General features: G+C 48.9%; 2 protein-coding genes and 1 long non-coding RNA gene across 9 annotated transcripts in view; 1 reads left to right on the top strand and 2 right to left on the bottom strand.

The window, feature by feature from the left end:
* Positions 1-469: 469 nt before the first annotated feature.
* DYNC2I1 (dynein 2 intermediate chain 1) lies at positions 470-37,975 on the bottom strand. The gene is made up of 26 exons (XM_033863575.2): positions 37,820-37,975; positions 36,963-37,183; positions 35,219-35,272; positions 34,013-34,418; positions 30,700-30,791; positions 28,289-28,579; positions 27,984-28,039; positions 26,622-26,676; positions 23,997-24,062; positions 21,338-21,415; positions 20,562-20,781; positions 19,304-19,406; positions 18,016-18,145; positions 16,305-16,416; positions 15,508-15,599; positions 14,118-14,247; positions 12,327-12,499; positions 11,428-11,590; positions 8,685-8,798; positions 8,526-8,587; positions 8,097-8,148; positions 6,987-7,047; positions 4,210-4,309; positions 3,938-4,069; positions 2,887-3,110; positions 470-1,149 (listed from the first exon to the last, which is right to left on the bottom strand). Exons 2-26 carry the CDS (start codon positions 37,023-37,025, stop codon positions 975-977), a joined length of 3,204 nt encoding a protein of 1,067 aa, XP_033719466.1. The 5' UTR covers positions 37,026-37,183; positions 37,820-37,975; the 3' UTR covers positions 470-974.
* A 15,082-nt stretch (positions 37,976-53,057) lies between these two features.
* On the bottom strand, positions 53,058-55,447 carry LOC109549167 (uncharacterized). Its single transcript, XR_002175374.3, has 2 exons — positions 55,341-55,447; positions 53,058-53,966 (listed from the first exon to the last, which is right to left on the bottom strand). It is a non-coding gene; the product is annotated as an uncharacterized lncRNA (long non-coding RNA).
* The window catches only part of ESYT2 (extended synaptotagmin 2), a 77,305-nt gene continuing 70,875 nt past the window's right edge, over positions 54,519-60,948 (top strand). For 2 of the 7 annotated variants that reach the window (XM_019930233.3, XM_073810147.1), the window contains exon 1: positions 54,521-55,130. In XM_019930233.3, coding sequence (XP_019785792.1) covers positions 54,819-55,130 — 312 coding nt within the window. In that variant the 5' untranslated portion in view covers positions 54,521-54,818. Of the gene's footprint in view, positions 55,131-55,598; positions 55,733-60,948 lie in introns of those variants that run through there. The other 5 variants (XM_033863574.2, XM_019930235.3, XM_019930236.3 and 2 more) reach the window with 5 other exon arrangements.

Genomic DNA, 60,948 nt, shown 5'->3' with positions numbered 1-60,948 from the left:
GGCGCAGGAGGCGAGCGCAGGGGGCCCGCATGGACCCCACGGTGGGCCGTGAAGGCCCGACGCCTCCGTGCCCGCAGGTCGCGTCGCCCGGGTCCCGGTCCTTGGCGGGATCTGGGCAGCGCCGCAGTTCTGAGGTGTAGGCAGGGCGCAGCAGCCTAAGAGGACGATGGGAAGTTTAGGGATTCATGAGAAAGTCGGTGAACAGCGCTGGGTGCTGGCCTGCTGAGGGTGCCCCAGGCCCTAGCAGCCTGACTGTTCTCTGCCTGGTCCCAGTTCTGGGGTGAAACCGTCCCATCGCTGGCAAAGCAGCAGCCACATGTGGCCCAGAGAGAACAAACCTGCCCCCGGCACTGAATGCTCACCTGTCACTGTGTCAGTGACACTGGGTGTAGGCAAAGGCCGTCACCCCAGAATTCTCCTGCCCTTAAATCCCTATAACTGTACAATTAAGAGAATTTATATATTTGCATCATCTTTAGACAAAACTGATTTTTAATAATAAAGCATAGTACAAATGTATCTGAACAGACATCCCAACATTACCAGCAGAAGTCCAACAAAGTATTAAAGAAACACAGGTGGGAGGTCATTTCAGCAGAGTCAGTCCTTTAATTTAAACCTGTGAATATGTCATTTTACGTATGACTAAGAAAACTGTTCATTAAATACATTTTTATTTGGATTGTTTAAAAATCTAGTAATAAATGTTACAATATTTTAAAGCTGCTCTGAAAATCAGTAGAAATATTCTTGGAAAAGAGCATCCTACCTGGCTCTCTGTTGCCTTTGAAGTTCAGTATACACTAAAATGTCTGGTGTTTCCATTCAAAAGTAGTAATTTATTTATGGCATATTGAAGTGACATTCTTGAAAAATGAACTCTGGACAGACACATGCCTTCTATCTACACGAATGTACACCCATCAGCTGTAACATCGGGGTCACCACACGGCTTCCTCGCGGCGTCCCACGACCTACAGGGCTTCCCGCAGCAGCAGCCGCAGCCTCTGCAGCTCGTCGCCCAGCGGGGCCACCCACTCCCGCCGCAAGTACTGGACGTCCACGTCGCCTGAGGCTCTGGCCAGCACCAGGGCCAGGAAGCCACTGCGGGTCTTCTCTGCTTCACCCACGACAGTCATGGCCACCAGCCTGAAATCGAGAAGCACACGCCGCGTGATCCCGAGTCTCCGGATTACCCACCTTCCCAGGGGGGAGCAGGAAGAGGAGAAACGCTGGAAACACAGGGGGGAGGAGCTCCTTGGCATCAGCCTGGGGATGACTTTGGATCTGGCTCCAAAAGCAAAGGCAACAGAAGCAAACAGGTGGGACTACGAAGCAGCTTCTGCACAGCAAAAGAAACCAGAAACAAAATGAAAGGGCAACCCACAGAATGGAAGAAAGTATTTGCCAATCATACATCTGTTAGGGGGTTAATAACCAAAACATAAAGATCTCATACAACTCAATAGCCAAAAAACCAAGCAATCCAATTACAAAATGGGCAGAAGATCTAAATAGAAATTTTTCCAAAGAAGACACACAGATGGCCAACAGACGAGTGAAAAGATGCTCAACATCATTAATCACCAGGGAAATGCAAATCAAAACCACAATGAGCTATCACCTCACACCTGTCAGAATGGTCATCATCAAAAAGATAAGAAATAACAAATGCTGGAGAGGGTGTGGAGAAAAGGGAGCCCTCCTGCACTGCTGGTGGGAATGTAAATTGGTGCAGACACAGTGGAGAACAGTGTGGAGGTCTCTCAAGAATTAAAAATAGAGCCAACATACAATCCAGCAATTCCACTCCTGGGTATTTATCCAAAGAAAATGAAGCCACTATCTCGAAGAGATATCTGCACTCCCATGTCCAGTGCAGCATTATTCACAAAAGCCAAGACAATCCAGCAATTCCACTCCTGGGTATTTATCCAAAGAAAATGAAGCCACTATCTCAAAGAGATATCTGCACTCCCATGTCCAGTGCAGCATTATTCAGAAGAGCCAAGACATAGAAACAACCTAAGTGTCCATCAAGGGATGAATGGATAAAGAATATGTTTTGTGTATATATATAAATATATATGTGTGTGTGTATGTGTATATATATATATATATATATATATATCTCCATATACATGTGGAATATTTTTCAGCCATAAAAAAGGAAATCCATTTGTGACAACATGGATGGACCTTGAGGGCATTATGCTAAGTGAAATAAGTTAGACAGAGAAGGACAAACACCATGTGATCTCACTTCTGTGTGAAACCCCACCTCCACCCTGCACACATACACACACAAAACAGGCTCACGGAGAACAGCCTGGTGGTTGCCAAAGGAAGGGGGTGGGGCATGGCCCAAACGGGCAAAGGGGTACAAGCTTCCAGTTACAAAATGAACAAGCCATGGGACGCAGTGTACACATGGCAACTATGGTTAATAACACTGTATTGCATATTTGAAAGTTGATGAGAGTAAATATTAAAAGTTCTCATCACAAGATAAAACTTCTGGAACTATGTAAGGTGACAGACGTATCATAAGACAATATATACAAACTTCACATCATTATGTTCTGCGCCTGAAACCAATATGTTTTACATCAATTATACCTCAATATAAATAAATAAACGATAGATAATATAATTCTTTGATCCTTAAGACTATTTTGGACTAAATATGAAACAAACACACTTTAAAGTGGTTTTTTAAGATCTTACTCAAATATATAAATATAAAACTAATATTTAAATTTAAATATAAATAACCATACTTTAAAGTGTGGTGGCCTTATACATAAATCAAGTAAGAAAGACCATCAGTGATGCTTCTGCAAAAAAACACCTAGGAGGGCTCATCCTGAGTTTCATCAGACTTACCTGTCTGGATAGACGGGCTGTTTGGCGACAGGACCCAAATCGCTCTCTAGGAGGTCCCAAATATACACACAAGATGTGTCGTCCTGGACCAGGAACACAGCCGGTCTCGTCGAGGACCACTGCAGGCCAATGACGGCGCGGCCGTGGGTGCTCTCGTCCCACTGCAGGAGCGCGTGCTCGGCCGTCAGCTGGTGCAGCCTGATGCTCCCGTCAGAACAGCCGGCCTGGGGGAGGCGGGGAAACCTTATCACAGTTCTTTTCTCTTTTTTACTCAAGCTCAGTAGCCAAGGAAAATTTTCAGGACATCAGCTTTTTTTGTTGTACAGCAAAAATATTTGGTTTATATTTTGTTTTCCAAACATAAAATCGTAACATTAAATCTTGTCCTCACAAATCACGAAGGTGAGCGTTTGGAGATTCTGATACACTTTGTACCCCCTGCCCCTCCCCAAAAGGGCTAATAATCGGCGAGTTCAGTGAACATACAAATAGGTGTTTATTTTTATCAAAGCTGAATATTGCTGATTGAAGCATAGGACATTAAGATTGGCAAGACGGACATCTTTTTTCAAAAAATCACGTACGTTTGCACATATAATATGGCTTTACATTCCTTTTGGATTGAAATTTCCATAAAACAAAACTCAGCTGGCCTAGTTAAAGACTAAATTTTTAGCCTAGGAAAAGGAAACAATTCCTTTTTACTCAATATATTTAATTCTTCACATATTTAATCTTTCAAAAAAAGCAGAGGCAAGATACAGCAATCACGAAAGCTCCTAAAGTAAATGAACCGATTTATGCATAACAAGGCCAGGTGCCCACTGCCGGGAGGGTGGAGGGGACCCTGGGCCAGCCGGGGACTAGGGTGTGCGTGCGACGCCGGGTGGGTGGTGAGTAGATGGAGACCAGAGGAGATCTCGATGTCGTGTCCTGTACACAAGCACTTCTGACTGCCCAGGTCTTGGGACTTCAGGGGACCAGACCCGAGCGCTGTGGATCCCAGCAGACGCTGCGAAAGAATCGGTGCTTAAAAAACAGGCGTTCTTACCAGGAATATCGGTTCTCCAAACGGTGAAAAGTCAATCACGTTCACCTTCACTGGCCTCATGCCCTGCTGCTGGGGCCTGAACAACCTGGGAGACACTCTCATGTCTTGTCTGGTGCCATGGCTGATGAGGCCCTGAAGGGAGAGTAAGGGGGGAACCAGGCGGGGTAAAGCTCGTATTCTTGAAACAATTTAATCAACATTCTGATTAAAGCAAACAGTAAGTTTATTTCCAACAAAAATACTTAGGGAATGAAATCTAGACCGTTACTCACCGTGTCTGTGCCAACAACAAAGCGATTAGAGTCTGAAGGCAGAAATTTAACGCTCAGTGTCTGCGTGGAGCCCCAAAACTCATGACCTTTATGGGAAAGGCTGGAAAACAGCAAAGAGGAACAGAGGGGCAGTCTTGAAACTGTCAGTGCCATCTGCCACTGGACGCGCTTCTAGTTCCTTTTCCCTTCGGTTACCGTATGCTCTGCACAGTTCCTTCAGCCCGTCCTCTTGCTCTTTCTTCTACTGTCTAAGCCACTCTTTCATTCGCAGACTTAAATTTCAGAGACACCAGTTCCATTTCTAGAAATGTCTTTCTGATCGCACAATGAGAGACATACCCTGGTGGGTGTCCCTCACATGGCAGCGTCGTGACCCTCCCCATGAGCCTGGCCATGGACATGCCCCCCACAGGCAGCTGTCCCAGTGCTGACAGCCCCCAGGCACTAGTCTGCCCCACGCTCGCTCCTCAGCTGCGGACCCCTGACCGCACCCCGACTCGGCTTCTGGGATTCTCCCGCTGGAGAGGCAGTGCGTCCCAGGGTCCCAGGCAGCGGTCAGCTGCAGCTCGCTGCCCAGCAGGCCTGACACATCCCTGGTCCCCACGGGAGCCAGCTCCCAGCCCCACCACCGCCCAAAAGCCTGCAGGCTGACTTGAAGCTCCACCCTTATTCTGGCACTTTCTCCCTTTTTTAAAAGACTGTATTTAGTGTGCTGTTGGCTTTCTACCTTGCACAGTGTTTGTACTGTAACAACCAGGGCCCAGGGCTGCTCCTGCCACGCTGCCCCAGTCCCGGGTCGGGGATCTGGCCCCTCAGTCTCTCCCCTCTCTTCTTACCTCCAGCCGAGACCCCCGCCTCGGGGCCCGCTGCCCTGGTCACCTCCACGCTGGGCCGACCAGGTCCCGCCCGTCCCGCCCTTCCCACCCCCAGGCCCCCTCCTCCCCCCTGGTCCTCAGCTGCACGGTGCCCCTCAGCTGAGCTGGACACCTGGGCGAGAGGCAAGCTCTCCCCGGTTCCTGGAGCCAGCCGGCCACCAGGTGTGCTCAATCCCACCCTTGACTGAGCCCAGCCCTCCGTCCCCACGAGTGCCGCCTGGTTCAGGCTCTCATCTCGGATCTCCAACCACCCCCACAGCAGCTCCTGAAGCTCTCCCCGAGTCCCCTCCTCTGTTCCAAGCTTACACTGCTGCCAAGTTCATGGTTCTAAACTGCAAACAAGACACACCCCTCCTTATGTAGAGTTCCGAGAAGAGTCCCCGTCACCCTCGAGAGAACTGTCTGAACCCTCGGCGCAGCGGACCCTCCTGAGGGTCAGGCCACCGACTCTACCCTTCTCCAGACAGCAAACCTACTGGCAGGTCTGAAACCGTCGGCGTCTTCATGCCTCTGGGCTCCCTCTGCCCGGGGCAGGCTCCCTGACTCTCATCTCAGCCCCCGTCCCATGGCCGTCCCTCCTCCGAGCCCCCACTCAGCATGGCTCCCCCCAGCACCTCACGCGTGTGCTGAGCCACGGGGATGAGGAGACGTGCCACCAGGCCACTCTCAGGGGAGGCCTTGCTGCCCCAGGGGCCAGGGGCACTTCACCCAAGGTCCCCCTCCTCCCCGGAATGCCCGTGTTCGGGGCCGAGGGAGGGAGGCTCAGGCCTGGCAGGGGGGCTCTGGAGAGCAGCTCCTGCTGAGCCCCCGGGCCAGGCAGCTGCCGGGGGGCCTGCCTCTCAGCCCAGCCCCCTCGCCGCCACCCCTGCCGGACACCGACCCCAAGGCTGCAGTGGCTACTGGACACTTGTCGGCACTTAAGGGCCCTCCCTGAGGGAAGAGGCACCACGAGGCGGCCGGTAGAACACACGCCACTCGGCAAGTGTGCGGACACGGTCTGGACAGATGTTTGTTACACCCGGACCTGGGGGGGCAGTGCCACACGTTTAGCGGGGAAGACCCAACATCAGCGACAGGTGACACTTTCCTTTAAAGAGCGCATGGTTACGCACAGGAGAAACTTATAGTTAAAAGATGAATGCAATGCATGGTATGAAGTGATGCGGCCATAATGGAGATGAGGATGGTCTCACAGAAATTCAGTGGGCCGTCGGGGGCCACCCGTGGTGGGGTCTGCAGTGTGCTAGATGGGTTTTTTCAGGTAACTCACTCCTTGTCGTAATTACACTGAAATCAACGGCAGGTGATTTACAATCATGAAGCATGTATGAATTCACTGATACAACCCAGAGGTGTTCTGTCTGATGAGGAAAAGTCAGGCTAATATCAAAGCGTTTTCCAGGGTAAATCACAGGCTGATAGCTAGGCCCTGACTGCGGTGAAAAGATGAGAAAAGACATCTTCGGGAAATAAATTAACATGAAATATATAAATACCACAGACAATATTCATACATCTAAGATTTTTACATCATATTAAGTTATTTGAGTAAAAACAGAAACCGAATTTCTGAATAAAACTTTCATACCAATGCTTCCAGTTCCTGAAACTTGTCTATTTAACTTCAGGGTTGTATTAAAACTGGATGAAAAAGAGTCAAATCGTACCAATTCATAAGATAGAAAATATTTTAATCAAAGAAAAATGTTAGCTCTATACCTGGCAATTGCATTTATTACTTTGATTCATTAATAATAAACTAAGTAGCAAATAAACTATTTAGCAAAAATACAGTGGGGGAAGTTAGGGTTCTTCAGTGCCAGCCTGGCCATGCCTTACCACCTAACACTATTTCCCCCTGTGGGAAACGGCTTTGTGAGCAGGGATGCGGCACAGACCTACCTGTCGCTCAGCTGGATCGCGGCACTGTGCACCAACTTTATCCTCCCTCCAGGTAGTAAACCTACAAACAGAGAAACCAGAAATAAATGCACCTCGTAAGACAAGTTAACCAAAATCCAATTACATTTGCCTGGGATTATTTTTCATTGCTTAAATATCTGTGTTAGGAAATAATATAAAAATGCAGATTGATGAAGAGTGTTCTGTCCCTCACGCAGGGGAGGTTCCTGCAATTGCCTTAGGATATGAATTAAGAATTTGCATTTCAGGGCCTTAGGGGAAGAGCGTTGGTGGAATCAATACCAAAAAGCCTTTACATTTTTAGATTTGATTTAAAAAGGGAAGTACACTTAAGCAAGAAAAGAAAAAAAATCAATATTTAACAAACTGCCAATTCCCCACAGAAACGCTCTTCCCGCGCTGCTTTCAGCTCGCCATGCAGGTGGGGAGGCCCCCTCCGGCCCCCCTAGCCCCGTCCGCCCCGCCCGGTGTCCCACACCCACGGCAGCCCCTGCTCACAGGGAGCAGAGCGGATGCTGCACGAAGACGAGGCTGAGAAGAGAGGCCCCTCAGGACGGTTTCCACCGCATCCTTTCTCCAGGAGAGGGGGGTCCACAGCACCGGCCCCTCCTCATTTCAAGAAGTCAGAGTGACTCTGCTCCTATTTTCTGGCTGGCTCCACGGGGGTGCCCCCGGCCCAAACAAGGTGAAGGGGCCGGTCATTAAATAAGCGGCTGGAGCTGCTGAGGAAGTGCAGGCGGGCGGCCCCTCGGTGCCCCAGCCCAGGGCATCGGGACAGCAAACTGCCGGCCGCAGAGCCCCCCCACCCCCGGTGGCTCCAGTCTCAGAGGTCTTGGGGGTCACACACACCCAGGCCTTAGACACCGAGTCTCGGGGACGCCCTCAGGGAGCACAGAGCAGATGACACACACGGGCCTCCCGTGACAAGGGCATCAGGGGCCTGGTCAACAGCCGACAGGTTATAAAATACACAACTTAATCTTCATTTTCCATGCAGCTAATCACTGATTCTTCAAAGCGGTTATCGGTATCTTTAATCTTTATTGATTTTAGCAACCGTTGATTAAACTGTTTTTATTTAATAGTTACCTAAGTCACTTACTGCACCTGCAGTATCTGCTTTTGCTAATTCAACCACCACCTGAAATAGAACACTGAAGATGAGTATCAGCACGTGTAATAATCGTGAAACAGTCTAAGCAAAGCGAGCTCTGATTAAGGCACTAAAAATTTAATTGCTCCAGAAAAAAGACTAGCGTTTAAAAGTTATAAATTCCCTTCTTCGACCTGTTCCTCTACACTCTGTGACCGGTCAATGCCCTGTGCATCCTCCGGCCCTGACACTGCTCCCCTTTCACTCCCACAGGCATTCCCAGCAAGCCCGTCTCGTCCTGGTTTCCCTGCCGTAGCTGACTGCATGGTCGCCCCTGCTCCGCACACATCTCCCCCTGCCACCCCGACCACAGAGCACCGACCACCACGCAAACCCTGGAGTGAGCGCTCGCACGTCCGACTCACCCACACGTTGAGAACCCCACTCTCGTCCAAGGAAGCGACGTGGAAGGACAGGCCTGCTGGCTCTAGTGAAGACAGAACCGGGGAAGGACCGGCTCATAACCAGGAAACCACATCTCACAACTTGAGCTCAGGATTTTATGGAAGTGAAGGGTCACATACCTTCTTGAGTAGAAAACGGTGAAAGCACACAGCTCTGTCTTTTGCAGACAGACCCTGCGATGGGTTCTATTGCCTGGAGGGGACTGCGGTGGTTTACAGACGTCAGGACACCATCTGGGGATGAAAAGCACAGGCACCACATGCACGTAGTGAGTCGTGGAATACAGTTAACATTGTGCAGGGACAGGCACATCTTCCCAAAGCACAAGGCCACGCGGACCACAGTGAAAGGACACGTGCCATGGCTCTCAGCATCACCGAGGAGCAGAGGCCGCAGACCTCGTCACACTGTGAGAGGCGGGCCCTGTGTCTGCACGACGGCAGGTACAAGGATGGACAGAGCGGGTTGGGGGCTCTCCACGGCAAGAGGGAGTCGCAGAGACAGAGCAGAAGCTGGGGCCTCCCCGGCTGCGGGGGAACGGGGGTCTCACAGCCAGAGCAGCACAGGGAACGGGGAGTAGGGAGACTCGGGAGCTGCAGGCTCACCACCCCCACCAAGAGCAGCACCTTTAAAGAAACGACACCTCACGGTCCAATGGAACAGAGCTCCTCTGACCTGGCATATCCACCTACAAAATGTCCAGGAGTAGAAAAGAACAGACAAACTCCACACAAAGCTACCGAAGGAACTCGAGAGAAAATGCAAATGAAAGCATTTCAACCCAAGAAAATTCCCCCTCCAAAAAACAAGCATGAAACAGAAGACCAGAATCCAACACTCCAAACTACATCACACCTCTTCAAAAATACATTTGGAAATGTATTTACAGCACGTAAACAAACAAAAACACCTGGAATCAGAAACCCAGAACAAAAATGGATTAAAAAACATCAAGAAAGAAAATGAGAGTTGGGGCTGAACTCAGGAAAGAAACTGAAGAAAAAGACAAAACGGTCTCAGGAATGAAGAATAAGTGACAGGGTTTCAGATTCAATGAACTTGAGGGAGGCCAGCTGAGGAAGGGGTGTCCTCTGGACCTGAGGTTACTGAAACTTCGCAGGTTTTAATGACAATGTTTAGATGGCAAAAGAAAACGAAGGCAGCATGTTAATGGAGTAATTAGGTTTAAAAACTTAAGAGTTTTAGTGTTTTGAACACGGTGGTGAATTCAAAGTTTAATTAGTAATATCAGCAGCAGTTAGAAAACACACATTCTTAAAAGATATCTTTTCTAACAGCATCAAACCCATAAGGTACCTATAAACTCATACATTCTCAATAGTGGCAATTTCACCCCCAAAGCGGCAAAAATTGGTTGTTGGGAGACAAAAGAAACCTTGCCCTTCTATGTATAAAACACAGATGTACTCAGAGAACGTATAGAGATACGCAGTATATGTGTGGCGCTCCAGGCAGGGGCGATCAGGCTCCTTGGCGAAGAGGAGGCACACCCAACACGCCTGACACAGGACTGCGTCCAGAGCATACAAGGCCTCGGAACAACGCAACAGTAAGAAGCAACAAATCAATTAATGCGTGAAAGACCTAAACACACCCCACTGAAGACAGACGGCAAATAAGCACCTGGAGACGCTCCGCATCCCACGTCCTCAGGGAAACACAAAACAAAACCTCGAGACACACTCGCACCCACCAGAAGGGCAGGAAGTCTGCCGGCCCCACGGGTGAGGACGTTCAGCCCGTGGCGCCTGGGGTGCAGGCTCCAGTCCTGACCGCCAGCCACGGGAATTAACCAGGAGCCCGCCCACCAGCCGGCGCAAAAACCCACGTGGTGCCCAGCAGAGGACCCTGCCCAGAGAAGGAGGGGTGACGTTCTGAGCCCCGCACAGCCGTGACTGCAGGCACATCTCCCGAAGGGACGGAGGCCAGGCTTGAAGGTCTGGGCGCTGCAGGGTCCCATCATTTGCCTTCTGAGAAGGTAAAACTACAGAGAAAAAGCTGAGCCTGGGAACCATGAAGACGGGGAGACGCAGAGCCAGCTGTGTGTTGGGCGGGGGGGTGGGGGTGTCCCTGGGCAGGAACAGGGAGAAGGACGCTGAGAGACGGTCAGGTCTGAGTGCAGGCCCTGCCCCGAGGTCACTGTGCTCGTGGACGAGCCTCCCACCCCTGAGCACTGGCAGGTGGGCAGAGACGGGTGCTGAACAGGTCACGTCCACAAAGCACTGAGAGAAAACCCCGGAACACAAGTGCCTACGCAGGGGCGGGCAGGGTGGGGTGGTGGTCGTGCTTGTCCTTGCTTGTGGTTGTGGTTGTGGTTGTGATTGGCTGTGGCTGGAATTGTAATTGTGGTTGTGGTTGTGGTTGTGGTTGTGATTGGCTGTGGCTGGAATTGTAATTGTGGTTGTGGTTGTGGTTGTGGTTGTGATTGGCTGTGGCAGCAGCCGCATTGGCATGAAGTATTCACAGGAGTCTGACTAGGGGTCCTGGCAGCTCCAGTGGTTCTGGTTCCTTTTGACTCCTGAGAGGCCACTACTTCTCTCCTTCAGCCTCCAGTGGGGCTGTCTGAGCCACAGGAGCGCACACACCAACGCACTTCAGACTGATTTAAAACCGGGCGTCATCTCACTGAGGACCTGAAGTCCCCAGAGCTAACAGGACAGAGCGCTCCCATCACCACTGCCGCTGCCCGAGTAGCTGCCGGAAGGAGGCTGTTTCTCCTGTTTATCACAGGTCTCTTTTGCTCTTAGGTCAGAGCCGTCCTCTGGATGACCTGCATGAACGATGCAAAGGGATCTCACGGCTGCTCCGGAAGACCCTGGGCTGGCGGGCAGTGTCACTGACCGGTGGAAAAGGTTGCGGTCCTGAACGTCCAGAAGCACCCGCTCAGCTTCACGTAACGATGGATCCTGGCATCTTCCCTCAGATCCCACACGACCACTGAGCCGTGCACGGTCCCAGCAAACAGCAAGAAGGCTTTAAAGGGGCTAAAGCAGCAGCACGTGACCTAGAAGGATGCACAGAAAGCCGGAGCTGACACGTGGAGGCACCGGTGCCCGTGGACCTTCCACCTGGAAGCCGAGCGCGTCTGCCTGTCGTCTCCCCGGGTGACGGGAGGGATGGCGGCTGCGGGGCGTGGCCACGGTGCCTCCATCCAGCCCCATCAGGTGGCCCAGAAGGGCTGATCCCTCTTCTGCCATTTCATTTTCATCCTGCATCACAGTAAGTTGTTGTTTTCAAGCCCCCAAAACTGATACCCATAAAGGTTATCCTTCTCCACAGCTCTGGAGGAAATCGACGACTCTGAGGTCAAGGACCACATGACTAGAAACACACGCGTAAAAGGGCAACTCTTCCACTGTACCCGCGTGGTCGTCACACCACAGCCCCACTAACCAGGGGCAGGAAACACACGAGGCCAAGGACCTGGAAAACCTCAGGCACATTAAGAAAGCTCTACGAGATCCGGACCAACTGGAGCAAGCCGGGAAGCACACTTCTGGGATCCCAGCGGCGCCAGAGCCCATGTGTCCATTAAGTCACAGGCACGACAGTGCTGAACGCCAGGGACTGAGAGGCTGCGGTAACCTGGCCCCTCCGTCCAGCTGGTCCTGCCAACTAGGAGTTTCTGCACCTCGTCACCCTGCACACAGCTGGGGCGGCAGGGACAGAAAGCAGTGGCCTTGGAAGCCCTCCTGGTGCCTGCCCTCTGCTAGTAACACCACGGCTCTCCCGGGCTGTACCTTCGACTCGCATATCAGGACCTTCTGGGGCCCCGACGGCTGCCAGATGTCCCACACGCAGAGCACGTATCTGCCATCCAGCAGGGGCGTGAAGGCTTTCCCAGGTCGCCCGTGCACGGACACCACCATCTGCCTCTGAACCTGAGAGGCATGCAGGTAGGATACTCTCCGGTCTGAGGATAAGACAAGAAAAACGTTTCTGCATTTAGTGATCTGCCAGAATCCACGTTAAACTAACACACCTCAGATTATTCAGATACATTTCAGCTTAATGAAGAAATAAACATGGTCTTTCAAAGATGCCCGCACCTGAAATCGGGGTTTTTACAAATGGCCAAGCTCGACTTGAAAACGTCCAAGTTGGCCTCGTTTGCTAGAAGCCACCCTCCTCCACACCCGGCACAAAGCGGCCTGGGACTCCGCTGTCCATCAGCTACTCCCACGGGCCCGCAGGAGCACAGGTGACCTGGGTGGGGCGTCACAGCTGCCCCAACAGTGCCTTCTCCCCCAGCAACGGGACCCTGCCTGACACCCATCTTCCTCCTGATATCTGTCCCTCAGACACACTGTCTGTTCCCCTTGTTCGGTCCACTTACAGAGGCAGGATTTCTGTCTGTCTGTCCACTGTGGCCTGGGACACTGCAGACACTCTTGAGTATCTGTGGCACCCAGAGAAGAATGAGGGGGCCACCAGCGCCGCGCGTTTCCTGGCGATGGTGGCATCGAGCGGACTCTGTGAGGGTCCCGGGTCACTCCCTCGGAGCTCAGCTCCAGGTAACGTGAACCAGGCCCAGGTCAAGGACACCTGCCGTCCCAACCTCCTCTCCCGTTACCTCAAAACTCACTTTACTAAAACAAAACACAAGAAAAACCTCCACTCTGCCCACACTCGGAACTAAGGGGCAAGTTCCGGACAACACCCGTGCATCCTCTGTCTCTAACTAAGGGCTCTGGAACAAGCACACCCGGCCCCCAGCCCCGGATCTGTGAAGCTGCCATCGCTCATCAGCTCCTGGAGGAAAGGACTGCTTTAATTCCTGTTTCTTGGGCTGCAGGGGGAGGTGGTGGTGTGGACAGCTGTATTTTGAATGCTATAGATGCAATGATTTATTGTTTTTCTAATAGGATAACTCTTACCTTTTAAAAACAAAAATACCCTCAAACAACATGAGTTTTTTAAATTAACAATGCCATTTGTGTTAATCGTCAGTGCAGAGGCAGGGATACGAATCTAGATCTCTACAGCAGGCAGGATAGAGGAACTTCTAGAACAAGCGGCACCAATGCACCGGGTCACGCAGGCCCAGAAGCACCCGGCACAGCTGACTGTGGGGCCCCTGCACTCCTTGCCCTTCTCCACGCAGACCAGGACCATGGTTGCCACCCAAGCCCTCACCAGACACTTGTTTTAAAAGCAAGGAGGCGACCCACTTAAGCAATTTACACTTGGTCACGCACACGCAGTTTGTTTCGTTTATGACCACATGCGGTTACACTCCATGTGTGACGACACGGGCTTCACTTTGGTGGATTTTATGCTCTGTAACCATGGATCAACTTAAATCTAAGTCAACGCTGGGCTAAGTTAACCACACGACTCCCACCTGGACGCTCCCTCATGCCGCTCCCACCGTTCCTCTACCCGTGAGTGCCCGTCATTCCTGTAACACACGCGCTCGAGTCTGCAGAAGCTGGACCTCCGCTCCCTGTTCAATAATCCCCCTGCTAACACAGGGTGTAACAGTAAGGGTCACTGCCTCAACGTCAATGTTGACTTTGAGGACCGCTTACTTTGAAGGAACGGCAAGCTGGTATTCAGCTGCGCGGAGCTATCGCTGAAGCGCAGGAGGCAGTCCTGCGCCCGGGGTGTCCAGGTCGGCTCCGACGCCACCCGGTCCTCTTCAAGCAGAACCGCAATCACCTTCCAAAGACACATGAGCAGTCCTTCTTCAACACTCTCAAATGGACTCATCTTACAAGATAAAACAAAGCACTACCTAATCTTACCTGTTTCTTAAAATAACTGCCTAAGTCCAAGATATCGTATAAACGGACAGAATGAAATTATTTTGTCCTTTCCACACAATAATAGAAACTACCAGGTAAAGTTCCATTAACATAAACTCCAGAGCCATTATTTAACATTGGATGTTATTTTTCATAGTAAACCTTTTGCTAAAATAACGGGAGTGGGGAAAGGGACCCTCCAGCTTTTCTAGAAGAAATAGGGGCATGGAAATGCCACCTACAGCACCACATCCTGCTCACCGGGCTGCGGTAAGGACCCAGTGTGACAGCAAATCGCCGTCACTGCCCTCATGGGTCGTGGGTCACGCTCAGGACGACGATGGGGAAGAAAAAGGTGAGGTGGACTCGGGAGAGGTGCCCACTGAGAACAGACGGGACAGGGCGGGAGGCCCAGCAGCGAGACCAAGGTCTCCGACCCCGGCCGCCCCTGCTTCCTGCTCCAGCCCACCTTTCCTCCACGTCACCGGCACCCGAGCGTGTGAACTCTCACTGAGAGCAGCTGACGTCACGTGCAAGCGTGTGAAAGCACGGTCGTATCTCGTAAAGCACAGACGCTCCGCAACGCAGCTCGGAGACCAGCCCCAGGCGTCCAGCACAGGGCTAAGGACAGGCTCATTCTGAATCTACATGTCAGGTTCATGTGTATTATACTTATCGGTGCTTTACACTTGAATTCTGAGCTGATGTGGAAACAATACGAGACAACTGAAGAAACGCAAACGCCGACCTTGCACTTGATGTACTGAGAAACATTACGGACCCTGATCCTCTTCCTCCAGGGGCTCAAACAGAAACACCCACGCAGGACCAGGATGGTGACCGTGGTTTGCTTTGACATAATTGAGGGGTGGGTGGCGGGGCTCAAGAGGTGAAGGGCTGCAAGCTGGGACCTCTGAAGCACGCAGCGGCCACCTGCCGCCCCTCGACCTTTGTATGGACTTTGAAGATTTCCATAACCAGTTTTTAAAGTCATGAGTTTACTAGTTGCAAATACCCTAGATGTGTGCTCACCTTGCTGACTTTGTATGTCTGTTTTTTAGCCTATATTCATTTTAAAATGCAAGCAACCAACGTTACAGTACAGAATCCAAACATACAGACAGTGCCTGCAGCCACAGAAGCTGCTGGGGTCCCTGCCCAGGGCACAGCGCACCTGGCAAGCGGCCCGGAGGAAGCTGCACAGGCGGGGCGTGTTGACCTTCGGGACGACGGCGGCGGCATCAGGGGGGCCGCTCCGCTCACTCCCTGAAAAAACAGCGCACATGAAACCAGCCAGCGCGACTCTCACAGTCACGGTCGCACATGTCAAAGGGCGTACGAGCGAACCAGGAGCCCTGGAGGGGAAGCCAGGGGGTTCCAGCTCATCCTCTAGATCGCCTCCTGATTTCTCAGAAGTCTGCAAACAGAATCCTACCCAAAGCACCAGTTTATCACGGATGTGTTACGTTTAGGTGTGTTATTTTCTTAGGGTGAGGCTTCCCTGAGGAAAGGGAGTAACAGAGGTAATTCCTCAGAAGGAACAATCCACCACCAGTAAAGCAATATTTAGCACGTAAATAACCGAGGAGAGCCCAAGGTGAGCAGAACTCTGCATATTCCAGGGGCTTCCATCTGTCTTGATATGACATACCTGGAAAATGTACTTAAAGATGAAACTTCTCTGAGAATGAGAACAGACTACCCCAAATTAAGAGCAGAGAGTGTTCTAGAAGCCCATCTGCAAAGTGCTGGTTTGGCGCGTGGGCTCTTTCCTTTCCGTTTAGGAACAAGTGTTGTGAACCCTGATCAGGGCCCAGCCCAGGCCTCCAGCTCCGCGCAGGTGCTAAGGGTGGTGTCTGGAAGAGCTCTGGTGTTTCCACAGCCACGTGGTGATAGCCACACTCGAGACGGAGGAAAGAACAAGAAAGGGAGTGAACACAACTCCCAGGGTCGAGAGCAGAGGTTGGTTACCCCCAGACACGGCCGCGCCTTCCCCTGGGTGCTGGGTCCACACTTCCTGAGTCTCAACTTCTTCAGTCTGGACATTCCTGTCCACGTTATCTTCGTTATACTGAACGTAGGCCTGAAAAACAAAGCTGGGCTGAATTAGCCTTGGCTCTCAACCTCAGAGCCATTTCTCATTGCTGAAAACAACTAACAATTTTTAAGTTAATGACGACAGTCTTCTAGTCTATCAAAAGTAAGCATATGGCATGAATAACAATCATGCAAAGACTGGTTGTGTCTTAAACATTTGATAAATAGGGGCCTAAATTTCAAAAGCGTTTTCAAAAAGTCACAACAAACAATTCAGCTCTGGCTTGAAAAGATGATGACCTAGTCCACCAACACCCTATTCTCTTAGAACACAGCAGCTTTGCAAAAGCAGACACAAATTTATTTATTTCAAAAATGTACATGCTTCAGCAAAGACAGTTTTGATACTAATAGCTTTAAGATGAGGAAAACAAGCAAAAGAAGTTAGAGAGTCTGCTCAAGGTCAGAGTGAGTCAGCTGCAAAGCCAGGGTTAATCAGTCAGCTTCTTAAATTTCCTCCTGTGATCTTCTCCCCAGTGAAAGATTACTGACTGATATATCCAAGAGCATGTTGATAGGTGCACTGTGGGGACAGAAGAAAAATGTCCCAGGAGATCCCTGACTCCAAGACTTCACCACCTTGGGAGGTGGACTGTCACACAGTCAACAACTGGAAGTACTACAGGGAAAGACAGGGCTGTGTGGGTCGTACTGTAGCAACCCTGGAGCCAGAGGACACAGCATAAGTCATCGGGAAGGGGTCACCTAGTTACCTAGAGGGCAGGACAAGGACAGAGAGCAACAGGCAGGTAGATGGCAGGAGAGGCTGCGTGGCCTAAGCCAGGTGATGGAGAAAAACAGGTAGATGACAAAGGGACCTGGCAAGAAGGATCCACAGGCAGGTGACGGGGGGCCTGGGAAGGTAAGGGGGATCCACAGGCAGGTGACAGGGAGCCTGGGAAGGTAAGGGGGATCCACAGGCAGGTGATGGGGAGCCTGGGAAGGTAAGGGGGATCCACAGGCAGGTGACGGGGGGCCTGGGAAGGTAAGGGGGATCCACAGGCAGGTGACGGAGGGCCTGGGAAGGTAAGGGGGATCCACAGGCAGGTGACGGGGGGCCTGGGAAGGTAAGGGGGATCCACAGGCAGGTGACGGGGGGCCTGGGAAGGTAAGGGGGATCCACAGGCAGGTGACGGGGGGCCTGGCACAGGAAGACCTTGAGAGGAGGGTGAGGAGAATGGACCAGGCAGGAGGGATACTGAGGTGAGCCCAGTGTCTTGGGATTTGGGAGGCACTCGGTCGCTGATCTTGGAGTCCCTACATGCAGGAACATACGTGCAGGCCTCGGAGGCAGTGCAGGACGCTACAGCCCCACAGGAACCCAAGCAAGTGATCCGAGGTGACTTCCCAGTGACCTTCAGTAACCCCCCTACTTGGGGCTGTCCTCAGGGCTTGGGAGCGATCCACATCCGTGCCCAGGAGCCTCCAGGGCGCCGAGCACGCTGGCACAACCTCCAGGTGACGAGCGCATGACGTCTGCGTCCCTCACAACCACTCCCAGGTCTAACGTCCGGAACAGGACACAGCGCCACACAAACTCCTGCCACGCACTGTACTCGCGCTTGGTAGCTAACCTTGTACTCACCTGCTTGGTGTTTCTTTTCCCGAAGTTTCTGATGTACATGTCGTACTCGTTCACCGGTGGGAGGTCCAGGAGGGAGAAGGTGAAGGAGAAGTCCAGGTCGATAAGCCGGAGCAGCTTTGTGCTGCGTGTCCTGGAAACGAGATGACGTGACAACCACGTGCAGAGGGAAGAATGGGCCGGGGGAGGGAGCCTCAGGAGGAGCTGGCGGCTCTGGCCAAGGGGCTCGTGAAGGTCTGTCTGGTGGGAGCCTGAGATACTGACAGTCACTAAGGTGGGAACTCACGCGTGTACAGCGAGGCCCCGGGGCTGAGACCCCCGCCTGTGCCATCGGCGCCCTCAGGCCCCCATCCCACCTGCCCGCCACCCACCCCGCTCTGAGGGACTGAGCCCTGGCCACTCCCGAGGGACGCGTCCAGCCAGGCGAGCCCCTGTCCACCCTCACCCCCGCCTTCATCTGATAAGACACTGGAAGAGCCGTGCTGCTGCAGAGGTTGGCGGCCGTGAGACCTGGGGGCGGGAGAGCCCGCTCCGCCACTGTGTCTCCCTGGCCGATCCCACTCTCTCTAAACCTATTGCATCCATCCCAGATCTGGGTGGACGCTTACATCTGCTCCCAGACTGTACTGGGTTTAGTACAGCGGACCACAGGCTGAGATTCTGTTCTCCACTTTCATGAATCTAGGAATTCTGCAAATTTCTGAGTTCACAGTCGTGTGACTCTGACGCCTGGCGGCCCTGGCTGTTCAAAGCTCACATCCACCTCCACCAGAGGCTAACCCGGGGCCTGCGCTTCATCGTCTACACAACTGGCCTGCGGCACCCACGGAGGACATCAACACAGGAGGCACAGCGCCCGGGCCAGCGTGGGGCTCTTCACCCACGAGTCCCCAGCTTCCTCACGCGAGAAACAGAGCGCTGGCCCTGAGTGACGCCAACCACAGGGCAGGAGGGGGCAGCACCACAGGCGCAGGCTGGGCCAGGCCGACTCTCTGCTCGGGGTTCCGGCCACCAGCCTCGCAGGCCCCTGACTGTGACGCTGCCGCAGCCGTGACGTGGGGGCTCCCAGGGCCCCCCGGAACTAACACCAATGCTAGGGCCGAGCTTGTCTACAGTACTGCACACCCGCACCAGGACACAACATCTGGACACAGGGAAACGGAGCACAAATGAAATCACGTGCCTGAACGCCAGCAGTGAAAACAAAACAAGAGCTAATTTTTAAGGGTACGTTGAAGAAAAGTGTATTAAAACTCCCTAATTCCTTCTGCAAAGTTCCCAACACACCTACTTTTGCTTAAGGGCCTGAGTCCGACTCTTCTGGCGGCGTGAGGCTGTCGCAAAGTCCAGGAAAATCCCACAAGCAGGGGTTTCGGAGGGGGAAACGTCTGCAGCTGCACACACACAAAAAGCGTTTTCGTGACACTGAAACATTTCTTCAAGCAAAAGAAATCAAGAGTAAACCAGCCAGAAGCATGCAAACCAATTACGTTCAGTAAGGTCTTTACACATAACTAGTGTTAAACATCTTCTACGAGCATTTAAGAACCACTCCAGCTACCGTCATCTACAACTTGCAGCAACAAAGCAAAACTTCCTACGCATGTGCCAATCACACTACGTTTAGAACTATTTAAGAATACACATACAAGGCAGTCCTCCACTCCCGCCCCACTCTCCCCCTCCCCCTCCCCAAGTGTGTCCTCTGGTAAGGGAGCTGAGACGTGAACGCACAAAACCACTGAAGAACAGAGACAGATGCAGCTTAATGCTGCATCAGCCACTCACTGTGGCAGAGAGAAAACAGGCAGACGCGGGCAGGGGTTCGTCAGGTCACAGGGTGCGGAGGTCGTTGGCCTGGTGGCCCACCATCAACTGCTGAAAGCTCCCGCCAGGACGGACAGGTCGGGCCCTCGCCCTCCCACGCACACAGCCCCCTCTGCCTCTACCCTCCAAGGACGTCTACGCTCCCCGTGCAGACCGACCCCGTCTGCCTACACATTTACTCCAGGTGTATCGCACTCTGTCTTCTCACTCCTCTTGGATACGTGTTTGAACTCCTGCAAAGAGCGTGCCCTCCCCTGCCGTCTCACAGCTTGATCAGACCGGCCAGGCACAGCCGGATCCGAGCCAGGGCACCGGCCTGGAGGCCGCGAGCAGGTTGCTGACGGAGCGCCTCCTGTTTCTCATCCCTCAGAACACCTGGCACTCAGGACCGTCAGGAGCGTTCATGAAAAGAACTCTCCTACCCTTACAAGTAGCCCTATCATACCCAGATGTCAAGAACTTCTGAGCGAAATACATTTCCAATCTCCTAAAGAAAATCTCCGGGCGAGGGCAGCTCCCTGGGGAACAGACCCTGTGCCGCCACGCTGCCCCTCTGACACGCCCGGGCCTCCAGAAAAACAGCAGCCTGTGCAGCTGACGGACGACACAGCGCAGGGAAGGAGCAGGGCTGCGCCCAGGCCCCCCGCGCTGAGCACCTGCCGGGCGCCGTCACGGGGGCGGAAGGGCTGGGAGCGACACGGGACCAGCATGCACTCACGTACCCGGCCCCGGCACCCTGCCACGCTCCGTCCGGCCTTGCTTCTCAAACAGCTTCGAGGACAGCTCGCCGACCCGTTCATTTTCTGCATGGATGGCTTTCTGAATTTCCTGTATCTCCCTCCTTCTGGCCAGAGGAAGCTCTTCCGCTGTCTCTTCTGATTCAGGCTCATGTGCAACATCGTCATCGTCCCCGTCACAGACCTCAAAGTCATCCTCGTAGCCCTGCAAACGTAGCAGACACGCACACAGGACAAAACGCACAGCTTACAGCCTGAAACAGACGTGGTCCTCAGTGTGGCTCAGGGCGACTTCTACAGCTCACAGATTTCCACATCATTGCATCACAAATCTGTATGAACTGCTGCGTTTGTTTTTCTGCATCTGTATAAACTCTACAGAACCACGTACACTGAGAGCTCTGAATGAACAATAACGTGCAAACGCCTTTGTGCTGAGAATGGGAGTGTATGTGCATGTAAACGTGTGCTACATGTATACTCCATGTAGACGTACACATATATATGCATACACACGTGCACATACACGTACACATTTGATTGCAGTGCACCAACAATAGCTTAAATAGAAAAACCACTTAATTACATCATATTGGTCAGCAATGGTAGACATATAGCAAACTTTTTATAGGTGCCAGACCTAAATCAAACAGCTAAGGAGTATTGAGAGCAACAGAAAGAAAAAAAAAAAAAACTATTAAGTTACTGATTTTAGAACAAATTATCTTTAAGCTGAGAAAATTTAAAATTTTTATACCTACTTCAAAATCATCTTCAAAACTGGCTGCATATTCATCAGCTCCAGCATTTTCTAAGCCAATGTCTTCCTTTTCAATTTCCTAGAGGTAGAAATCAAACATATAATTAAAATATTCAATCATAAGTTGACTCTTGCAAATCGGTTGGGAAAATACATGTTTTCTCAGATTCACTTGATGTTGCTAATTTTAAAATTCAAATATCTATAAAATGAACATAACCTAATTACAACTCTTAAAGAAATACCCTAACTTATAAGTACAGCCAGAAAGAGAAAACAGTGAACAATCATATTCTTTTTGGGGAACCTCTATAATTCTGGTGGCTAAAGAAAAAAGGTGTGGTACTTCCCTGGTGGCGCAGTGGTTAAGAATCCGCCTGCCAGTGCAAGGGACGCGGGTTCGAACCCTGGTCTGGGAAGACCCCACATGCCGTGGAGCGACTAAGCCCACGCGCCACAGCTACTGAGCCTGTGCTCTAGAGCCCGTGGGCCACAACTACTGAAGCCCGTGTGCCACAACTACTGCAGCCCGTGCACCTAGAGCCCGTGCTCCACAAAAAGAGAAGCCACCGCAATGAGAAGCCCACACACCACAACGAAGAGTAGCCTCCGCTCGCCACAACTAGAGAAAGCCCACGCGCAGCAACGAAGACACAACGCAGCCAAAAAAAAAACAATGGAACAAAATTTTAAAAAACAAAGAAGAGAGAAGGTATTATACAAATAACCCACAGACTGGCATTCAGCACTGCCTTCCCCACTGTGCCTCTCACCCATGATCACAGCCCAGCATCTGCAGGTAAGAACAGACACACTGACACATGTGCTCAAGCACACGCCAGCCAGGCCCCGCGTGGCCACCACAGCTCCAGTGACCGGGACCAGCCCACAGCCCTGCCCCACGAGCAGGCACATGGGCTGCTCTGCCCCTGGCCCGGCCATCACTGGCCACCGCCAGCCTCCATTTCTCCCCTGAAGTCTGAGTAAGTCCTGCAGTGGACGTGTGCTCAGTCGTGCTCTGCAGGTTTGGGGAGCTGCACATGTCACCCTCAGGCCGACCCGGTCTGGGTCTGAGGGATGAGGAAGAGGGTGCTGGGAAGATGGAGCAGAAGGACGTTCCAGGTCTCCAGGGCAGGAGGTGGCAGAAACGAAATACAGGTTCAGGCAACTCACACTTTCCCCCAAGGCTGTTCCTTCTCTTGTCCACCTCCGCTCCCCCTCACCCGATTTACTGGTGACATGGTACCTCCACCGCGCACAAGCCTACACACCAGGAGCCCGGCGGGACCCCGCTCTCCCCGCCCACCGGCCGGCCCTCCGCCCCAACCCTGCCACCCCCCAGCCTAGCCCCTACCGTCCCTGCCGTGTCCCCTCTCGTGCCCTCGGAGTTCAGAGACAACCTTCTGAGCAGGAAATCTGATCACACCACAGCTGCTTCATACCCACACAGCTCCCCAGCACCCGTGGTGGACGCCCCAAGCACCACAAATTCAATCACCGAAGGGGCTTCCGTCTCCATCCTGGAGGAAGAAACAAAACATTCCTGGCGCCTGCAGGCAGGACAGACGTGGGGAGGTGAGACCCACCCGCAGGCCTGCTGCAGAGGTGGGCACTGCTGATCTGCCCAGGGGCAAGGAGACGACTCGCAGGCTTTCGGGTTTCACACAGGATAGATGTTGGGGATGGAGGGCAGAGGGTGAGCCTGCGGAGTGTGGACCGTCCAGGAGGGGCCGACAAGCTTGGAGCTCAGGAAGGGGGCGGGAAGGGCTTCATCTTCTCTCCAGAACCTAGTGCCCTGCTGTGTGGTGACCAATGCCAGGAAGTCAGTGATCGGAGCCACAGAGAAGCCAGCTGAGCCTCAAAGTGGACATTCGGTTCTGAGCCCGGGGATAAGGACGTGCCCCGCAGGCCCAGAGGACCAAAAAGCTGCCCCACGAGCAGGTGCTTTGAGCACATCGTCATACAAAGTCACCGTACGTTATGGTGCGTGACATGCCACGTGTACGGTACCAATAAACAGGACCCTGCTGATTGAGAAGAGAAACTAAGACAAACGTCATGCAGGAGTTTTAAGCAAAACTCACAGCATCGCTAGCTCGCTGCGTGCCGACAACGCATCACTCGGCAAGCACCCAGGGCCTCACGGTGCCCAGGGCGCCCGTCAGGGGCAGACAGGAGGACGGTGCCAAGGAAGTGTTCCTCCACCTCCCACGGGGGCCCCAAGCACACAGCCTTCTGCTTCACTCCCCAGGTCTGGAGAGAGTGCCTTGGCGTCACCAATGGCCTCTTACAGGAGGAGGGCCGTTTCCTTTGCCTCTGCTTTGGCTTTTGTTTTTGAAAATTATCTGCTACGTGGAATATGTCTCACTGACGATGGCCAGAACTGTCTCTGTGATGCCTCTGTTCAGTTTCTTCCATTCTCCCCAGACCTGCTTTCAACGCAGAGCAACAACGAGAAGGCTGAGGACGCATCCAGCCCACGCTCCTCAGGAAGCCGCACACCCGAGGGCAGCGCGGGGCAAGCACGCACCTCCCCCTCCGTCCTAACGTCCTGCTGCCTAAAAGGAGGAGGGTCTCACCCCCAGGAAACACACCGCGAGAGCCGGGACACGAGTGACAGCGTGCGCTGGGACAGAAGCAGAGACACGTCCTCTCCTTACCAAGGCCTCTTCACTCCCTTGCCTCCAGGCCAGCTTCCACGCCGAGGGGCCCTCTTCGCGGCCATGCTGGGGGACACAGCACAGCTGGTCAGCGCGGAGGGACAGAGGGAGGGTCCCAGGGCAGCCACAGGGCCCACCCCCCCTCTCATGGGGACGCAGGTCCTGGCTCAGAGGGGCACTGGTGGTGCGACTTCACACAGGAACTCAGCCTCTCTGGGCCTTGGTTTTCTCTTCCAAGAAATGGGGAGAACTGTGAACCTTCTTCCTTGTGCCAGTGAGGCGGCAGGTAAAACGGGAGAAGCTGGCCATCCTGCTGTGGTCACTGGCCCCAGGAAGGCACAGCTCTCAGATGTCACTGCTCAAAACCATTTGGTGCAAAAGAGTGGGGAGTGCACAGCGTATCACCATGAAGAAAACGAGCAGTTTTCCACGTGTCCATAAAATTATTCTGGCATATTGTGGGCTCTCCACAAACGCTGAAGCGTGTTGATGCTATGAAATATACGACCCAATCACAAGCCAGAACGAGCTGCCAAACATCTTCAAAATCACCGCCGGGCTCCCTCAGGGGAAAGAATGTAAAATGTCTCATTCATAATTCTTTATATCGGTTACATGTTGAAAGGATAGTATTTCAGAAATGTTGGATTATATATGTTATTCAAATTAATTTTATGTTTCTTTTTTAAGGTGCCTACCAAAAATTTAAGATTACAAACGTGGCTCACATTGTAAGTCTAGTGAACAACGCTAACACTCACCAAAAACATCGGGAGACAGAAGGAAAACATTAAAAGCTATGTATTTTCATCCAATAATTCCAGTTCAAGAAATTTAGGGCTTCCCTGGTGGCACAGTGGTTAAGAATCCGCCTGCCAATGCAGGGGACAAGGGTTCGAGCCCTGGTCCGGGAAGATCCCACATGCTGCGGAGCAGCTAAGCCCGTGTGCCACAACTACTGAGCCTGTTCTCTAAAGCCCGTGAGCCACAACTACTGAGCCCATGTACCACAACTACCGAAGCCTGCGGGCCTAGAGCCCGTGCTCCACAACAAGAGAAGCCACCGCAATGAGAAGCCTGCGCACCGCAACAAAGAGTAGCCCCTGCTCGCCACAGCTAGAGAAAGCCCACGTGCAGCAACGAAGACCCAATGCAGCCAAAAATAAGTAATAAAATAAAATAAATAAAAGCCCTTCTCTAAAAAGCAAAAAAAAAAGAAAGAAAGAAAGAAAGAAATTTACCCTCGAAAAGTAGGAGGGAGATCTGTATCATCAGAACTGGAGGGGTTTCCACAACAAATTAGGAAAAACAGTATATGCTGCATGGGGTGTATGTGTATATAAAACAAAAAAAGGCATTCAAATCCCCCAAATATATATATCAAAATAGGACTGTGAAAGATAATATAGAAAAAAAGATTATGTGGGAAGAATTATTTGTAAGGCTAACTTTTTTTTCTAAGGTGTGGCTACAGCTAGACAGTAAGGAATCCAACCACTGCCCCAAACTGAGTGAATAAAACATCCTCACATCAAACAATACATGCCGCATGACCTGGTTTATGAAAGATTACTGTGCTTTTGTGTATGTACATGGAATAAAGGTCTGTAAAGACATGGCACGAGATACTAAGGACAGGTATCTCACAGGCCAGGGTTTCAGACAACTATCAGAGAGAGAAAACGATTATTCTTCACAGGTAACAGAAGCCAAAATCTGCTTGCCGCATTATCTATAAGAAGACAAAAACCGAGGAAGCGGTTTGATAATAATTTTAACACCACAGTATACAATTCTAGAGATACCAAAGAATCATTATGAAGACTCTTCTGATGATAATTATGAAAATGGTATACAAGATGGAGACTGGGAGTTGTGGTGTCCTGAGTGACACCGTATCACCGACACGTGCTTCTTGAGTATACACACACGCGCACACAAACACGTGCTCGCACACCTAGTCCAGAACATGAAACAACTACATAAGGAGCAGGGCCATGAGGGTGTCAGTGATAATAACAAATGTTTGACAGAATTCGCCAGTGAGGTCATCTGAGCCTGGGTCGCTTTGTGGAGAGATTTCCTATACTAACACAATTTTGTTACTAACCACAGATCTACTCAGACTTTCTGTTTCTTCTTGAGGCAATTTCACCAATTTATATCTTCCAGGAATTTCCCTTTCATCTAAATTGTCTAATCTGTTAGCATGAAATGCTGTCATTCTATTAGTGAAAGTGGGGGCTAAAGTCTCAATCACTGTTGAATTTTCTATTTCTCCCTTTAATTGGGTCAGTTTTTACTTCTCGTATTTTGTGTCTCTTTTGTGAGGTGCATGTTCATTTATAAATGTCACATTTTCCTGCAAGCTAATTATTTTATTACTACCATACGTTCCTCCACCTCTAGTCCAGCCACTCAAGCTCTGTTACAGCTGCTGTTTGATGGTTTACCTTGTCCATCTTTTTACTTTTAATCCATTTGAGTCTTTTAATCTAAAATGTATCTCTTATGTGCCTCCTGGAATAGCCAATCAAATAAGCCATCCGCAAACAAGGCCCGCCTCAGGGTCTGAGTCGCAGGACCACGCCCACTGCATAACAGAATCAGTGTGAAGTGTCTTACCTTCCTTCTGGAGTCTTTATCTTTCCCATTATTCCTCTCTAAATTCTCTGCATGCCTAGGAAGCAAATATGATCAAAATCAAAATTAATTTTAAACAAAGACTTGAAAATTAAAACATTGACATCCCAGTGAAGGCTCAGCAATTGATATGATTAAGAATGGCAGTAGTTTGGCATATTGCAAAGCACGCTATGTTAGAACTATGAATACTAAAGCCTTTTTTAAACTATTTTTACTATTTCAGCAGTAGTACAAGATAGGAAATATCTTCAGAAGAGAGAGAAGAAACTGTTTTAACAAACTTGTGTTTGTGTATGACTCTATATCCTTATAGGAGTTCTAGAATATTCCTGTAATTTTATTAGAGAATCTCCCAAATGTTATTTTGTGTTTAATATAATATTTGTATTTCCAAAAGAAAGATTTACCTTGAAATATGTTCTATTCTTTAATCATATTTTATATGTTTACCTGGGACCTAAAATAAAGGCTTTCAAAATTGCAAGTTGATTTTCAATTTTTGGAACTTACATTCATACCAATTCAATATAGCATATGTTTAAAAACGTACAGAACCAAGCAAAAGCTTCACTGTGCATTCCAGCAGATCTGCAATATAAAATCCAGGAATCTGCACCCCCAGGTTTAAGTACTAACTTTGTTCAAACTTGTAAGAATTTGGGCAAGGCATTTAACCTGAGTCTTCCTAATCTGCGAAAAAGAATTACCAAATATAGTTGTCACAAAGAACAAATTATAACGCAGAGCTCATATACAAAATGAGGGTTTACACACAAACTCTAATCTGTAATCTTCATGAACTGCACAAAATAGGTATCATCCAAGCTTCACCAGAAAAGATGAGGCTCCAAAGGGCCACCCAACATCCCAGGGAAGATGCAGATGTGCAGCGGCCTGGCCAATGCCCTGGCCTTTGTCTGCCTTGCAAACACTGGGCAGCGGTGGTCTGCGGGCGTGTCTGCGCTTAGTGTTTAGGGGAGGTGAACCACAGGCCGGTAAAAGGTGCCCAACAGCCCACCTGCAGACGCTCTCCCCTCGCAAAGCAGAGACTCCCAAGCGAATCGGTCCCCCACGTGAGGGTGGACAGTCTAATGCTGCATGAGCAAGTATGTAAAAGGCAGAACAGGACTAATGATTCATTGATACAACAAGCTTCCAAGCTCCACGAGTACACCAAAAATACAATTTAGAGGGCTTGCATTGAGAGTAAATGAGGTGCATCTATAATTTATTCTCACTTACTGGCCCTAATCAGGCCCAACAAGAAAAATTCATTTTGAAGCATTGTGTGAGAACTGTGTTGTAAACAGAATAAACAACCAAAGGACGAATATTCCTTACTCGCTTCCAGTCCCATCTCTCTTCGAACTTGCACCTCGATTTCTGCATTCACCATTCTATCAAAAAAAATTCCATAACCATTAATTAGTATATCATAATGAATTAACCATAATTAGTGAGCTCTGTAAAAGAAGTCATGAGCTCAAAATTTAACAACAGCATCGATGTTACAGGCATCTCTTAAAATAACGGTTTTTACAACCTCTCTTTAGTAAATAAGGGGCTTGACATAAGGGAGATGAATAAGGTACACCAAAAGGGGATGCGCCTTTCTCTGAGGGGGCTGACGCGTCAGGAAATGGTACCTCGGCCTCCCTCCTCCTGTGCTCCTTCTTGCCCACGCTGCTTCGGCGCTTCTCCTCGTCCACATGGAAGCCTTCTTTATGGCGTTTTTCTTTATGCCTTTCTTCCCCTTCCTTGTCAGAGAATGAATTGCTTTTTTCTTTTGAATACTTCTCTCTTTTCTCCCTTGTGCTGCTTTTTTCTCGATGTTTCTTTTCTCTGTCTGGCTCTTTCTGCTTCCTGTGTCGTCTTTCACCTTCTTCCTTATAAAGCCAATACTTGAGAGGATTGTCTTTGCTGTCACCGTACTGCAACTTTGGACGTGACATTGAAAAACACATGAGCGTATAAAACAGACGCCTGCTGTCTCATATACACATTACAGCAAACACAGGGGAAGACACAGAGCTCCCCTGGCTCTCACTCCCCTGTCCTGCCGCGGGCACCTTCCCATACTCACCTGGCGATGGGAAAGGAAACCGCGCAGACACCTCCCCCCCCCGACACACACACACACACACACACACACACACACACACACACACACACACACACACACACACACACACGACAACAGACAGCGCAGCCAGCAGCCTCACCCTAAGGAGGAGCATCGTCCCAATTCCTCTGCATGGCGGACACCCTTCCCTTCCTGCCGCCCTCTCCTCGACTCCCCCGCGTCCTGAGCGCTACCAACACGCAAGGCCCTCCTGAGAGAGCCATGTGACTTGTCTGGAAGGACATCCGCTCTCGTGGGCGCACCCTGCGCCTCTCTTCATGGCACACAGCTCACATGTCTGCCCCCACCCGCAGGGAGATGGTTCAGCCATCCCTGCATCCCCCAAGCCTCCAGGGATGTCCAGGGACCACGGGTGCCGAGGCCACAAGGCAGCGATCTGCGAGCTTACACAGTGGGTCATGAGCGCCCGGTTCGGGGAGCATCACCACCATGTCTCAGCAGGACCCAAACTGAACCGTCCTTCTCCGTTCACTCAGGGCCTCCTCCGCCTCTGTTCCCCGTGGTTCCATCCCCTCCAGCCCCCACCCGCTCTGCTCATGGCCACCAGGATAACCTTCCCAAAGAGAAACATGGAGAAGCTCCTCAGGTGTGAAGTTAGATTCCTGCACACCCATCACAGACTGAATTCGAAGGGAATTAAAGATTTACCGTTAAAAAATTATGAGGACCCAGAACAAAACACAGGCAACTCCTTACATGACACCAGCGTGGGGAAGAGGGCTCTCCAAGCATCACAACAACAACAGAAATAAGGAAAGACAGACCTGACTACTTCATAACTTTAAACTTACTTATAAAAATAACGATTGCACAGTAGAACAAACAGAACACTGACATATGTAACTAGCAGAGAGTTCATCTTTAAAGTACTCTTAAAGTTAACAATACACCCCACTAGACAAGTATGCAGACATACACAGGTAGTAACTAATAATAGGACAATAAACCCTTTTATAAAATGCCCTTTGGGGACTTCCCTGGTGGTCCAGTGGATAAGACTCTGTGCTCCCACTGCAGGGGGCCCAGGTTCGATCCCTGGTCGGGGAAATAGATCTCACATGCATGCCGCAACTAAGAGTTACATGCCACAACTAAGGAGCCAGCGAGCCACAGCTAAGGAGCCTACCTGCCGCAACTAAGACCCGGCACAACCAAATAAATAAATAAAAATAAGTATTTTTTAAAAATACCCTCTGCTTCTGAACCAAATTAGCAAATGTTAAAAATTATGATAATGCCCAGTTGCTGCTTAGGACATGGGGAATCACACTCTGATGTATGAACAATTACAGTCTAATGTAAAACAAATGGGGTAACACTTACTTTGATCTAGCAAGTTCACTTCCAGAAATTAATCATAAGGAAATAATTATGAATAAATGCAAAAAGTTTACACCATGGATGTCTTTACCAAAGACATTTAGAAGCAACGTAAGTATCCAAAAAAAAGCAGATGTGTCCAGAAAACATCATTGAATACTGTATTATGCAGGTATTAAAATACTATAGACAGATATGACAGCTTAGAAAAGATGCTCGAAATGTATCAAAACAGTTATAAAACAGTAAAAATCCAACTTAAGAAAATAAAGTTTCTATGTACATATGCAAACACATGCACTTCTATGAACATATGTACATAAACCTACAGGGCACATAGCTAAACATTATCAGTAATTATCTCTGTTTTTTATTTTTTCTCTTATTATTATTTGCATTTTGTAAATTTTCCAAGATAACCAAGGTTTACTCTTGGAATTGGAGAAACACACTTGCCTGTGAGAACTTAGTGCCTGAGAACTGTCTTAGGTCTTAGATTCCGTTTTACAGTATTTTCCAGAAGCCCTCTAAGGCCTGTGCCTGAGCGCCCTGAGCTTTGCAGCTGGAGCCCCCCTCAGGCCTCGCCCTGCGTACCTTTCTTTCTCGGTATCTTCTTTCTCTCTCCTCATCTCCTCTCTCAGAGTCTTCATCTCTCCGTTCCCCCTCTGCAATTCTTGCTTTACTTACTACAAAAATAAAACGGACTTTTAACATTCTCAAACTTTAGCACAGCAAAAATATCTTCTAACATCCTGCTGCAGTCTTTACTGTAGATATCACACAGTAACACATATGAAAACATATTCTTTAATTAAAACACATTCTCCAATCTCAAGAATGGAAAGTTCTAGAATCTAAACTTAAAATGGAATAAAGAAGAAGGAAACCTGGAAAGCATGTCAGAGGAACGCCTGGGAACCCGAGAGGAGCCCCGGCCCAAACACAGGCCTTTGGGGCTCCTGCCCTGGACTGAGATGCTCAGGGAAGCAAAGTCCAGTCCGGCTGGGCAGACTGCTTCATTCATCTGCAGGGAAAAGGCGGCTTCGGATGACTGGGGGATTGCCCCCCGCCCCGGGTCTCCCACAGCCCTGCTGCCTGGGGTACATGGATGCAGGAGGCCCTGTGATGCAGGTGGGTGCACCCACCCCACCCCATGATCTCTCCCTGCCATGGGGGAGCCCAATAGAGCCACCTCAGTCACTGGTGACGCCTGCAGCCCCGTTCAATAGTGAAAAACTAGACTTTCATTTTTGAATTTGCACCAAGTTATTAGGCTTAAAACTAAAAGAATCCACATTTTTAAAGGTGAGGACAAAATTCAACATACAGAGATCATCAAAACAAAGTTCATTCACTCCAGAAGTATTCACCAGGGGCTTCCCTGGTGGCGCAGTGGTTAAGAATATGCCTGCCAATGCAGGGGACACGGGTTCAAGCCCCGGTCCAGGAAGATTCCATATGCCGCGGAGCACCTAAGCCCGTGTGCCACAACTACTGAGCCTGCGCTCTAGAGCCTGCGAGCCACAATTACTGAGCCCAAGTGCCACAACTACTGAAGCCCGCACACCTAGAGCCCGTGCTCTGCAACAAGAGAAGCCACCGCAATGAGAAGCCCACGCACCGCAACGAAGAGTAGCCCCCGCTTGACGCAACTAAAGAAAGCCTGCGCGCAGCAACGAAGACCCAGTGCAGCCATAAGTAAATACATAAATTTATAAAAAAAACAAAAAAACAAAAGTATTCACCAAACCTGACCACTTTCTAGGAGCCTGGGGTACACAAGATCAAAACAACCGGTGGGGGTCTCCTGGGGGGACACAGGAGTGAAGGGCTGGCTTCCGAGAGACGGGAGAGAAAGAGCGGGGGGTCAGGATGATCGTCAGGATTTCTGACCTAAGGAAGGAAGGGAGGGCCCCGGGGATCCAGGGGAGACACAGAGGAGACGAGGGAAGAGGCACGAAAACAACCAGGGCAGGAGGGAGGACCGTCAGTCGTGCAATGAGTCTCTCCAGAGCAGCCCACTCAACACTGCACTGAAAATCCAGATCAGGCAGCAGACCAAAGGACTGATCTGAAACCAAAACAGACTGTATTACTAAAAAGTACCGGGCTTCCCTGGGGGCACAATGGTTAGGAGTCCACCTGCCAGTGCAGGGGACACAGGTTCCAGCCCTGGTCCAGGAAGATCCCACATGCCGTGGAGCAACTAAGCCTGCGTGCCACAACTACTGAGCCTATACTCTAGAGCCCGTGCGCCACAACTACCGAGCCCACGTGCCACAGCTACTGAAGCCCGCACGCCTAGAGCCCACAAGCCACAACTACTGAGCCCACGTGCCACAGCTACTGAGCCCGCGTGCCACAACTACTGAGCCCACGAGCCACAACTACTGAGCCCGCGCGCCACAGCTACTGAGCCCGCGTGCCACAGCTACTGAAGCCTGCACACCTAGAGCCTGCGTGCCACAACTACTGAGCCCACGAGCCACAGCTACTGAGCCCGCGCGCCACAGCTACTGAGCCCGCGTGCCTAGAGCCCACGAGCCACTACTGAGTCCATGTGCCACAACTACTGAGTCTGTGTGCCACAACTATTGAAGCCCACGTGCCACAACTACTGAAGCCCACGTGCCTAGAGCCCGTGCTCCGCAACAAGGGAAGCCACTACAATGAGAAGCCCATGCAGAGGAACAAAGAGTAGCCACCGCTCGCCGCAACTAGAGAAAGCCTGTGCACAGCAACGAAGACCCAACACAGCCATAACTAAATAAATAAATAAATTTATTTTAAAAATAAAAAATTTAATTAAATTTAAAAATACCAAGAACATCAAAATAATAATCCTAAAGAGAGGCAATGGATAGTCAGGTAGTCAGTGTTAAACTTAATTAGAGATAACCCTCTTAACCCCAAGCTCTGCCCCAGCATTCGGCCTGGCAGAGATGCACACTCGGGTCCTCGGGGCCTGAGCCCCTGCACAGGAGGGACACACTCCAACAGGGGCCACAAACCGAGGTCCTAGTCCCATCGTGTTCACAGCCTGAGGATTCTAAGAGTCACCACATGCTCTTCTCATATGTTCCTTTTTTGTTTATGTTGGCTAGTTTGAATTTTTTTATAGGAAGCAGACACTATTTGCATAATAAAAAATAATGAAGATACTTATTTCCATTTTGGGGAGGAAAAAGTTATGTACCTCTACCTTAGAATGCCTAGGAATTTGGACAAATAATATTTAAATACGGCTTAAAGCTGACACTTTTGAGGAATTCTTTTTTATCAAAGAGCATTATTTTTGTTTATTTACAACGTGGATTACGATCTATTGAGGTAATAAACCTAAAATATATTTCAATGGCAAAACTCCAGCAAATCATGAGAAAACTGTTACTCCTTTTGTTCACTGAAATGAGTTTTAAAAAAACCCGAAAGAAAGCTTCCCTGGTGGCGCTGTGGTTGAGAGTCTGCCTGCCAATGCAGGGGACACGGGTTCGAGCCCTGGTCTGGGAGGATCCCACATGCCACGGAGCGACTAGGCCCGTGAGCCACAACTACTGAGCCTGTGCGTCTGGAGCCTGTGCTCCACAACAAGAGAGGCCAACATAGTGAGGCCCGCGCACTGCGATGAAGAGTGGCCCCCGCTTGCCACAACTAGAGAAAGCCCTCACACAGAAACGAAGACCCAACACAGCAAAAAAAAAATAATTAATTAATTAATTAATTAACTCCTACCCCCAACATCTTCTAAAAAAAAAAAAACCCGAAAGAAAAGAGTGCAAAGAGCACACGCGAGCACCACCGGGGCCTCCCACTTCACAGTCAAAGCCGAGACCTTCATAAAAACCAGGAGAGAAAACAAGCGGGGAGGGGCCACCTCCAAGGAGGAAAGTGCCCCCGAGTCACAGACCTGCCCGCCTGTGCTCGGGCCTGTCTCGGTCCCTGTCGCGGTCGCGGTCGCCGCCCAGCCGGCTGCGGTGCGCGGCCACCTGCCGCAGCTCCGCCGGCCGCGCCCGGCCCCTCTTGCGCTCCTTCGCTCGGCCGTGGGGCTTCTCCGCGTCCCGCTCCTGGTGCTTCTCCTGTGGCCGGCCCCTGTCCTTCCTGCTGTCCCGCGGCTTGTCCCTGTCCCTGTCCCCGCGCGGGCGCCCCCCGGCAGCCTGGCCGTCCCTCTCGGCCGCGCTCTCTCTGTACTCGGCGTCACGGTCTGCGGCGCTGGGTCTGCGCTCTTTGCGGTCCGCCCGGTCCGCCTCTGACTCCCTCCGCGGCTTCCTGGCTCTGGGCCTCGTCTCTTCCGTGGGACTGGCTGATCGAGCGGCCTGCGCGAGAGAAGGACAACGGGGCTCTGAACCCAGGCTCATACTCACTGAAGGGCCCTAAGAAGCGCTGGCGTCAACTGCTCCCCATCCCGGCACGACGGGCCGGGACGCAGACTCTGGAACCCGCAGAAGCGGGCTCAGCTTGGCAGCCCGTGCTTGGCGAGGCGCCCACTTACAGGGACGTCCCCGTGTGCTGGCAGATCAAACCTAAAGCGCTACGTGAGTCAGAAAGAAAAGAAAGGGGCGCTGAGGCTGTGCGGGAAAGTCTCCAGGACACTATCCGCCGGGGGCCCCTCTCAAGGAACAAGGACCCTTGTCGGAAACTCTCAGGAGGTCTTTTGTTTGGCCATGCTGCGCAGCATGCGGGATCTTAGTTCCATGACCAGGATCGAACCCGAGCCCCCCGCACTGGAAGCATGGAGTCTGAAACACTGACGGACCACCGGGGAAGCCCCCTCTCAGGAGGTCTTGATCGCAACCCCTCAGCCCCGCACACACATGCACACAGACCACACACGCGCACACGCACTCACACACTCACAAGGCCCGAGCTCTGAACGCTGACAGGAACCCGACTGGTGGAATGCTGGGCCGAACTGGGACGGAAAACCCGATCCAAGAGGGTTCCAGAGCAATTAACCACATGGCTTTATCTCTGAGTCAAACCACCTCTGAAATGAGCCACATGGAAGCAAAGTTGTGCAGAGCTGAGAACCCGGTAACACTGTGCAAGATTACCATCCAGGGTCCAAACAGACCCCAACTCAAGTCTGTTTTCCCAAATCTTTAAAATGTATTACCCAAAGGTGTTTTCTGAGCTCATCTTCTTTCCAAGTATCATCTTTGGTTCTTCTCTAAAAAGAAAAGTATAGAGTTAGAATTTTTAAAGTTTAAAATATCTAATTTTTTATGCTCCAGTGAGCTGATTTTTCATCAGACCATTTTAGTCAATGGCAATCCTCGGTATGCCAGAAATTACTGTCTATCTACAAGAATAAAAGGCAATACGAACACCGATTTTTTAAAATTACCCACAAATGATCACAGGCTACTTCATATTCATGCTGCTCCGAGGCTCGGGCCCACCACAGGCACCCAGCCCCACCTCCCCTCAGCGGACTCAGGGCGGACTCCTCGGTGGGATCTGTGCCGGGCAGGTGCCTCTTCGGGTGCTAAGAGCACACAAGCCCACAACCAGGGGCTCCAGCCACGTGCACGGGGTGATAAGTAACAAAAGCCACCAAGGATGTTTCCCCATAGAGAACAAGGTAAATCTACCCTGTCTACCTCATTTCCCTTTGAGACACTCTGCCTTATACAGGGCGATTTGGTGTGTTTAAAATTTAAAGCAAATGGAGTACAAGTGAAAATGAAAACATATTCACGGATCAGCCACCAAAAATTTTCCTGTTGATGTGAAAATGAGGGAAGCAGAAAAAAATTCACAACAGCTCATAAACACTCTAAGGAGAAATAAATAAAAAGCAACCAGGCCAAGAATCTACCAAAGCACAACCAGAAAGTACATCGTGCCCTGCTGTCACTGGAACACGTATTCTTTTCTGATAAATCGGTCGATTTAGCAAAAGGGGTCCACGGTAAGACATGGTGAAGATGGTCAGCGGCAGTTAGCATAGCTATAACTATATATAACTATATATATAGTTCAGCAACTTTAAAATGTTTTCTCTCTCAAGTTAACGGCTCTTTAGAGAGGTTTAATACTTGACCTTTTCCAAACAAATGGGCCAAACCCGACGGAGAGCATATGCGCTGCTTGTGGAGCGGGTAGCCTCTGTGACGAGTGTGTGGGAAACGGGCTCTTAACGGCTGTGATTGCATTACTGAGGCCAATAGAGTAAAAACACCTGAAGGCAACAGATCACCAGAGACCCCAGGGCTTCCCGCCGCCTCTTACGTTTTCACCAACAAAACCCAGCGTCGGGCTTTACTTCATCCTGAAGCTTTTCTTTCTTTCCTTTCTTTTTTCTCTTGTAAATTTTTAAAGCTGTAAAATGACACAGAGCTCCTCGTGCCCAACACAGCCCCATTTGTCACATGTATCCCCAGAAACTCCACGCACAGCCCGTGTATGTGAGACCACAGCACTTCAGACCAGGAGCCCCCCTGCCCCGTGCCCTCCACTCAGCCAGGGTCCTGCCCTGTGAGGCAGGCAGGCAAGTAAATTAAAACTGACGCTCCAAGAAGGCAGGCAGCATTTCCTCCTGCGAGAGGAAAAAACCCCACCCTGAAAACAAAAGAAAACCCCAGGAGAGCTGCCTGAACAGCAGAACCTCCAACCTCCTTGTCTAAGGGTAACCTAAATACAGACGTACCCCTCCTACTTACCTGTACATACAGATATGTACGTGTTCACACTGCTCGATGCCCTTCCTGATGCAATCACACTACATAGCTCTACAGTGGACACTGCCTATATAATCACCGTATGATAACTGATGACAGACTGACATTATAATGCAGTGATCCCAGTTCAGGCAAACAAAAGCGGTGGCCATTGAGGATCTGGTCTCAGACACGTACCTGCGCCACTGAGAACCTGAACTTGTCCTGAACTGCACCAGATCCAAGAACACTACCAGTCATCAGAACAGCGCCTGCCAGCTGCGAGGACCCCAGCCAAGCCCTCACTTCTTCCAAGCGCCAACGATCATTCTTGACAAACAGCTCATGGAGCTAACCGTTTTGCCTTTATAAGCCGCCCTCACTTTGCAGTTCAAGAGCTTGAATCTGTGTCTCCCGGGCTGCAGTCATAACAAACACCAAATAAACACGTTTTTATCTCAATCAAGTCTCCATTTCTAAAATTTTGGTTCACACAACTTTTAAAACATCCTATAAACAAATCACAGAAAACTTAAGTTATGGAATAACTTATGAAAATGTAGAGAGATTGGTTCAAGATGGCAGAGTAGAAGGACGTGCTCTCACTCCTGCTTGCGAGAACACCGGAATCACAACTAACTGCTGAACAATCACTGACAGGAAGAAACTGGAACTCACCAAAAAAGATACCCCACATCCAAATACAAAGGAGAGGCCACAAAGAGACAGTAGGAGGGGCGAAATCACAATAAAATCAAATCCCATAACTGCTGGGTGGGTGACTCACAAACTGGAGAACACTTATACCACAGAAGTCCACCCACTGGATTGAAGGTTCTGAACCACACGTCAGGCTTCCAAACCTGGGGCTCCGGCAACGGGAGGAGGAATTCCTAGAGAATCAGACTTTGAAGGCTAGCGGGATTTGACTGCAGGACTTCGACAGGACTGGGGGAAACAGAGACTCCACTCTTGGAGGGTACACACAAAGTAGTGTGTGCATCGGGACCCAGGGGAAGGAGCAGGGACCCCATAGGAGACTGAACCAGACCTACCTGCTAGTGTTGGAGGGTCTCCTGCACAGGCAGGGGTGGCTGTGGCTCACCATGGGACACTGGCAGCAGAAATTCTGGGAAGTACTCCCTGGCGTGAGCCCTCCCAGAGTCCGCCATTAGCCCCACCAAAGAGCCCGGGTAGGCTCCAGTGCTGGGTCGCCTTAGGCCAAACACCAAAAGGGAGGGGACAGCCCCACCCATCAGCAGACAAGCCCATTAAAGTTTTACTGAGCTCTGCCAACCAGAGCAACAGTCAGCTCTACCACCACCAGTCCCCTCCCGTCAGGAAACTAGCACACGCCTCTTAGATAGCCTGATCCACCAGAGGGCAGGCAGCAGAAGCAAGAACTACAATCCTGCAGCCTGTGGAACAAAAACCACATTCACAGAAATATACAAAAGATGAAAAGGCAGAGGGCTATGTACCAGATGAAGGAACAAGATAAAAACCCAGAAAAACAACTAAATGAAGTGGAGATAGGCAACCTTCCAGAAAAAGAATTCAGAATAATGATAGTGAAGATGATCCAGGACCGAAAAAGAATGGAGGCAAAGATAGAGAAGATGCAAGAAATGTTTAACAAAGATCTAGAAGAATTAAAGAACAAACAAACAGAGATGAACAATACAGTAACTGAAAAAGAAAATACACTATAAGGAATCAATAGCACAATAACTGAGGCAGAAGAACGGATAAGTGACCTGCAAGACAGAATGGTGGAATTCACTGCTGTGGAACAGAATAAAGAAAAAAGAATGAAAAGAAATGAAGACAGCCTAAGAGACCTCTGGGACAACATTAAATGCAACAACATTAGCATTATAGGGGTCCCAGAAGGAGAAGAGAGAGAGAAAGGACCCGAGAAAATATTTGAAGAGATTATAGTTGAAAACTTCCCTAACATGGGAAAGGAAATAGCCACCCAAGTCGAGGAAGCACAGAGAGTCTCATACAGGATAAACCAAAGGAGAAACATGCCAAGACACATAAAAATCAAACTGGCAAAAATTAAAGACAAAGAAAACGAATTGAAAGCAGCAAGGGTAAAATGACAAATAACATACAAGGGAACTCCCATAAGATTAACGGCTGATTTCTCAGCAGAAACTCTACAAGCCAGAAGGGAGTGGCATGATATACTTAAAGCATGAAAGGGAAGAACATACAACCAAGATTACTCTACCCAGCTAGGATTTCATTCAGATTCGATGGAGAAATCAAAAGCTTTACAGACAAGCAAAAGCTAAGACAATTCACCACCACCAAACCAGCTCTACAACAAATGCTAAAGGAACTTCTCTAAGTGGGAAACACACGAGAAGAAAAGGACCTATGAAAACAAACCCAAAACATTAAGAAAATAGTCACAGGAACATACATATCGATAATTACCTTAAACATGAATGGATTAAATGCTCCAACCAAAAGACACAGGCTTGCTGAATGGATACAAAAACAAGACTCATATATATGCTGTCTACAAGAGACCCACCTCAGACCTAGGGACACATACAGACTGAAAGCGAGGGGATGGAAAAAGATATTCCATGCAAATGGAAATCCAAAGAAAGCTGGAGTAGCTATACTCATATCAGAAAAAACAGACCTTAAAATAAAGAATGTTACAAGAGACAAGGAAGGACACTACATAATGATCAAGGGATCAATCCAAGAAGAAGATATAACAATTATAAACATATATGCACCCAACATAGGAGCACCTCAATACATAAGGCAACTGCTAACAGCTATAAAAGAGGAAATTGACAGTAACACAATAATAATGGGGGACTTTAACACCTCACTTACACCAATGGACAGATCATCCAAACAGAAAATTAATAAGAAACACAAGCTTTAAATGACACGATAGACTAGATAGATTTAATTGATATTTATAAGACATTCCATCCAAAAACAGCAGATTACACCTTCTTCTCAAGTGCACACGGAACATTCTCCAGGATAGATCACATCTTGGGTCACAAACCAAGCCTCAGTAAATTTAAGAAAATTGAAATCATATCAAGCATCTTTTCTGACCACAACACTATGAGATAAGAAATGAATTACAGGGAAAAAAACGTAAAAAACACAGACACATGGAGACTAAACAATACGTTACTAAATAACCAAGAGATCACTGAAGAAATCGAGGAGGAAATCAAAAAATACCTAAGGACAAATGACAATGAAAACACGATGATCCAAAACCTATGGGATGCGGCAAAAGCAGTTCTAAGCGGGAAGTTTATAGCTATACAATCCTACCTCAAGAAATAAGAAAAAACTCAAATAAACAACCTAACCTTACACCGAAAGGAACTAGAGAAAGAAGAACAAACAAAACCCAAAATTAGCAGAAGGAAAGAAATCATAAAGATCAGAGCAGAAATAAATGAAATAGAAACAAAGAAAGCAATAGCAAGAATCAATAAAACTAAAAGCTGGTTCTTTGAGAAGATAAGGAAAATTGATAAACCATTAGGCCGACTCATCAAGAAAAAGAAGGAGAGGACTCAAATCAATAAAATTAGAAATGAAAAAGGAGAAGTTACAATAGACACCTCAGAAATACAAAGCATCCTAAGAGACTACTACAAGCAACTCTATGCAAATAAAATGGACAACCTGGAAGAAATGGACAAATTCTTAGAAAGGTATAACCTTCCAAGACTGAACCAAAAAGAAACAGAAAATATGAACAGACCAATCACAAGTAATGAAATTGAAACTGTGATTAAAAATCTTCCAACAAACAAAAGTCCAGGACCAGATGGCTTCACAGGTGAATTCTATCAAACATTTAGAGAACAGCTAACACCCATCCTTCTCAGACTCTTCCAAAAAATTGCAGAGGAAGGAACACTCCCAAACTCATTCTATGAGGCCACCATCACCCTGATACCAAAACCAGACAAAGATACTACAAAAAAAGAAAATTACATGGGCTTCCCTGGTGGCACAGTGGTTGAGAGTCCGCCTGCCAATGCAGGGGACGCCGGTTCGTGCCCCGGTCCGGGAGGATCCCACATGCCGTGGAGCGGCTGGGCCCGTGAGCTGTGGCCGCTGAGCCTGCGCGTCCGGAGCCTGTGCTCCGCAATGGGAGAGGCCACGGCAGTGGGAGGCCCACGTACCGCAAAAAAAAAAAAAAAAAGAAAAAAAAGAAAATTACAGACCAATATCACTGATGAATATAGATGCAAAAATCCTCAACAAAATACTAGCAAACAGAATCCAACAGCACGTTAAAAGGATCATACACCATGATCAAGTGGGATTCATACCGGGGATGCAAGGATTCTACAATATACGCAAATCAATCAATGTGATACACCATATTAACAAGTTGAAGAATAAAAACCATATGATCATCTCAATAGATGCAGAGAAAGCTTTCGACAAAATTCAACACCCATTTATGATAAAAACTCTCCAGAAAGTGGGCATAGAGGGAACCTACCTCAACATAATAAAGGCCATATATGACAAACCCACAGCAAATATCATTCTCAATGGTGACAAACTGAAAGCATTTCCTCTAAGATCAGGAACAAGACAAGGATGTCAACTCTCACCACTATTATTCAACATAGCTTTGGAAGTCCTAGCCATGGCAATCAGAGAAGAAAAAGAAATAAAAGGAATACAAATTGGAAAAGAAGAAGTAAAACTGTCACTGTTTGCAGATGACATGACACCATACACAGAGAATCCTAAAGATGACACCAGAAAACTACTAGAACTAATCAATGAATTTGGTAAATTTGCAGGATACAAAATTAATGCACAGAAATCTCTTGCATTCCTATATACTAATAATGAAAAATCTGAAAGAGAAATTAAGGAAACACTCCCATTTACCACTGCAACAAAAAGAATAAAATATCTAGGAATAAACCTACCTAAGACAAAAGACCTGTATGCAGAAAACTATAAGACACTGAGGAAAGAAATTAAAGATGATACAAACAGATGGAGAGATACACCATGTTGTTGGATTGGAAGAATCAATATTGTGAAAATGACTATACTACCCAAAGCAATCTACAGATTCAATGCAATCCCTATCAAATTACCAACAGCCTTTTTTACACAACTAGAACAAAAAATCTTAAAATCTGTATTGAGACAAAAAAGACCCTGAATAGCCAATGCAATCTTGAGGGAAAAAAAAGGAGCTGGAGGAATCAGACTCCCTGACTTCAGACTATACTACAAAGCTACAGTAATCAAGTCAATATGGTACTGGCACAAAAACAGAAATACAGATCAATGGAACAAGATAGAAAGCCCAGAGATAAACCCAGGCACCTATGGTCAACTAATCTATGACAAAGAAGGCAAGGATATACAATGGAGAAAAGGCAGTCTCTTCAATAAGTGGTGCTGGGAAAACTGGACAGCTACATGTAAAAGAATGAAATTAGAACACTCCCTAACACCATACATAAAAATAAACTCAAAATGTATTAGATACCTAAATGTAAGACCGGGCACTATAAAACTCTTAGAGGAAAACATAGGAAGAACACTCTTTGACATAAACTAGAGCAAGATCTTTTTTGATCCACCTCCTACAGTAATGGAAATAAAAACAAAACTAAACAAATGGGACCTAATGAAACTTAAAAGCTTTTGCACAGCAAAGGAAACCATAAACAAGACGAAAAGACAACCCTCAGAATGGGAGAAAATATTTGCAAATGAAGCAAGGGACAAAGGATTAATCTCCAAAATATATAAACAGCTCATGCAGCTCAATATTAAAAGAACAAACAACCCAATCCAAAAATGGGCAGAAGACCTAAACAGACATTTCTCCAAAGAAGACATACAGATGGCCAAGAAGCACATGAAAAGCTGCTCCACATGACTAATTATTAGAGAAATGCAAATCAAACCTACAGTGAGGTATCACCTCACACCAGTTAGAATGGGCATCATCAGAAAATCTACAAACAACAAATGCTGCAGAGAGTGTGGAGAAAAGGGAACCCTCTTGTACTGCTGGTGGGAATGTAAATTTATACAGCCACTATGGAGAACAGTGTGGAGGTTCCTTAAAAAACTAAAAACAGTATTACCATATTGACCCAGCAATCCCACTACTGGGCATATACACTGAGAAAACCATAATTCAAAAAGACACATGCCCCCTAGTGTTCATTGCAGCACTGTTTACAATAGCCAGGACATGGAAGCAACCTGTGTCCATCAACAGATAAATAGATAAAGAAAATGTGGTATATATATACAATGCAATATTACTCAGCCATAAAAAGGAACGAAATTGAGTCAGGTGTAGAGACGTGGATGGATCTAGAGACTGCCATACAGAGTGAAGTAAGTCAGAAAGAGAAAAATAAATATCGTATATTAACGCATATATATGTAACCTTGAAAAATAGTACAGATGAACTGGTTTACAGGGCAGAAATTGAGACACAGAAGTAGAGAACAAACATACAGACACCAAGGGGGGAGAGCGGCGGGGGGGTGGTGGTGGGATGAATGGGAGATTGGTATTGACATGTATACACTGATGTGTATAAAATGGATGACTACTGGTAACTGACTACACTGCGGAACTGAATGAATAAGCATTTTCAGAACTCTAATGGAAAACTGATGAATTCATAAAAGTCCTAACAAAAGATCAAGATAAAAAAAATTAATTACATGGGACTGAGCGAACTGATGAGGATGATTATAATTTTTGTTACTTTCTGTTTGAATACAAAAAAAAATCCCACAAGGACTCAGAGGCAAAAAATATACAAATCAATTTTCACTGCAAAGTAAAGGAGCTGCGGGCTTCCCTAGTGGCGCAGTGGTTGAGAGTCTGCCTGCAGATGCAGGGCAAACGGGTTCGTGCCCCGGTCCGGGAAGATCCCACAGGCCGCGGAGCGGCTGGGCCCGTGAGCCATGGCCGCTGAGCCTGCGCGTCCAGAGCCTGTGCTCCGCAACGGGAGAGGCCACAGCGGTGAGAGGCCCGCGTACCACACACAAAAAAAATAAGTAAAGGAGCTGTTACAGTGGAGGATTCCTGGACTGAATATCAATATTAGGACACAGTGTGAGTGTGTTTCGTGTTTGGTAATTGCAATCATTGTTGCTTTTGTTGTGGTCATCCAGTTACAATGCTTGGTGTCAGTTTATTTGTCTCTTGTAAAAATAAAATACAGTGTGTGTGTGTGTGTGTGTGTGTGTGTGTGTGTGTGTGTGTGTGAGTGAAAAAAATAAAATGAATGACTACTAAGAACCTGCTGTATAAAAAAATAAATTAAATAAAATTCAAAAAAAGGAAAGAAAATGTAAGGGGCCGGTGTAGAAGATGACAGCGGTCAGGAAGTTTGTGAGCTTAAAAATAAATGGAGGGCAGCCAAGGCACTAACTTCCTAATCCATATTATTAACATTATAAAAGTGGATGATAGAAAAAAAATGGAATAGGAGGGAAGGTACGAAGAAATGCATGCAAACTAAATTCCTCGTCTTTTAGCGGGAATCCACAGACAAGCGGAACGACTACAGTTCACAGTTAGTGAGTTAATAACACCATTCTAAGCACTTTTATTTGTAGAACCTCATCCAATCCTACTAGTACTGTCCCTATTTATTCGCTGGGAAATAGACACGTCGGTAACTTTCCCACGGTCGCACGCGCAGCCAGAATTCCAGTCCCGGCCCTGGTGCGACCTCCGCCCGCGAGCAGGTGGACGGTTCCGGCGGGGACGGGTCTCCCCGCGCGGCGTTCACACTCACCTTCCCGGGCTCCATCGCCGCGCGCAGGACCGGGCGGCCACGCTGCCCTCAGCAGGGCCAGGCCCCGGGAGGAGACGCCCCGGCACCCGCACCCTTGGCCGGGCCGGCGTCCCGCCTCCTAGCAACCGGCAGGCTGGACAGCCGAGCGCCAAGCGACCGTCGGCCCAGCGTGCCCCGCGGCCTCCTCCAGCGCGCCTGCGCCTCCCCGCCTCCTGGCAACTGGTAGGAGGGGCAGCGGAGCGCAGAGCAACCGCCGGACCGGCATGCCCCGCGCCGCGCCTGCGCCTCCCCGCCTTCTAGCAACAGACAGGCGGGGCAGCAGAGCGCCGAGCGACCGCCGGCCCGGCATGCCACGCGGCTGCCCCCAGCGCGCCTGCGCTTCCCCGCCTTGTAGCAACCGACAGGCGGGGCCGCAGAGCACTGAGCGACCGCCGTCCTGTGACTCCCGGGAGGCCCAAAGGAAGCGGGGGGAGGTGCAGAAGGAGGCTGAGCGCCGCGGGGACTCTCGTCGGGTGGGATGTGTGTTTCCGGGGGCGCGGGGTCTGCCGCCTGCCGTGAGGCCCGGCGGTGCTCGGGGCGGGGAAGAAGCCGGGCTGAGCCTGCGGGCTGCCGGCAGGACCGGAGCTGCAGCAGGGAAACAAGCAAACCCGCCTTTCGAAGCGGGAGCGGAGGGAGCTTTCCTTCCGCGGAGGCTCTCGATCCTCGAGTTACTTTGTCTGTGGTTGTCGTTTCGTAGGACATATTTTGCAGGATTGGTAGGAATCACAAAGTATCTGAAAAAGTAATTGTTGAAAGACGCAACTTTTATACAAATCAAGAGACGAGAGGACTGAAATACTGACACATGGTCTGCATCTCACATTTATTTTACCACAACTATTTTCTTTAAAGCTTAAAATAAAAGCCAGCCTTAAACCGGCAAGGCTGGAGAGGTGTGGGTCCCACGCCCGTGTTGCACGTTATAACTGACATTTAGCCCTGATTCTGCAAACTGTTTCGCGTCTGTTTAGCCTGCAAATGTTACTTAGAAAAGATTCCACTTACCGTTTTCACACGAGAGAGAGAGAGAGAAGGCTCTCAAATCGTGTGCTAAGGAGCACATCGGTGAGCGTGTTACTAGGGGTCTGTGCTTTTGATGTCATGGTTTTTCTGTAGACACACTATTTTTCAGACGTTGTGTTTTTGAGTCATACTATTACGGTTTATGGATCAATCTACATAAAAGCCATTTACTCAGCTCCTTGCCTTAGAGAAGTTAATAACAGATCTAATCGTCCTTTTATATTTAATTGTGCTCCGGTTTTGGCGTTTCCACTACTACCTTTTTCATTTTCACTCAGCAGGGCTTAGGAAGAACCAAACAGGAAAAGATGGTAGGAAAGGTAATTTCAGTGATAGCTATGATTTATTTAGGAACTGCTCCAAAGGAGGAGCAGTTCCAAACTGAAACCTTCCCCTTGGTCTTGGTAATTCATTTAATTCTCATAGCGTCCCTGTGAGATAGGCATGTTACTGTTTTTCAGATGAGGAGACTGAGGGCCAGAAAGATTAATTCAGTTGCCTAAATTCAGAAAGCTAGGGTGGTGGATGGTCTGACGCCAAAGTCCATTCTCTGTCAGCTGAGAAAACAGCTCATATTGGGAAAGCTTCAGACTGTTGACTGTAATGACAAAGTCATCAGCCACAGTATTAGATTAAGTCACGGACACGCACATTGCATGAATGAGCTGGGCTTGGCCCTGGAACCCTCAGAACCCTTCTTCCCCTCCCGAGTGCAGTCAAAACTCCTGTCAAGATGTGTCTTGAGTCTCTTCCTCATTTTTTTCCACTCCAGCCCCACCAATCCATCCTCTGTTGCAGGCAGCAATCCAACAGGTGACTCACCTCACCCCCTGCTTCTGTCTCCACCTGGCTCTCACTCGGTTGCACTCTTTTGTCACCAAACAGAATGATTTAGGGTTCCCCAAATGCACCATATTCACAGGGCTATCTCCTCTCTCTCACCATCCCCACAATATTTGCCGAAAAAATGTCAATAGAGGAAGTTAAAACGATCTTTCTCTCCTTGGACTTCTTAAAACAATTATTTTCTAAGTAACTTATTTGCCAATCACATTTTATCTTGTGGTGTTTCTTCTATCATTTTTCTTCAATAGATGACTCACAAGTTCATTTGATGACATGGGGACTGTTAGAGTGCTGGAGACATAAATAAAACACTGCCTGGACCTCTAGTTGCTCATAATCGCCAGGAGCGAGAAATATGCAAACAATTATTAAATAATGTGAAAGTGTAAGAGCTACTCATAAAATGCAGTGCATGAGGAAGTGGCAAAATGTGCCTGGAGGAAAGGAATGAGGATGGGAAGGGCCTCATTTCAGGTGGAACTTGAAGCACAAAAAACCCAGGCAGAGACATGCAGAGAACATCTTAGGGGAAAAGAAATATAGGTGCAAGTGCAGAGGGAAGGAGAGGTTTGGAGAGTTTAGGAAATGTAATAATTGTATCTGTAACAGTGCTGTCCAGTAGAAATATAATACGGGCCACAGGGGTTATCATAAATTATCTAGTAGCCACATCTTAAGAAGTGAAAGGGGCTTCCCTGGGGGCACAGTGGTTAAGAGTCCGCCTGCCAATGCAGGCGACATGGGTTCGAGCCCTGGCCTGGGAAGATCCCACGTGCCGCGGAGCAACTAAGCCCGTGCACCACAACTACTGAGCCTGCGCTCTAGAGCTCGCGAGCCACAACTACTGAACCCGCGTGCCTAGAGCCTGTGCTCCACAACAAAAGCCACCGCAATGAGAAGCCCGCGCGCCACAACGAAGAGCAGCCCCCGCTCGACACTAGAGAAAGCCCGCACACAGCAACGAAGACCCAACGCAGCCAAAAATGAAAATTAATTAATTTAAAATAATAATTAAAAAAGTGAAAAACACAGATGAAATCAAATTTAATAAAATATTTAACCAAATATATACAAAATGTTATCATTTTGTCATATAAAATATATTTACAATATTGAGTTGTTTTATACTTTTTTAATACTGGCCTCGAAATCCGTTGTGTATTTTGTACTGACAGCACACCTCAGTTCAGACTGGCCCCGTTTCCTGGGCTCACAGCCCCACGTGGCCAGTGGCTTCCACACTGGGCAGTGCAGGTCAGAACACAGGGTGTGTGAGTGGAGCGGGATGGCAGGAGACAAGGCTGGAATGGGGGACTGGGCCAGTTTGTCAAGGGCCCTGGAAGGCAGAGACTAGGTGGCGGCTTGGTGGCCTTTGGGCTCTGTTCAGCCTCGTGGCCTTTGTGCAGGCTGCTTCTCTGCCCGGATCCCTGCAGCTTTACCCCCTGCTCACGCCAGAGCCTCCTCTGCTTCACCTGTGTCTGATTCACTTGTCACAGTCTCCCATATCCTCTTCCGTGTAATTTAAAAATGTATGTCTGGGCTTCCCTGGTGGCGCAGTGGTTGAAAGTCTGCCTGCCGGTGCAGGGGACACGGGTTCGTGCCCCGGTCCGGGAAGATCCCACATGCCGCGGAGCGGCTGGGCCCGTGAGCCATGGCCACTGAGCTTGCGCGTCCGGAGCCTTTGCTCCTCAACGGGAGAGGCCACAACAGTGAGAGGCCCGCGTACCGGAAAAAAAAAAAAATGTATGTCCAACTCCTTCACTAGACTATAAACCAGTACAATTGCAGGTTGTGATAGAAACAAAAGCGCTTTTTTTTTTTCACAGTAATAAGTAACTTTATTACAAAAGTCGCATCACGATAGTGTCACTGTAGTGTGTGGATATGAAACCTACCTGCCATGTTAACTAAGGGCTGGTGAGAAGTCACTAGCAGCGTGTTTTACAGCCTGCAGTAAAAGTGGGAATTACAGGGTACCTACTCTGTAGGGATTGTGAGGATTGAAGGAGTAATTCTGTAGAATAGTTAGCATTTTGTGTCTGGCGCAAACTGAACCATCAGTAAAAGTTGTTATTAACACTTTTATTATTGTTGTTCTTATAGGTTATCGCCTAACCTACAAGCATTTAGAGATGAAAATGGCTGGGATACCAACATTATAGGCTTCCTTTGTAAATTCACAAATTATCCACTACCATATGAAACCATAACTGGAGCACATTTTGGAATTTCAGAGAGCCCATCAACACCCCTTTCTTCTCTTAACCCACAGAGACTGTAGTGGCAGAACCCTAAATGCCCCTCGAGTCCGTGGTCCACTCTCCTTGAGACTGTGATGAGTTCACGCCGGAGACTAGCTTACTAATCAGCTAAGTCAGAAAGGAGATTGTCCTTAGTGGGCCTAACACCAAAAGAGGTGACGCTTCAGAGAGACACTCCTGCTGTCCTGGGAGAAGAAGCAAACGGCCACATCAGGAGGGGTCATGTGGAGGGAGCCGAGGGGGACCCCTGACTGTCAGCCCCCAGAAATCAGGACCTGAGTCCTACAGCTGCAATGAACTTGGGAGAGGATCTCAGGTGAGAGTCTCCAAGAAGACCACAGCTCAGCCAATGCTTGACTTGCCTTTCTAGGCCTGAGCAGAAGGGCCCAGCCAGGCCGCGCAAGTATCATCTTCATTATTGGTAAACACTGAAACAGGGCTTGTGACTCAGTACTCGGCTCCAGTTGGGGACTCTAATAGGTACCGCCTAATTCAGACTCCTCCACAAACATCAGGGCTCCCCTCACAGGCACAGAGCTGCTTCGGGGCTCCTGAAGCCTGAGCTGTACTCAGTAGATAAGTTTCATCATGGAGACAAGCCTAGACAGGATTAACTCACTGCCACAGAAGGCTTTCCACGGGTGGAGACATACAAACCAGGTTTTGAAAGATGCATAGGAGTTTTGCATAAGGACAGAGGAGAAGGATAGTTCAGACACAGAGAACAGCAGTGCAGGTGCAAAGGCACAGAGAGAGTAGACAGAGTGGTTTGGGGAGAGTGAGAAGCAGTGAGACAGTGCAGGGCACAGACCCTGGTTGGGGGGGGCGTGTGAGGTGAGATGCAGGGTCAGAGCTCTGCTTGTTCTGCAAGGGATCTTTTTTTAAATTATTATTATATTTAATTTAGTTGGCTGAGTTCGGTCTTAGTTGCGGCACGTGGGATCTTCGTTGCAGCGTGCAGGATCTTTAGTTGCAGCATGCAAACTCTTTAGTTGCGGCATGTGGGTTCAAGTTCCCTAACCAGGGATCGAACCTGGGCTCCCTTCTTTTGGGAGCGTGGAGTCTTAGCCACTGGACCACCAGGGAAGTCCCTGCAGAGGATCTTTAATTTCACAGCAGAAGCAAAACAAACAGTTCATAAGCAGGGAAGAGATTCAATCAAATCTGCATTTTATATTGGCCATTTGATAGAAATAGGAACTTTAAAAAATAATTTTCCAAATAATTTCAAATTTGGAGAAAATATTTGAGTACAAAAGTCTCCATCACCCAGATCATACAGCATGTGCTTCCACTCGCCTGTCCCTGACTCACACTTATCATCTATCTACACACACACTTACCCATCATCACTGGTCTTTCTCTGAGTCATCTGACAAAAAGCTTCAGATATGATTACTCATCACCCTGAAATACTCCAGGGCCTGTTTCCCCAAAGCAAGGACAGCCCCTGCTCCACAACCCTCCCAGTCCAGAAGTAAAGATTGATACAACTCTGCTGTCTAATGCACAGGCTGTTCCCCAAATATTTCTTTTCCTTTGTGGCCCAGATCCCACTCAGGAACATACATTGCATGTAGTTGTGCCTCTTCAGTTTCCTGCAATCTGGGGTAATTACAGTTCCTCAGTAAGAAAACAGGGGGCCCCCCAAAATATAAAAAATTAAAAAAAAAGAAAACAGGGGCCTCTAACACTTCACCTGTCCAGTGAGCCCCCAGGCCACACCTGGATCAAGCTTTCTGGCAGAGACGCCCAGACATGCTGCTCTACTCCTCTCAGCTCGTGGAGTCAGGACGCAAAATCCCAACGTGTCCCTAGCTTGCTGGCAATATGTAGCTGGGTCACACCTGCCGGCTTTTCCCTTTGGGATTGACGAGTACCTAGTAGCAGGTATTAAAACCTCCACCTACCATCCTTAGCCTCCACTGATAACTCACTCCAGCCCTACGGTGACCGCTAAATGCCGATTTTCTGCTTCCGTCACTCCAGTGATTTATTTCGCATGCATTCCTCACTTGCTCGTTCACCTACATCGGTATGGACTCGTGGGTTCCTGTTTTACTCACTGGGTTGTAATCTGCCAACATCATCCTTGATTTTGCTGCTCAAATTACCCCAGATTTAATCAGTGGGCACCCCTCCCGTCGCCTCCTATGTCCTTAGGCATCATGTGATTCTTTGAAATCTTTCTTACTTTCTGGCACAACAAAATATTTCAGGCTCATCTGCTCCAGCCCTGAAGTCAACTGTTTCTCAGAAGATCCCTGGCTCCTTTTGCTGCAGAATGGTATTTAGAAGTGAGATCTGGAAACTACATGTACGTCTACCTGTACACTTACATCAAAACACACGAGTTCATACTCCCTCCAACTCCAATCCAACACCTCAGGGCTCTTTCCACCTCCCCCTTTGCATGCTTATGAGATCTCCAACAGCAAGAAGCCTGAATTGCATTATCCTGAATAACGCATCATCCTTGCACTATCCAGTGTATGTGTCTATTTGCCAGTATAGCCAGGCTGACTGGTCACCAGTACTAGGCCTAACACTGTCTCCTCCGTGCTGGGGAGCACAGGTCTCTAGGGAGCTTTTAAAGAGGGCAAGATTAAAGAGATACCAATCAATTAAGAAAATGTTGTAGTAATCTGGGCAAGCAAGCAAGGACCAAGCTTTTCCTGATTCCTCTAGTTGCACAGCAAAGAGACACACTCAGGTGGCTCAGGTAAAGAATGTGTGATTGTGTCACCAAAGAAGCATCTGAGAAAAAGGAACAGGAGTCTTGATGAGTCTGGGAAAAATGAGACTCGTTGGTAGTGCCAACTAAAAATTGTCACTCGCCATCTGTCTCTACAAAGATGAGGTCACCAGCCACTGCAGTCGCTGGCCTTCCACACCCCCTGAAAGGAGTTCAGGGCAGAGATCAGGAATGAGGCCCTTTGTGCTCTGCAAAAACTGGCAGAACAGGTCTTCAGATAGTTAGATATTTTCGGGAGACCATGTTATGAGCCCAATTTCTTGCATGTTTTCATAGCTAGAAAAGCACTAAAATCATTTACAGAGACATCTGCTCCTCGTGACGAGCAGCCACATTCTGCCAAAATGTGTGCTCGATTGCGTGTACCTCCTTCACCAAAATCACACATATGCTGAACAACCCTCCGTCCCCACCCTGGCCCGCTGTTTGGAGCAGTTCCTCAGAACAATCTGAGAGGCTGTCTCCTGGGCTATGGTCCTCATTTTGCCCCAAATAAAACTTAACTCACAACTCTCACTTTGTGCATTTTTTTCAGTCGACAGTAGCATGAAAGGAAGGGAGGCAGACTGTGCCCCTCCCCTCTGCACTGAAGCCCACGTAGAGGTGCTGGGGAAGGAGCTAGGACAGGGAGAGGGGAAGAGGTGGACGAAGGGTTGATAAGGCCCAGTGCTAGGCAGGAGGGGATCTAAAACAAAGCAGAACGGATTGAACTTAAACTGAAGGCAGCACTTTTCTCTGAAACTAGAAAGGAGGCGCGCAGAGGCTGAACCTTCACAGTTCTGCACTGGAACACTCACAGTGATGCTCCTCTTTCCTCTGAGAAAGCAGTGCCTTTCACTGGAGAATTCTCTACAGAGAAGGTAAGGAAAGAGGTAACATGAAGAGGTCACAGGAGATTGAGGTAGAGAGTAAAATGTTAGCAAAAACCTAAGAACTAGGCCGGGCCTGCCATTAGACTCAGCAAAGAATGAGATGGGTTCTGCCTTGCTGGGAAGTGGCCAGAAGTTCAGTGGGGTCACAAAGGCAGCAGAGGCTGGAGGCTGATTGGTGCACAGCATGGGCCTGTCTCTTCAGTGTATTTTACATCCCTAGACCGCCCAGGTCAAACGCTTTATCACAGACATGCAGGATTCCTTGTGTGGCTCATGTTCACGCAACTCTTTATCTATAGGATGTGATTCTACAGCTTTTTAGAGGAAAGACTGCAAGACAGAAAGGGTCATGCTCCTTCCTGTGTTAACAAGGCAGCTACTTGTTTTGAGGTTGTAACTTGGTCTTGAGTGAAAGGTGGCATTAGAGCTTTAAGCTGTTGCGTAGGAAAAGGGGTAAGACTCACCATTTTACATATTTGCAACTCACATCATGTAATTTGGGGGAAGGAAAACCATTCCTTTCCTTGCTTGTGGTTTAGTGCCCTTGCCCAAAGCTGAGTGTTCTAGCCCCTGGGGCAATGTTTATGAGATTATATGTTTATATATATATATATATCTCCATAGCCACACACACATATATGCATACATAATTACATACAGACTCACAGATGAGGTGAGGGGAGGTATCCTTTATTCATTCAGTACCTGCTGTGCCAGGCACTGTGCTAGCGTGAAGATATGATGATACACATAATACAGTTCTTGCCCTCATAGACTTCAAGCCTAGTTGAATGATTAATGAGACTCTGGCAAAGTCACCAATGCACGCAGATGCTTGCCTTCCCACTGCCCCCAAAGTTCATGGGAGCAGCAAGTCTTCACTCACTGCGTCTAACAGGGCTGTGACTGCAGTTCTCTTCAGCTGGTGATCCTCTTCATCTTTCAGCCTTTCACTCTCCTGTCTGCACGGCAAGATGGTCTGTGGGATATCACTGTTTTGTCCTGAAAATGGCAGTCTTTGCCCCTGCAACCACTGCACAGTTATCGTTATTCCAGAATCCCTACAATATGGCAGGGAAGGGCCCATGTGACACGAACACATCCACCAAGAACTTAAAAACATGTAAGCTGCTACATTTCTCTCCAGTAGTCCCTGCCCCTCCTAAAGATGATCACGCAAGGCTCCCAGTAACATAAAGATTTGAAGAGCAAGAGAGGGGAAAAAACTAGCCCTATTGTTACAAACTGAATTAAAACATCCTTGGAACTCACTTAATATGCTTAAAAAACTTTCCTAGGCTGTCCTCTGCAACTGTTTGGCTTTAAGGAGACTACAAAATAAATATAATTACCCTGATGGAGTTTTGTGGAAAGCAAAGCGATCAAAAGCTGTCTGTGCTTCTAGAAGCGATTCAGAAATCGCGGGCAGGATGTCAGCGCCCGCGGCAGAAGCTCTCGGGCACGGACAGCATCCTGCTTAGTGAGCGGGCGCTGGGTCCCCGCTGTCCCGCCGGGCGAGGACAGTTCCTGTCCCACGCGCACACAGGGGCCTATCCCGCACGCTCCTCACGCCTCCGGGACCGCTGAGAGAGTTCCATCAGTAAAACGTCTGCACGCTGGGGGCTCTCACCACAGCCGGGGACCCACAGAACCACTCGGATTTTCTAACAGCTTGGAAGTGCCTTTAACAGTGACACCTTAAAACTTGGCAAGTGTAGCGCAAACTCAGGAGCGTGTACTTCTCCTTCCACAGCAGCCCTGCACGAACCGCGACCCAGGTGACGGGGCGAGCTGAACCCTCACCGCCCGCGGGTCCAGCCCCAGGAGCCAACCCTCACCAGCCACAGAACCCACCCCTTCCAGACTCACACCCTGCGGCCAGTGAGTTCCGCTCCTTGACGTCCACGCACGCCCCGCCCACATTCACCTTATGGGCGCCCCGCCCCGCGTGTGGACGCCCACGCAGGACCCGCCCCCCTCGCCTCATCGGCGCTCCGCCCGCCCGCGCGATGACGCCACAAGGCCCCGCCCCACCCGCCTCAGGGGCTCTCAGCCAGGCCTGTGGGGTGACACCCACGCCGGCCTCGCCCACCCTGTGGCAGTGGCGCCCCGCCCGCCCGCGCGATGACGCCACACACCAGTCCCGCGCACCAGCCTTCGCGGGGCTCCCGGGTCCTGTGGGATGACGTCCCACGCTGGCCACGTCCACCCAACGTTAGGCCGCGCCCAGGCCCGGGGCCACGCCCGACCGCCGCAGTAGAAGCCCCCGAACCCTCGCCGCCGCCGCACCGCCCGGCGTGCTGACGTCGCACGGCGCCGCGGGCTGAAGCGCGGGCGGGCGGGCAGGGCGGCTGCGCTGTCCCCTCAGAGGGGCGCTGGCGGGCGGGCTGAGGTGCGTCGGCCCGGAGCCAACCGGAGCGCTGCGCGGCGGGGCGATGAGCGGCGCCCGGGCCCCGGGCCCCGAGGCCGGCGCCGCCGGGGCCGAACCCCCCGGCGCGGCGCTGAGCGTGGACGTGGCGGGGCTGCTGGTGCAGCTGGCGCGCAGCTTCGCGCTGCTGCTGCCGGTGTACGCGCTGGGCTACCTGGGCCTGAGCTTCAGCTGGGTGCTGCTGGCGCTCGGGCTGCTCGTGTGGTGCCGCAGGAGCCGCGGCCTCAAGGCCACCCGTCTGTGCCGCGCGCTGGCGCTGCTGGAGGACGAGGAGCGCGCCGTGCGCCTGGGGGTGCGCGCCTGCGACCTGCCGGCCTGGGTGAGTGGGCGCCGCGGACCGCGACACGCCCCCGGCCCTTACCTTCCTGTCCGCCACGGCCCCGCAGGGTCAGGCGTCCCCGCCCGCCCCAAGTCCTCCCGGGTCTGGGGTCCGCTCACGCCCCAGCCCACCCGCCCACGTTGGGGCGTCCTGACCAGGGGCGGCACGTACGCCTGGGTGGGCGCCGGCGTCGGGCCTGGGCCTGTGTACCTTGCGGGGCCTCGCCGCTGTCGCCGGGCCCAGCCTCCCGACCGCTCTCGGCCCGCGAACCCCTTTGGGTTGGCGCCTTCCCTCCGCCGCGCGGGGCCCGAGCAGGGCCGCACAGGTGAGGCGCTGTCTGCGCTGTCTTGCCTTGGCCACGTCGTCACGCCTCGCTGTGCGGTGCCGTGACTCCCGCCTGCGGAATGTGAGCTCGCGGCCGCCGGGTGCCCTGCGCGGGCCTGGACGCCACTCCCTGCCCCCTGCGGAAACGGCGGCCAGCGGTGTGGGGAGAAGGGCGGTTTCCTCCTTGCCTGCGAAGTCTCAGCCGTTCTTGGTGGTTTCTGGCACAGTTGAGGAGCAATGGGGGTCCCCCAGAAGATTTGCTGGTACGATGATTGGAGGTGTGTTCCGGTTCTTTGGAAGTAACGTTATAAGCTGAGTAACTTTTATGTAGGGTGAACTCGAATCCCAGGTGAATTTGGGGGTGGGTGGGGCAGGCGTGGTATTGATCGTTTGTGCCCCAAGCGGTTCTCTGCATATTTTAGTTAGGCAGCGTGGAAACTAACGGAGTTGGTTCCCTCGTTCTTTCTTAACCGTGAGTAGGTGCCAGAGTTTCGGACGGTAGGAAACAGTGCTTGTTTAAGATAAATGATGCTGCTGTTAGGCTTGATGTAAACTTCCGGGAAGATGGCCAGCCAGTGAGTTTCAAAAGGGTCGTTTTCTCTTAGAGGAGAAAAGGGCTTGCAGTACGATCCCTGTTTCCAATCAGAAGACGCTTGTGAAGCAAGGCATGGAGTGCATGACACAAGGCAAATAGGTTGCAAAGCAGGAGTGCCCACGGCCAGGAGGAACTCAATGGCTACTGCCTTGTGGTGACAAGTTGCAATTGCAGTAAGAACCTCACAGTCAGGGACTTCGGAAATTTAAAATTCCGTCAATACGCGGTGGACGTGTGGCACAGGGCTACTTGGAGCAATCACAGTAACCAGCGTGGTGTAGCTTTTTGCCAGAAGCAGGAAAGAGGAGGGTGGTGTAGAAAACGGGAACTCAGTAACAGAGGTGCGAAAAGCCAAGAGCAGAGGTGCACTTTGGAAACGCAGAAGGACTTTCAAGTGGTGTCTGGTATCTTGTGTCACACCGAATTAAGTGATTCCAGAAAGTAGCTAAAAACAGAGTAGGGGCATTACCAAAACAGCAGACATAATCAGGGCAGAGAGTCACAGAAACTGGGGGTGCTGACATTCATAGATGCTCGGTTATGGAGCAGTCGGCTAACATCAAATTTGCTTGTAAAAGCTGTGAAATGCAGCCTATTTTCACATAATGAATTAACAAGTATCGTTGTTACCATATTGAAGGACAGGGCAAATTATTACTATTTTTAGCAGAAGAAAAGGGTGATTAGCCAAAGCTTCCTTCCTTGGGTTTCTCCTCGGTGTGACTTAAACTCATGAACTGTGGTGTTCATGTTGTACAGTAAAGAATTTATGTTTTTTCCAAAATTTTTTACTTGTTCATTCCAAATTTGTGTTTGTGCTCACGTCACACACAGATGTATACTTAAACATGCCTGTATTGCTTAGAAAACTACTGTGAGGATTCACATGAAACTTGACGGTGATCATATCCAAGAAAAGCACTAGGAATCTGGGGTTTGAGGCAGATTTTTTAATACTTTTTTAAATTGTAATACCCATGTGTTGTTTTCACGACAAAACCAGTGAATTACACTGTCTAGATGTGGACCTGCTGTTCTGCTGTAGCCAGGGAGTCCGTGCATAAGAAGAGCTAAGTTTTCTGTATCAGTAGTTCTTTGATTTTTACGGTACATACTTCGGTTCTTGGGGTTCAGAACTTTGGGCTGATGTTTTGCTTTGAACAACATATGTTTGTATGGATTTCATAGTGTGTCATTGACAGCTGTGATTCACAGCAGGGTAGAAGCAGAGCAAAACTAATGTGGGGCTCACTTCCTAACCTCCCTTTTGAATATGTTCACTGACAATTTTTCTTCTGCTTATTTAGTACAGTAAAAATTTATACTGGCTGTAAAATGAGATGATTAACAAATATGAATACTTGGAGAAAAAATACATATACTGTTTCAAATTAAGGCTATTAGCATATGAAAAATGGCTCTCAACGTGATAATTCTGTAAGACCTTGATCCTACAGCTTTAATGTGTACCACATTACTATTCATTCTTTACTTTTTTTTTTTCCCCCCATTAACAGGGAAAAGGCCTGCAGGTTGGAGTTGGTAGATTGGGGACTGGCCTTTTCGTTGTATCGGTGGTCTCCCCTTGTTAATTGGGCCCTTGTAAAATTAGACTGTGGTTGAAGAATATTGTTGAAGAGCTTTTATAGACGTGAGTAGGGGTGATTGTCCACTGCTAGTTTTGTTTATTTGAAAAATTAGAACTTGGTGTGAAGTTTGTCCTTTTCCTGCTTTCACTACTGCCAATAAATGCTGATTCCATGGCTGCAAATAAGTAGAGACCCAAACCTGTCATAAATGACAACTGGTCTTTTATTCCTCTAATACTTTGATGATTGAGATTTAAAGTATAGTGAACTTCTGTGTTCTGTTTTTGTTATTATGCACCAGCTTTTCTTTAGGGAGAGCTTTCTTCCCATGGTTCTTCTGGTAAGTTCAGGAGAATTTAACTCTAGCCAAAATTTAATATGTATAGGCTAAGAACCAAATGGACAAAAGAAAAGAATACACTTTGGTCTCATGTAAAGGAAGGGCAAGTACTTTTATTCTCAGTGTTAATCATTGACTTATAGTTTAAAAAATTTTTTGTGAACACTTGTAACAGACTTGTAGCTAAATCGGGATCCACAGTTTAGCTATTTTAAACTGTGGTTGCAACTTTAGCATCTAGATCCTAGAGCAGTTATGTGCTTTGAGAAGATGTTAGAACCTCCTCAGAGCTGTGAAGGGGATATGGATAATCTTTGGGTTTCTTGTTTATGTGCACACTACTGCTGTTTTTCAAAGAGAAAAAGGACAGTCACCCTCAACATCTCTTATGCTGTCTAAATGCTTCATGAAGTTAGAGCAGAAGGCCCCATCGTTGCTGGACACAAAGCAGTAACTATTTGTTTTTTAGTTTAAGCTAAAAACTGGATTTAAATTTAGGATATTTGCATCCATCAGGTTGTGTGCTCTGGTTTTTCTGCATCAGACGAATATTAGCCTCACTTTACATTCAAGATGGGAGCTAGGACTGAACTATATATAATTTAAGTAGATACAGGAATTGAAAATATATGTAGTATATTTATGTTAAATTATATTAAGTTAATACATGTTGTGTTAAATTATATTAAATATGTTTATAAAATATAGACCTTGATCCTGTGAAGAACCGATGATGAACAGCTGACTCATGAGTTATTGTTCTCCTTAGGCCTGGTGGACCTCTTTCCTATTTTCTCTGTGGGTTTTCATGATTTCTACATTGGTTGCAACATTTAACCTTGAATGATATCACAGACATTGTGAATAGATTAAAAACCATTGAATTGTACACTTTAAATGAGTGAATTGTATGGTATTTGAATTATATCTCAGTGCTGTTAAAAAAAATTATAAGCATTGAATTTCTCTTAAAAACAAAGAAGTGAAACAGGTGAACAGTTATAGTACAAAGTAAGCCATACAAACCTCCTTGCTTATGGAATTCCAGCCAAAACTGATACAGCTTTTAAAAATTATTGTTCCAATATAAATTTGGAGACATTTACATTTTAAAGAATATTTAATGAAAGTGGAGGGCTTGTGAATGAAAACAGTTAACTAAGTAAGTGTTTTTACGTTAAACCTAATGTTACTTTACGCATTGATACTACATTAGCTAAACAAACAGAAATTGTGCTTCAGAGATATACATAGCCTAAATGTGTGTTTTTTGTGTGAGTTATTCTAAACTCTTACTTTAATTCAAGTACTGATATGTAATTACGATGTGCGTTTGGGAAGTTTAACCTATAAATTGGTTTGTTTTCTACAAATGTATCCTATCATAGCATTATTTTATTTATTTATTTATTTATTTATTTTTGCGGTACGTGGGCCTCTCACTGTTGTGGCCTCTCCCGTTGCGGAGCACAGGCTCCGGACGCGCAGGCTCAGCAGCCATGGCTCACGGGCCCAGCCGCTCCGCAGCATGTGGGATCTTCCCGGACCGGGGCACGAACCCGTGTCCCCTGCATCGGCAGGCGGACTCTCAACCACTGCGCCACCAGGGAAGCTCTTTATTTATTTTTTTTAAAGGCCCAGTTTTAAAAAAAATTTAAATTTTTATTTACTTATTTATTTAATTGGCTGCACCGCTCGGCATTCAGGATCTTGGTTCCCTGACCAGGGATCGAACCTGTGTTCCCTGCAGTGGAAGCTTGGAGTCCTAACCACTGGACTGCCAGGGAATTCCCCATACATTTTAGAATGTACTATTTGTAGTCTCTTGCATTTTGTTATGTTTTGTTAAATCATTACCTTTTTTGGTGTCCATGACAATGCTGCCTCAGATGAATTTTCCTTCCCCATTTAAAGATCTGAGGACCCACTATCTACAGAAGTGTTAGAGATCACCTTGCCTTCATGTGTGTACTTCCCGGTAGATACGAGGTGGGGTGTGATGGCCGAAGAGTGCCCTGGTGGGTCAGAAGGTGGTCAGTGGTGGGGGCGTGCATATAGACACACTAAAGGACATTGAAGAATAAGTGGGAACAGCAAGATAAAAAAGTGCAGGATTGGGAAATCAGGCATCTCAGGGGATGAAAGCATCAGAGCCCAGTAGGACAGCAACATGGGTACCTGGGCCCTGCCGTCGGGAGGGAGCTGTAAGGAAGGTGAGGAACTGTCAGCTGGGCCCAGGGGTGAGGAGTAGAGCTGCTCTGACGGGGGCCTGGCCGCCTCTCAGGGCAACACTCGCATTTCTCAGGGAGACGTGGCACGTTTGGACATGGGAGGAGGGGGACATCGTGACGTACTCAGAACCCATTTGTGAAGTCAGAAGGTGGAAGCTCCTGTGCAGTGCCGATTACTGCTGGGTTGCCCTGCTCTACACCCCGAGGTCGCTGGAGACGCCTGTCCACCTCCCCCAGATAGACTTTTATTTTACTCTGAAGGGTCTTACTGTGCCATAAACACTGCGTCATCCCCTGCTCTTTTGAAACTGGGTGGGCATAGTTCTTACATAAACAGTGTCAGTAGTTGTGTTGCATGGAACCATTTTTCCATTTAACATGTTTTATTCACAAGTTTTCTCATGGTCTTTTGCCCTCTCAGTGTTTTTTCTTTCTTAATTTTTTTTCCCCTTAAGTGTTAAAAAAAAGTCCTGTAAGTTTTTTAAAGAAAACCATCTATTTTGGTGAATTTTTCCTAGAGTAGATCACATTTTAAGGAACAAGCCCAGCTTAAGTGCAGGGATCAAAAATGAGCTTTCATTGATTCATCTATTCACTCAGCCAGTATTTATTGGATCTTTCCTGTGTTCCAGGTACTGTACTAGGTGATGAGTTAGACAAGGCCTCAAACTCAAAAATTTACTAGCTGGTGATTACACAAATCTAGGGATAATCCTAGTTTTAGTCATAGTACGCACTG

The sequence above is a fragment of the Tursiops truncatus genome, chromosome 9 (genome assembly GCF_011762595.2).
Source record: "Tursiops truncatus isolate mTurTru1 chromosome 9, mTurTru1.mat.Y, whole genome shotgun sequence".
Classification (NCBI taxonomy): Eukaryota; Metazoa; Chordata; class Mammalia; order Artiodactyla; family Delphinidae; genus Tursiops; species Tursiops truncatus.
Note: the sequence above shows the minus strand (reverse complement) of the source record. Positions and strands in the feature narration are given on the sequence as shown.

Coding starts and splice junctions, on each gene's coding strand:
- DYNC2I1 (XM_033863575.2), bottom strand. CDS start 37,025: ATGACTGGTAGTGTTCTTGGATCTGGTGCAGTTCAGGACAAGTTCAGG. Junction 24,063..26,621: donor ATAAAGACTCCAGAAGGAAG/GTAAGACACTTC, acceptor TGTGTCCCCCAG/CATGGCCGCGAAGAGGGCCC. Junction 7,048..8,096: donor AGGTGCAGTAAGTGACTTAG/GTAACTATTAAA, acceptor CTCTGTTTGTAG/GTTTACTACCTGGAGGGAGG.